This window comes from Bos grunniens, chromosome 18 (assembly GCF_055505025.1).
Source record: "Bos grunniens cultivar Pamir isolate PY7600 chromosome 18, Bosgru_T2T1.0, whole genome shotgun sequence".
In the NCBI taxonomy this organism is placed as follows: domain Eukaryota; kingdom Metazoa; phylum Chordata; class Mammalia; order Artiodactyla; family Bovidae; genus Bos; species Bos grunniens.
In genome coordinates this window covers 46,166,146-46,237,037 of record NC_141182.1, presented here as the reverse complement: position 1 = coordinate 46,237,037, position 70,892 = coordinate 46,166,146, and the positions used below count along the sequence as shown (strand labels likewise).

General features: G+C 45.5%; 3 protein-coding genes across 3 annotated transcripts; 1 reads left to right on the top strand and 2 right to left on the bottom strand.

Annotated features, from left to right (window-relative positions):
* Positions 1 to 15,646: 15,646 nt before the first annotated feature.
* LOC147353655 (free fatty acid receptor 2-like) lies at positions 15,647 to 18,697 on the bottom strand. The gene is made up of 2 exons (XM_086352157.1): positions 18,080 to 18,697; positions 15,647 to 17,532 (listed from the first exon to the last, which is right to left on the bottom strand). Exon 2 carries the CDS (start codon positions 17,523 to 17,525, stop codon positions 16,536 to 16,538), a length of 990 nt encoding a protein of 329 aa, XP_086208283.1. The 5' UTR covers positions 17,526 to 17,532; positions 18,080 to 18,697; the 3' UTR covers positions 15,647 to 16,535.
* A 33,095-nt stretch (positions 18,698 to 51,792) lies between these two features.
* Positions 51,793 to 53,851, bottom strand: LOC147353654 (free fatty acid receptor 2-like). The gene has a single exon (XM_086352158.1). The coding sequence runs from the start codon at positions 53,194 to 53,196 to the stop codon at positions 52,243 to 52,245; it is 954 nt and encodes a 317-aa protein (XP_086208284.1). The 5' UTR covers positions 53,197 to 53,851; the 3' UTR covers positions 51,793 to 52,242.
* An 11,619-nt stretch (positions 53,852 to 65,470) lies between these two features.
* Positions 65,471 to 67,658, top strand: LOC147353653 (nucleoplasmin-3-like). The gene is made up of 3 exons (XM_086349384.1): positions 65,471 to 65,516; positions 67,364 to 67,484; positions 67,553 to 67,658. The coding sequence occupies exons 1-3, from the start codon at positions 65,471 to 65,473 to the stop codon at positions 67,656 to 67,658; spliced, it is 273 nt and encodes a 90-aa protein (XP_086205510.1).
* Positions 67,659 to 70,892: the final 3,234 nt, after the last annotated feature.

Below are 70,892 nucleotides of genomic sequence, written 5' to 3'. Positions count from 1 at the left end.
GGCTTACATTGTATTTCTGTTGCACAGTGCTGGAGTTCATAGAAGGAAACATTGCAAAACTTCTAGCCCAGTGACTGACAAACCATAAATGTCTGATAAATTTTCCAAGGGCTTCCCTGGTGGCTCAGATAGTAAAGAATCTGCCTGAAATGCAGGAGACCTGGGTTCAATTCCTAGGTCAGGAAGATCCCCTGGAGAAGGAAATGGCAACCCACTCCAGTATTCTTGCCTGGAGAATTCCATGGTGGGATACAGTCCATGGGGTCTGTAGGAGTTGGACACAACTGAGTGACTAACAAGTTTTCTAAACACGCTTTTAAACATATTGCTTCCCCGTGAAAAGTTTTCTCTTGGTTATGCAACCATGAAGAAATAGAACTGCCCTGGAGTGCTCAGCTCTAACTGGGGAGACACTCAATAGGTAAGTGAACACAGAAAGAAGACAGTTTCAGATGATGATAAATACACACTGGAAAAGAAACAAAATGGGACAGTGGAACAGCAGAAATTAGCAGTGTCTCTTTAATGAAGGCGTCAGGGAGTCTCTGTGAGCTGGTAGAATCTGAGCTGAGATCTGAATGATTTACAAAGGAGCTGGCCCTGAAGGCCTGGGGGCAGGAGTTTGAGGCAGATGGAACAGATTCTGTAAAAACCTTGAAGTAAGAGTGAGGCTTCTATAGTTAAGGAACAAAACTAAGTTCTTGTGCTCAGGAAAAGATTAGTAGAAAATGAGCCTGCACAGGTGGAGGTGTGGTGGCTGGCAGGTCACAAGGGCCCCAAAGGCTGTGATCACTGAAGTGTGACAGGGAACTTTTGTGGCCACCTCCACCCAGTTCTTGCCGAGAATTAAGCCCTGACACTCTAAGGCATCCATTGCATGTTGTGAATTAGGTCAGTTCCTATTGTATTAGCAAAAGAATGGTATTAGCCAGTATCATCCTTTGGAAAACTGAGAAAACACTCACTCATACCATTCTCTGCAAGGCTTAATTTCTCCTCTAAGATCCTGAGAAAGGATGCATGAGAGGATATTTAGCAACAGACTTGAAAAGGAGCACTTTGACTGCAGTGTAGAGAGTGGATGGGAAGGGGCCTGAGACAGAAATGGAAACCTGGTGATCAGTGAGCAATCTTTTGCAGTGGCTCAGATGACAGATGGCAATACCTTCCACTGGTGCTGCAGTAGCTGGTTAGTGAGAAGTGAGTATGTATTTTGGAAGCTGGAACCAACTGGAACCAATGGACTAAACATGGAGAAAAAGGAGAGACTGGAAGGATTCAAGGATAACTACTCAGTTTTTGGTTTGAGCAGCTGGATGGATGCCAGTGCCATGTATGATGATTTGGATTCTAGTTCCAATTCTGTTGGGTGGTTCTGGGCAAGTAAGTGGCTTATTCTCTGCTGAGCCTCAGTTTTCTCATCTGTAAAATGGGGGATGCCATGGAGCTTCGATGAGATCTTGAACAGAAAGCATGGGTCTGGCATGTGGTAAGCACTTAAACTGCTGTTATTATCATCATAATCGTTACTGCTCAATCAGCACTCTGAAGCAGGTAAAAGCAGGCTTTGAAACCAGTCAGACATGAGCAGAGTCCCTGCATCGCTATGTGACATTTGCAAGGTCAGTCCGTATCTCTCAGTCTCAGGTTCTTCATCTGTAAAAGGGTTTAACGATAATATCCTCCCTCCAGACACAGCTGTGAGGAGTCAGTGAGTTTTGAATATGAAGTGCTTAGTGCGGGACATAGTACATAGAAACTGCTCAGTAAACAAGGCCTAAATGCTACAGTAATTTGACTTTTCTTCTGTGTGTGTGTTTGGGGAGCATACATGTGCTCATTGGGAAAATGCAAACAGTACAGAATTATGTAAAGTAGCAGATGAAAGCTGACACTTCCCCAACTCCCTAAGTAACCACTGTTGGCTGTTGCATAGCCTTTCCTGATTTCAGACACGTGCCTGTGTGCACAAATGTTCTGCTCTTCTTTGAGAGGCAGGATAAAACTTGATGGCTGAGAGTTCAGTCTCCAGAGGCACACAGACCTGGGTTCTAGTCCTACCTCCGCCACTTTCTTTGCTATGAGATATTGGGCAAGTGATTTATCAGTCAATCTAAAATTCTGTTTCCGTTTTTGTAAAAAGAAAAGTCATCGCAGAACTGACATGTGGTTTGGTAAGGAGTTGCTAAAGAGTGAGTGCAGAGGAATTAGCACTGAGACTGTGTGTATCAAGGTCTTGGGACACTTAGCTGCTACTGTTATATATACTTATTTTATTAATAACATAATGGATGATACTGTTTTCTTTATGCTTTTGGAGAGCTTTAATTCCTATCTTTTTTAATGCTCTTTTGCAATTGTCTCTTCCTTCCTTCTTCACTTTAGAAAGTTTTAATTTCCTGAGACTTCTCCGGTGGTCCAGTGGCTAGGACTCTGCGCTCCAAATGAAAGGGCCGCAGGTTTGATCCCTGGTCAGGGAACTAGATCTCACATGGTGAAACTAAGAGTTTGTATGCGACACCCAGTACAGCCAAATAAATAAATAATAAAACATTTTTTTTAAAAGAAAGTTTTAATTTTCCTTCTTTAAGTCAAGGTAAAATTGGTATATACCATTATATAAATGTCCAGCGTATACTATTATAATTTGACGTCTGTATACACAGCAAAGTGATCATCACCAAAGGCCTAGTTAACGTCTATCATTGTGCAATTGATCCTGCATCTGTTTTTGTAGCTTAGGAAGATATGTTAAGCCTCTGGACACTGGTTCGGTCTCTGGTCTGAGAAGATCCTACATGCCGGGGAAACAACTAAGCCATGCACCACAACAATTGAGATTATGCTCCAGACGCCGGGAATTGCAGCTATTGAGCCCATGTTCCACAACCACTGAAGCCCATGCCCTAAGAGCCCGTGCTCTGCGACAAGAGAAGCCACCATGATGAGAAGCCTGAGCGCTGCAACTAGAGAGTAGCCCCCACTCATCGAAGCTAGAGAAGAGCCGGTGCAGCCAAAATAAATAAATAAAATAATTTTTTAAAAAGGATGTCTTGAGCCTTTTGCCACACCACAACTCATCAAGATTTGATGTGGGGTTAAGGAGGTGGACCCCTTGTCAGCTCCTCATCCGTAAGTTTCTGCTTCTGAGAGATTCCTGGCTGCGTGTGAGTAACAGAGGCCAGGACTGCAGCACGCCAGGCTCTCCTGTCCTCCGCTATCTCCTGGAGTTTGCCCAGGTTTTGGAGGTAGGTAGTAACCTTGTCTACCCAGGAGGTGGCAGGCAGAGTCCAAGAGAAGACAGCAAGTGGCACAAGGAAAGTGTGAGACCTCATGGCCTTTTGTCTCTCTCACCCGGGCCTTTGGAACTTGTCTGAAGTTGCATCTTGTCTCCCTTAAGGGGGCCATGGCTTCTACTTTCACTTTTCCCTGGGGAGCCTCAGGCAGCATTCAGACTGTTTAGAAACTAAGCCAGTCTTAGATCCCAAGATAGTGATGTCATGTTTTATCAAACTGGCTGTCTAGGGTATTTTGTAACTGGCTTTATCATTGTAATATGGTTTTCTTTTCATCTCCTTTCACTCCCACCACCTTTCTTTCTTTCTTTTTTTTTTTTTAAGAGTCTACTGGTAGATGGTTATTCTCTTCCCACCACTCTCCCACCATACACATACTGCTTTTACATTCTGGGACCTTTTCTCTCTCCTTTGAGCATCTAACTCCCCATTCCCTCCCAGTACCAATCTTTTCTCTATGCTCTACTAATTCTGATAGCCCCACTTTTCTCCTTTCTCTGCTCCAGCCATGTCACAAAACTCAGACATTCTGTTTGCTCAAAGGCCCTTGGGTTACTTACCCACATCTGTACCTATTTTCCTCTTTGTGAAACATCTTGTTTTGGATTCTTGAGAACTATTTCCTTGGGGAGTGCCAAGCCTTAAGAGTCTTATTTGCAAACAAAATGGCAGGAAGGGCCAGACCAATGACAGCAGCATGGGGTAAAAAATCAGGAACAAGGTTGGTGATTTCTTTGACACAGTGTAGTTCTTGGCAAGAGTCACAACTGTATTAGGGCCAATAATAATTTGTTTCTTATCTGGTCCATGGACTGGTGTTGGGATCAAATGAGGTAAGATTCTGAAAACACTCTGTAACATGTAAAGCACCTTATAACCTGTTACATATTCTTAGTCAGCAAAACACCCACCCTGTGACAAGAAGAACACAAGATAAAAAGTCAAGAGACCTGGTGGGTCTGCTAACACCATGTTGAGAGTGAGTAGCAAGTTTCCTTCTCCAGCAAATTGATTCCATCATTTGTTGAACACCCACCTGTGTCAAGAATGGTTCTGGATGCTGGGGATGCGCAGGTGAACAAAACAAGTTATCCTGGAACCCACAATCAAGAGGGGAAGAAGACAGGCAATAAACAAACAAATAACAATAATGAAATACTTGCTGGTATAATACTTGATGGTAGATTGAATACCCATGTTTCCATTGGTTCCCTCCTGAGATCACACCAAAATGACAACAAAGAGATCTTTTTGAAAGGCACTAGACTTAGAAGAACAGGGAGGAGAAAGGAGGATGCAACGCTGCCAGAATTTTGGAAGCTGGAAAGCAGATGAATGACAATGTGCTCAGCCGTGTCCAGCTCTTTGCGACCCGAGGGACTGTAGCCCACCAGGCTCCTCTGTCCATTGAACTTTCCAGGCAAGAATACTGGAGTGAGTTGCCATTTCCTCCCCCAGGGAATCTTCCTAACTCAAGGACTGAAACTGAGTCTCTTGTGTCTCCTGCATTGGCAGGCTGATTCTGTACCACTAATGCCACCCATAACTGGTAACTGATTTGTCAGACCTATGAAAAGTTGAATCCCAAACCAGCAGTGGGAAAAGCCAAGACTCAACCAAGCTTCTACTACCGAGCCCACAGAAGGCTCACAAACTGGTGGGAAGAGGTGCCTCTCGGGGTGAAGGGCAAGCTAACATAAGGAAGCTTGGCTGAAAGTTTATTTGAAAAGAGCCCCCAGATCTCTTCCCCAGTTTTCTGATGCAAGGCAGCTGCCCCTCACATGGGGTAAGATGAGTTTTATTCTCTGGAGAGGAGAATACAGAGAGTCTTTGGAATGTAGGGCATCAGAGACAGTAGGAAGAGGGAGCAACATGAAGTAAATCAGAGATTAAAGGAATGGTATATATTGAGACCACTCACCTGTCTTTTCCATTTGAATCCTAAATTTCTGGCAATCCAACTTTCACCTTCCAGGCAGGTGATTAGAAGAATCTTTCCTGGCAAATTTGATCAGCCCAAGAAGAAATTGACATCAGAAGTTCCCTACTAAATGAACCAGCTGAATCACCCTCCAGAGAAGCCTAACTCATGTGTTCACAGCTTCCACTCATTACCTAGTACCTATGGAAGGCAGCCTCCAAGACAGCCCCAGTGATCCCACCTCCTTGTATACACACTCTTGTATGATTCACTTACCCTTTCAAAATGAGTTGAGAAAAAATGATGGAAGATCAATTTGAAGGTCAAGTTTATAAAAAAGACTGCCTTCCTTCTTGTCCTCTCATGCTTTCTTGCTTGCTCTGGTAGAGGCCAGCTGCCCTACAGAGAGATATGAAACTGAGGGAGACCTCCAGCCCATGGCCAGCAAGGAACTGAGGCCCTCAGTACAGAAGACATCAAGGAACTTAATTCTGCCAATAACCACATTTTTATTGTGAATATTTTCAAATATGATCAAAAGTAGAGGGAATAGTACAATAGAATCCTATCCATTACCCAGATTCAACACTTACGGAGATTTTGCCATGTTTTTATTCATTTTTTTTTTTCCTTTTCTGCCTTTAAAGCAAACTTTTTTTTTCTTTTCTGCCTAGACAACATGTCAAATTACTTTTATATCCTTTTTTTATATCTCAAAAAATATTAGTCTCCTTCCTTCTCTTCAAGATGATTAGACAATCAAGGATTTCCAGATGTATGATGACAACTTCTGACGTATAAGATTGAGGCCAGCACTTTAAAAGTAACTTGGAAGAGGAAGATGAAAATTTCTTAAAGAGATCAGAGTGGATATTACAACCAGGACTTTGTTGTAATTGGTCAAGAATAAAAGTCAGGAATAAAGTCAAGAATAAAAGAGAGTCCTTGAATTTGAAAAGTGATAACAAAAAGGAAAAATTAAACAGAAGGTCTGAGAGACAAACTTGAGGAAATCTCATGGAAAGTAGGGCAAAAAGATGGAGAGGTGAAAAAAAAAAAAAGATGGAATGAAGGAATATGGGGGAGAAGGAAAAATTAGCGGGCCAGGCTAAGAGGTCCAAAATCCCCCCAAATAATAGGAGTTCTAGAAAGAGAAAAGAGAGAAAATGAAGGCAAAGAAATAATCACAAAATGTTTTAAGAGAATTTCCCCAAACTGAAGGATATTATTTTGCAGATTGAAAGAAAACAAGTGTCTAGTGCAGTGGGTGAAAGTTTAGAATAATTGTGAGAAAGGTAAAGGACCTTACAAGCTTCCACTGAAAAAAAAAAGATAGATCACAAACAAGGAATCAGAAATAGGAATGCCTTGGGAATTTTCAACAAGACTGGAAACCAGATGGCAATATGGCAATGCCTTGGAAGTTCTGAAGGAAAATTATTTCCAATCTAGAATTCCACATACAGCTGATATTAGTGAAGAATGAAGGTAGACTGAAGACATTTTCAGACATGTGGAGTTTCAAAACATTTATTATTTTCTAGAGAAGCTGTTACTGGGCTTCCCTGGTGGCTCTGGTAAAGAATCTGCCTGCCAACGCAGGAGATGTGGGTTTGATCCCTGGATCGGGAAGATCCCCTAGAGAAGGAAATGGCAACCCACTTCAGTATTCTTGCCAGGGAAATCCCATGGACAGAGGAACCTTGTGGGCTATAGTCCACTGGAGTCACAAAAGAGTTGGACATGACTTAGTGACTAAACAACAACCACAATAACAGAGAAGCTGTGAGAGGACATAAAACAAGGAAGAGAAATGAGAACAGAGTGGCAGAAAAACCCTCTCAGTTTAAAAATGTCCAAGACTCAGCTGGCATAAACCACCACTAGTCCAGACTGGAACAGATCAGAAAGTCCTTAGAGAGGTCTCGAGAAGATGAATCTGTCTCCTGCTAATAACTCTGAAGGTCTCGAGAGGAGATAAGACAATTGGCAAACAGTTTGGGTGAAATCAATGATAAATATGTAAAAAGCTAAGGAAATGAAAGATAAGTTAACTATTAATTCTGGGGTGGGGCGAAAGTTGTGCAGGGTATAGGGGTAATCATAGTTTGCTATAGAGCTCCATTATTTACACAGTCACAATAACATAAGCATTGAGTGTTGTTCTAATATGATTATGATGTAAGTCTACTATGAATATGAAGAGTAGGAAGTGTGTTTATGTATTGGGGAGAGCCAAATCCACATCTGACATTGGGAGAGTTAGGAGATAAAACCTAATACTGAAAAATGAGAGAGAATAGTAAAATAAGCAAATCCCTTATAGACACAAGGGATAAATATTCAATGGAAAAAAAGTGAAAGCAGTTGCCTCCAGGAAGGGGTAAATGTCCATGGTGGGGTGAGAGGGTTAGCTATATGCTGTTTTTCACAGCAAACTATTTGACTCATTAAACTATGGGCACATGCACCTTTTGTAGAAATAACAACAAAAAATAGATACAAGAGAGTGATAAATGCAGTAAAGTCAGTAACTCAGAATAATGTGAGTGCATGTATCAGAGAGAGGCAATTTTAGTCTGGACTGAGGAGAAAGTCCTGTGAACAAACAAAGTTTAAGTCACCAGCAGTCTGAAAGATGAGGTCTCAGCCCTGTGAGATCTAGGGGAAGAGAGTTCAAGAAAAAGGGGACAGTAAGTGCAGAGAATCAGAAAGCAAGATCTTAGCAAGTTGTAATTTGCACAAAGGAAAAATGAAGTGAGAAGGATGGGGTGCCAGTCGGGGGTGAGGAAGAGACGAGCTTTGGCAGATGGACAAGTGTCAGATCATGCAGGGCTTTGCTGGCCCAGGGAGACCTTGAGTTTTATTCTGAGAGCCATGCATGAGAAGCATTTGGAGGGCTCCACGCAGAAAAACCCTGATGCTGGGAAAGATTGAAGGCAGGAAGAGAAAGGGATGACAGAAGTCGAGATGGTTGGATGGCATTGCCAACTCAATGGACATGAGTTTGAGTAAGCTCTGGGGGATGGTGAAGGACAGGGAAACCTGGCATGCTGCAGTCCATGGGGCTGCAAAGAGTTGGAAATGCCTGAGAGACTGAACAACAACAACAATGCAGAAAAACAGAATTACATTTTTAAAGCTCGCCTTGTATAAATATCTACAAGGTGCAAGATACTGTTCTAAGTGTTTTGTATGTATAATATTAAACTCACTTCATCATCATAATAGCATGAAGCTGTATTAGTTGCATTTTTTTTTTAAATCAGAAAACTAAAGTACAGAGAAGTTGAGTTGCACAGTGTAAGTTAGGATTCAGTCCCATTTACTGTGACTGCTGCTTCCCTGGAAATCCTGCTGGCTATTCCAATAGAAGCTTTCAAAAATTCCTCCAGATTCCATGACTTGTTCTCACATGGCCATTTCTGTTTCACTGGCCTGAGATGGTGCTGGTTACTGCCTCTACCTCCCACCCAGGCTGTCCCAGAGCCCAGGCATCCTTCCTTCCCCCAGCCACGACTCCTTCCCAGAACCTCACTTTCCTTGCTGATCTCTGCCCTGGGTGCTCAGGTGTCTTGTCCCACCTCTGCTTCCTTTTTCCCTGGTAGTCTCGGCAGTCAGTGTACATCTTCCTCCACCTCCAGCGTTCTGTCCAAACTAGTGCACACCTCATGAATCATGTTTCCTGCTACCCTTTCTCTCCCACAAAGAGGTAGCTGATTGAGAGAGCCAGTGAGCACATCCAGCTTTGAGAGGGAGTCTAGGGTCTGCACCAAGGCTCAGAAGACTGTCTTGATGGGGACTGGGGCATGTGACTTGACAGCTCTAGCCTCAGGTTTCTGTGTTGTTAAGCAGGGAGAAGAGAATGCACTGTGCTTCCTATCAGAAACTTCGAGGCCCCTTATGATCTATTCCTTGCCTGTCTTCCAACTATCACTCAAGTCCAGTCACCCTGGCCATTCTGTTCCCTGTGCAAATTCAGCCTGTTCCAGCCTTGTACCTGCCTTGAACCCTTTGCTTGGAACATTTTCTCCTCAGTTCTTGGCTTGCATAATTTCTTCTTGTCATTCTGGTCACAGCTCAAAGGGCACTTTCCAATGGCCTTCCCAAGCCACTCATTCATTCCTCAAAGTCATCTCCTACCCTGGCTCCGTCTGACTCTCTTCAGAGCCCTTGACACTGCTTCAGAGTGTCTGTTTATTGTCCCCTTGCCTGCCTCTCCCCAGATGTGAACTGTCTGAGAGTAGGGGTCTTGTCCTTGTGCACCGCTGTGTCTTTAGCACCTAGAACAGCGCCTAATGTGCCATAGGCCTCCACAGACTTTCATGGATGAATGAATGCTTATGTGTGATGACGTGAGGTCTGATGTGCCGCTTTATTTTTTTAAGTGAGTTATTCTTTTTTAAAATTAATTTTTGGTTGCACTGAGTGTTTGTTGCTGCGGGGGCCTTCTCTAGTTGTGGCGACTGGGGGCTACTCTTCCTTGTGGTGCACGGGCTTCTCTTTGCAGTGGCTTCTATTCAACTTCTATGCAGAGTACATCATGAGAAACGCTGGACTGGATGAAGCACAAGCTGGAATCAAGATTGCTGGGAGAAATATCAATAACTTCAGATATGCAGATGACACCACACTTATGGCAGAAAGCGAAGAAGAACTAAAGAGCCTCTTGATGAAAGTGAAAGAGGAGAGTGAAAAAGTTGGCTTAAAGCTCAACATTCAGAAAATGAAGATCCTGGCATCTGGTCCCATCCTTCATGGCAAATAGATGGGGAAACAGTGGAAACAGTGATCAACTTTATTTTGCGGGGGGAGCTGCAAAATCACTGCAGATGGTGGTTGCAGCCATGAAATTAAAAGACGCTTGCTCTTTGGAAGAAAAATTATGACCAACCTAGACAGCATATTAAAAAGCAAAGACATTACTTTGCCAACAAAGGTCCATCTAGTCAAGGCTGTGGTTTTTCCAGTGGTCATGTATGGATGTGAGAGTTGGACTATAAAGAAAGTGGGTGCTGAAGAATTGATGCTTTTTGAACTGTGGTGTTGGAGAAGAGTCTTGAGAGTCCCTTGGACAGTGAGGAGATCCAACCAGTCAATCCTAAAGGAAATCAGTCCTGAATATTCATTGGAAGGACTAATGCTGAAGCTGAAACTGCAGTACTTTGGCCACCTGATGTGAAGAACTGACTCATTGGAAAAGACCCGGATGCTGGGAAAGATTGAAGATGGGAGGAGAAGGGGACAATAGAGGATAAGATGGTTGGATGACATCACCGACTCAATAGACATGAGTTTGAGTAAACTCCAGGAGTTGGTGATGGACAGGGAGGCCTGGCGTGCTGCAGTCCATGGGGTTGCAAAGAGTTGGACATGACTGAGTACTGAACTGACCTGAACTCTTGTTGCAGAGCACAGGCTCTAGGCACACTGGCTTCAGTAGTAGCAGCACTCTGGCTCAGTAGTTGTGGCGCATAGGCTCCGAGGCATGTAGGATTGTCCCAGACCAGGGATCGAACTCATGTCCCCTGCATTGACAGGTGGGTTCTTATCCACTGAACCATTAGAGAAGTCCTGATAAGGCAGTTTGGAAACTTGAGACTGCTGTACATGATTTAAAACATCTAGATTTGGGAGCAGTATGTTTACTTTCCTAACACTGTTTCCTTGAGGCTAGAGCTGACAGATGGCAGGGGACAATGATTGGGGAGAGGGAGCCTGAGGTTAGAAAAGAGCCTCTCCTTGAGTAAGCTGTTGGTGGACAGCTGACCGCAGCCTTGGCTCCCCACCCCCACCACTTCACATCTTCTCCCTTATCACACCTTGAAAACTCTGCCAAGTAGGTTACTGGACTACTGAGTCTGAAGGCTTAGCGATCTTTGGCCCAATTTCCTGGTTGAATGTGCAACTTTTAGATGTGAAATACCCTCATTTCCTGTGACTAGAGAAAAATAATGAAAAGGAAAAAAAATAGGGCAAAAGTATTAATATTTAACCATAGGAGGCAGAGAAAGTTGAAAAAAGAGAGAGTGAGAGAACCAATAGAAATAGAACCTCCTTCCTGGAGGGAAGGAGCAGGGAAGTTAAAGGGAATGGAGTTGGAATCTTGGCTGTGTGTTTTCCCTCAGACCCTCTCCGGGCCTACCCACATCTGCCTTCTCCCACCACAGTGTCCCCCACAAAACCACACTACAGGTGTGGTCAGTGAGAATTTCTGAGAAAGGGGCACAGGAGCATCTTTTCCAGAAAGTGGAAGTGAAATAGTCAATGCCAGGTTCCCCTATCCTGTTGGTTGGGCCCCCAGATCAGGCTCAGACATCTCCCTCCACCCCTGTTTCCTGCTAGCGGCTCTAGGCTGCTGTCTGTGTTATTCATTAACCAGGCACTAATATTTCTGTTTACCCATCTGTCATCCTGCAGGGAATTCAGAGGAGTCCCACAACTAACCCGCCACCCAGATTCTCTTGGATCTGGCCCAGTCAGCCACATTTAGCGAGTGTTTATCATGTTGAAAGTCCTGTGCTCGAGCCTGGTACTCCCTGTAACCAGGGAGAGAGAAAGTTTCCTCAGGTAGGATGTGACCAATCTGCCAGTTGAGCTTCTGTGCTAGGCAGTACATCTAGTGATGTGCTTGAGCTGGTTTGCAAGAGCTGGTTTTTAGCATCGATTGCCAAACACATGTTCAGGGTAGAAACTGACCCTGGAGGGAGTGTGTGGCCACAGAAACTGGCAAGTGCTACAAATCAGGGCCCTTGCTACCCTCCATCCCTTGGGTAATGCTACCCACCATTACCCCTCTACCCCGCTCCCCCATTACCACTCCCCGCCCCTTGCACTCTCATCCGAAGAACCGGCTTACATATGCTGTTCAGTTGCTCAGTCGTGTCTGACTCTTTGCGACGCCATGGACTGCAGCATGCCAGACATCCCTGTCCTTCACCGTCTCCCAGAGCTTGCTCAAACTCCATTGCATCGGTCACCTATTTGTCACGTAGATGTGTGATAACTTATAAGGCCTCCTCCTGGCTGTTTGGTTCTTGAGTGGCCAGTTCTAATGAAAGAGGAAACCGCCTCACTTTCACGGAGTTCCCAGCCTGGTGTTTGCTACTTTATGGTTTTTAACTCTGTTGGGCATATTATCTCCTTGATCCTAACCGTCTCCCTTCAGTGGTAGGCGCAGATGCCACATCGATCATCTGAAAATGGAAATCAGATGATTTCACCCTCTTGCTTCAAACTCTAGAATAGCTTCAAAAATTCTTGCAATAAATTCATGCTTTTATCTGGAGCCTCAAACACATATCGGCTGGCCCCTGCTGGCTTCCTTGACTTCCTCTTTCACTCTCTCCCCATTTCACAGGATTCCAGCCCAGTGGTTCTCAAAGAGTTGTCCTGGAACACCAGCGTCAGCATCATTTGGGATTGTTCAAAATCCAGATTATCATCCCAGACCTACTGATTTGGAAACTGAGGGGAGGGAAGACTAAGCTAGGCTTCAGCAAACTCTCCTGGGGTTTCTAAAACATGCCTGAGTCTGCAGACCTCTGCTCTGTCCCCACACTGAGATGGGGGCCGCATCTCTATGCCCCTGAGAAGCTTAGGTTTTCTCCCTCCTTACGGCTTTTGAAGCAGGGGTTCCTCTTTCTAGAATGCTCTTCCCATGGGCCTTTGTATGGCAACTCCTTCTTGTTCAGGTCTCACGTGACCATCATTGGCTCTGAAGAATCTTCTAAACCTTCTCAATCCCTCAGTATACATTCTCCCATATCTCTGTTTTGGCCCATTTGTAAAAACCATTTGCCACACTCTGAAATTACCTTATTGTTTGTTTACTTGCTTATTAACTATTTTTTCCAACTAGAATGGAAGTCCCAAGAAGGTAAGTACCTTGTCTCTTATACACTCTGCACCCCAGTCCCTAGAAAAGTATCTGGCTTACAATAGCTATATAAATAGGTTAAAAATCAGTACATATTTGGTAAGCAAACGATAGTAATTTCTCAGTAAAGATATGGGCTATATATGAAGTGACTTGATAGAGATCAAATGCCTGTCAGTGAGTAGCTAAAATTTCACCCTGAAAGGCTCAGAAATCCATAAATTTTCTTGCACTTGTTAGCAAGAGCAGCCATGGCCCTAAAACCCTGGAAATCTCTGAGTTGGAAGGAGTCTGGCAATTAACTGGTTCAGTCCTTATTGGATATGGAAGTTTGCTCCATATCTAAGATGAGTGCCTTCTACTTCAAAATTCCTGGAGACTTGGGGGTGATTACCTTGTTGAGCCCTGACTGTTTAAGATGTAGCTGTCTGCCTCTTTTGCCCATGATCCTTGTTCTTCTCTGTGGGGGTACAGAAAATTCATCCTCCATAAAATGAACTTATCTTGTCTCAGCCACATATTCAGCATTCTCTTACTTGCTTTTCACATGTCAGTGAAAAAAAAGCAGGTACTTTGGAGTTGGGAAGACCTGAATTCAAATTCCCTTTCACTATTGACCTTGGAAAGTTCCCTTAATTGTCTCAGGCTCCTTCTCTAGAACAGTGCCTGGCATTTAATGTGTGTTATTATTATGCTTTAAATCTCCAAAGCACTACAGTTAATTTTTCTGGGCTTGATTCCTTGGATTAATGTCCTTTAAAAAAATGAACTTCTTAGTCCTGAGCATGCTACCGATTAGACCTCAGTAAAGTGGGATTATCATCAACTTATTTAGACTCAATTTCTTTTAATGCCACCCAAAACAAAATCAGCTTTCTTTTTTTTTGGAAGGTATAATGTATCACACGCGCATAGTAAGTCTATAGTCAGCTGAAAATCCAAGAATTTTTTGTGACACGTTGCTGTCAAACCACCCTACATAGCTGACTATATAATATATTATTTCCATAACTTTAAATGTTCTACTTACTATGCTTCTTTTGAGTGGGAGTACATCTGTGTTTCACACACATTGATATCTTATTTTTTAAGTTTTATATTTATTTATTTAATTTTGGCTACACTGGGTCTTCCTTGCGGTGCTCGGGCTTAGTTGCCCCAGGGCATGTGGGATATTAGTCCCTGACCAGGGATCAAACCCGTGTCCCCTGCATTGGAAGGTGGATTCTGAACCACTGGACCACCAACCTGTGAAAGTCCCCCGCGTTGATATCTTAGAGTTAATTAACACTCCATAGTTTCTCAGCAGTTTTATCTGTGCAATCTCACTTGAATCCTCAGACTCACCCTGAGAGGCATATGGCATCCTCGTTAGTATGATTTGGAAACAGTGGCTTGGAGGTTGTGACTTGCTCAGGGTCATCTAGCTACTAGTAGAATCAACAGTGAAACCATAGTTCTTATGACACCAGTACGGTATTGCCTTGAAGAAAAGTGGAAAATGAGCTCTCAGTTGAGTGGGAGTAATAAGGGAAGTCTCTCTGGAGAAAGTACGTGTTGAGTGGTGTCTCACAAGAGAGGGAAAAACAAGCAATAAGAAGATGGCATGGTACGGGTTTGAGGAAAAGGGGACTTACAGGCAAGAAAAGGTCTCTGAAGAATAATTTCTTGGGACCCTGAGCCATGTGGTTTCTGACCTGAGCTGCCTTTCATGATCACCTGGGAAGCATCTTAAAGCTCACCTGCTGGGGCTCCACCCCCAGCAACTCCAGGTCAGTAGTGTGAGGTGGCTACTTGTAGAATTTTTATACCTCTACATGTTATTCTGATGTGGAATGCGTGCATGCTAAGTTGCTTTGATCATGTCCAACTTTTTGCAACTCCATGGGCTGTATGTAGCCCACCAGGCTCTTCTGACCATGGCATTCTCCAGGTAAGAATACTCGAATGGGTTCCCATTCCCTTCTCCAGGGGATCTTCCTGACCCAGGGATCGAACCCATGTCTCCTGCAACTCCTGCACTGGCAGGTGGGTTCTTTACCCACTGAGCCACCAGGGAAGCCCTCTGTTGTGGAGCCTCTGTTGCAGACCACTAGGTGCTGGAGGGACCATTAACCCGGGAGCACAGTCTAGGGATCCTTATGGCAGAGAAATAAATGAGGCAGGGGGAGTTGGGAAGGAAGAGAGGATACAGGGCAAGTGTAGGGTGACGAGATGTGAATTCTTGGGAGGAAAAGTTTGGATGAAAGGAAAACGCTGCAGGTTTCTAAGCAGAAGGATAACATGTTTAAAGCCTCTGAGATACACTGATAGCTTTGAGCAGGGACTCACCCCAGTCCTCTTTCTGAATCCAATTTCTATTCATCAGTCTAGGCAGGAATCCATCCATACTTATTCTGCTTACTCATTCCACTCTGATGACATCTTTATCTTAACAGATTTCTGTGGTTTCAGAGGCAGCACCCTCACCCTACCACAAAGTCTAATTCTCCATCCCATTTTTGCCCTCTTTGTGCTTGCAGAAATGTCACAAAAATTGTGGACACTCTCTTCAGAGTTTTATAATCTTTATTTTCAGTCATTTTTTTTTTTCTGGCCACACCCTGTGGCATGGAGAATCTTAGTTCTCCATGCAGGATCTTAGATCCCTGACCAGGGATTGAACCTGTGACCCCTGCAGTGGAAGCACAGAATCTTCACCCTTGGACAACCAGGAAAGTCTCTAATCTTTGTTTTTAATCTGGCAGACCAGATTGTCTTTTCCTGTGCTAGCGAGAGTTGAGCTCTAATTGATGGGTACCGAGCTAGGTTCTGACCTGCAGAGAGCACCATGGAAGAATACCTCCCCAGACCTCAGGTGGCTCCCAGTTTATTGGGGGAGACAGGTACACACAGGAAGACAGGATCATACTTACAAAGCAGCAGGTCAGATGGATATTGTCCACACCTCAGTCATTAGAGGTCTAAATCCCCGTCCTCCCTCCTAGTCCCCTTGCTTCAGAGCCTTCCTACATCTTTGACCTCGTTTAGTATTTCTCTTCCATCTTTTCCACGGGCTTCTTTCCAGCACCACCAACTAGCCCAGCGTGTAGGTGTTGTTGCAAAGCTGGTAGCAAGATTGCCTTAGCTTCAGCTACTAACCACCTCACAAGGACTTCTGTAATCTGTATTAGCTACATTGCTTCAGAAACTCTGGTCTGATAGTGCTTCTGTGCCCAACTGTTTCTTCTTTAGTCCTGGAGCTACGCTCCTTTGGGAAGGAAATTCAGTCAGGAAGGGATATGGAGCTGGTGAGAGAGATTTTTACAGTCCCCAGGAGTGGACTGGGTCTGGGCCAGGGGGGAATCCCTGAATCAGGGCCAGGAACTCGTGTTCTCCCTCTCCAAGCCTGCTCAACTCCTACGAAACTCAGAGTTCCTCCGAAGGTCCAGGAACATCCCTAGTCCAGGGTGAAGTCCGAACTCGGGGCTCCCTCTGCTTGACTCACGCCCGGGTCCTCATTCGCGGCCTCCGCTGTTTCTTTGCATCTGCGTCCCAGCAGGGAGGAGCCCCAATGGTACAGTGCCTGCAGCCCTTTCCCAAAGGACCTGCGTACGACTGAGGAAGAGAAATAGAAAAGTAAGGGGTCCAGACTGGCATTGAGGCTACCAAATACGACAGCTTCCCTCCGCCACTTGGGGCTTGCTTTCATGTAGAACCCCACCAGGTGGGATATGTTATAGGGCCCAAAGCACAGCAGGAAATTAAGGAGCGACACGATGGCCAGCCCCATGGCTCGGCGCCGCTTCTGAGCCCCCATATGGGGCTGGGTGAGCATGATCCACACAAAGCGCGAGTAGCAGAAGGTGGTGACCACCATGGGGAAGAAGAAGAGGAGGAGGCACAGCTCCAGCCGAATGGGCAGCAATAGCCTCAGCTGCTCTTGGGTGAAGTTCTCGTAGCAGGTGGTCTCATTCTCCTTTGGGGCCCTCTGGGTTGAATTCAGGTACTGAACAATGATCACCACAGTGCCGTGACCAAAAGACATGACCCAGGCGATCAGAGCAGCGATCACTCCATACACGGGCCGGCGGGACAGCTTGTACTGCACGGGGAAAGCCACTCCCAGGTAGCGCTCGATGCTGATGCCCGCCAGTAGCAACGTGCTGCAGTAGATGCTGCCGTAGAAGCCGAAACCCATGAGGGCACAGGCTAGATTAGACAGCTCCCAGCGGAAGTCAGACGCGGCTTCGATGATCTTGAAGGGCAGCAGCAGCAGCAGCAGGACGTCGGCCAGCGTCAGGCTGAGCAGGAGGATGTGGACAGGTGCGGGGTGGGGCTGACGCACGCGTCCCAGGAAGGCCCGCAGCGCCAGGAGGTTGGCAGGGAGACCGGTGAGCAAGATAATAATGTAGGCCGTGAGGATCAAGGAGCTATCCCAGTCTGGCATGGCTGTCCTGGAAGAGGATGAAAAGGGGCAGGGGGCAAGGTCAGGTGAACCAGATCACAGACTGCAGACCTTGGTCTGGTTCAGTCTGTGGACATCTTCCCCGGCATGCTCCCTTTCCCAGGCCAGGGCTTTCTGCCCCCACCACTGCTTGTTCACACCACCTGCCAGAACTGCCCAGAGCAATTATTGACTTTGCTTGGGGCGGGATATTAAGCAGTAGTTAGTACGTTTGCCATCATGTGTCTCTGGGGGAGACCAACCCTTGGCTGCCCAAGGGAATTGCCCCTGTGGTTCTCCCAGCCTCTCTCCTTCTCTCCTCCCGGACACAGGAAGTTACTGTTAGCAGTCTGCAACCTTCCTCAAGTCCTTTCCCCAGTCAGAGACCTGCAGGGAGAAAAGGCAAGCCTCACCCCAGCAAGGAGGGTATTCGAAGACTTCTCTCAGAAGAACTCGGGCTCTGAAAACCCAGGCCCTGTGACCTAGGGCTGGTTCCTCCTCAGGACCCTGCCACTGGCCCAGGCAGCAGGTGCCCAGCCCCCCATCCATCCCCTTACCTGTTTTCCTCTCCTTTTGCAGAACACAAATTCTTCTCCGCCTCTCCCTCCCCAGTCCAATACGGACTTGGACTCGGGGACTAGATTGCAAAGAGGAAGCTGGAGAAGTGCGGGGAGGGGGCGCGGGGAGGAGGGGTGAGCCCACAATATCCTATGGTTTCTTGTCCCCCGAGAGACTTCAGAGAATATTCAGAAAAGCACACGGGCTGTCACTGCTCCTGAGCCGGGTGTTTTGATAACAAACAGAGCAACTCTTCTTAATGGGGTAACAGTTTCCGTTTGGCTTGTCAGCCTCACTGCCCACACGCTGTCTGGCCCCTCCATCCTCTCTCCAGGGTTAGCGTCTGCTCCACAATTTTTTGCCCCCGTTGGCTGCTGTTTCTGGGTTTGATCCTCTCACAGTCAGTTTCCTCCAGCCACCCCCAATGCTTTCCCCTCCATTTCTGATCCTGGCATCACTTCCCAGAGTGCAAGCATTAAGCAAGCTGCCTTGCCTTGTCTTCCTTTGGGATAAATGGCTTCTTGGGATTAGTCTTGAAGGAGAGGCTGAAAGCTTCTGGGAAAGAGGAACAGAGCATTAGCCATGGCTACCGCCCATTTCACACAGCAAAAAGTGGTAAGAAACTTGGCTGGTAGAAAGCTTTTATATCAGCAATGGTCATGTGACCGAAGAGGGGAAGCTCAGTAATTGAGCGCTGTCTCCTCTCGAACCCAAAGGAAAGGATGTGAGCATCTTTACTCCCCACCACCTGCCCAGAGATCCTCACTCTGATTTCCAAACCCAGATTTTCTGTCCTTAGTTCCTGAATTTTTTTTCAATCCCAGGCATTTTCCCCCCATTTCCCAAGTCAGATTATTTCATCGTCTTCTCTTTTCTAGGCGATTTCTTCTGTAATTCTACTCAGTCTCCAAAAAGAGTTTTATACTTCCTTTTCTTCTTCAATTTTCCACTTTACGTAGAGTTTCCTGCCCTCTGCCCCCAACAAGTTTCTTTAGCCTTCCCAGTTGAAACTGATCGCTTTCTCCTAGCCTATGTCTTGTTGGGGTGGAAACAGTGTGGGATTTAAAATCACGCAGTGAAGTGAAGTGAAATGCACTCAGTCATGTCTAGACTCTTTGCGACCCCATGGACTGTAGTCTGCCAGGCTCCTCTGTCCATGGAATTCTTCAGGCCAGAATATGGGAGTGGGTTGCCATTTCCTTCTCCAGGGGATCTTTCCAACCCAGGGATCGAACCCAGGTCTCCCGCATTGCAGGCAGATTCTTTACAAGCTGAGCCACCAGGCAAGCCCCAAATGAAGATGTGGGTGCAAATCCAAGTCCCTTCGTTGTGACCTTGAGGCAGATCAATTTTCTGAACTTTGGTTTCCTTGATATTTGAGCGAGGACGGGAATACTTACATCCCAGGACTTCTGTGAGGGGTCCCCAAGGCAGCATAGATAAAGGATACAAGCCAGTGCTTTACACGTAATGGATGCCCATAAGCGGACGTGGTCCCTCCTCCCAAGCCAGTTGGACAGCTTCCTAGAGAGTGAGCCACCTGGTAGACTATCTGGAGGCTGAGGGCACAGACATGCCATCTGACTTGGGAAAGCGGCAGGAACTCAGGGAACTCTGTGTGCCTGCATGGCCCTTCCTTGGGGAGTGGTGTTCAGGCTGCATTCCCTTCCCCTGTATAGTTCCTATTCCTGCAGGCTGACCCAACCTCTTAGCCACCCGTGTTCCTTTCTCACAATTTCTCCCTCTCTGACTTATATAGCTCTGGCTTGGAATCTCCTCAAAGGCCTTCTGAAACACACACCTGAGGAAACAAAGATAATCAGAATGTGTTTTCTCTTGACACAGGTAACAGGTCTCTGGTTTCCCATCTGTGGTCTTATCCCTGCTCAGAGAATCTCTGTTCTTTCCTTAGGGCTTGCATTTACTCCTTATTTAGTCATTAGTTTTGTGGCCTAGAACCCCAGGTCCAGGTATTTAAAAAAAATTTTTTATTAATGTTTTTAAATTGGAGTATAATCATCATCAACAAAGCAAGAGAGTTCCAGGAAAACATCTACCTCTGCTTTATTGATTATACCAAAGCCTTTGACTGTGTGGATCACAGAAAACTGTGGAAAATTCTTCAAGAGATGGGAATACCAGACCACCTTACCTGCCTCCTGAGAAATTTGTATGCAGATCAAGAAGCAACAGTTAGAACTGGACATGGAACAACAGACTAGTTCCAAATCAGGAAAGGAGTATGTCAAGGCTCTATATTGTCACCCTGCTTATTTAACTTATATGCAGAATACATCATGTGAAATGCCAGACTGGATGAAGCACAAGCTGGAATCAAGATTGCCGGGAGAAATATCAATAACCTCAGATACACAGATGACACCACCCTTATGGCAGAAAATGAAGAGGAATGAAAGAGCCTCTTGATGAACGTGAAAGTGGAGAGTGAAAAAGTTGACTTAAAATTCAACATTCAGAAAACTAAGATCCTGGCATCCGGTCCCATCACTTCATGGCAAATAGATGGAGAAACAATCAAAACAGTGAGAGACTTTATTTTTCTGGGCTCCAAAGTCACTGCAGATGGTGACTGCAGCCATGAGATTAAAAGACACTTGCTCCTTGGAAGAAAAGCTATGACCAACCTAGACAGCATATTAAAAAGCAGAGATATTACTTTGCCAACAAGGTCTGTCTAGTCAAAGCTATGGTTTTTCTAGTAGTCATGTATGGATGTGAGAGTTGGACCATAAAGAAAGCTGAGTGCCAAAGAATTGATGCTTTTGAACTGTGGTGTTGGAGAAGACTCTTGAGAGTCCCTTGGACTGCAAGGAGAGCCAACCAGTAAACCCTAAAGGAAATCAGTCCTGAATATTCATTGGAAGGACTGATGCTGAAGCTGAAACTCTAATACTTTGGCCACCTGATGTGAAGAACTGACTCATTTGAAAAGACCCTGGTGCTGGGAAAGATTGAAGGTGAGAGGAGAAGGGGATGACAGAGGATGAGATGGTTGGATGGCATCACTGACTCTATGGACATGAGTTTGAGCAAGCTCCGGGAGTTGGTGATGGACAGGGAAGCCTTGTGTGCTGCAATCCATGGGGTTGCAAAGAGCCAGACATGACTGAGTGACTAAACTCAGTGACTGACTGATAATTGCTTTACAATATTGTGTTAGTTTCTGCTGTACAGCAATGTGAATCAGCTGTATATATGCATATATCCCCTCCCTCTTGAAGCTCCCTCCCACCATCACACCCATCCCACCCCTCTAGGTCATCATAGAGCACCGAGCTGAGCTCCCTGTGCTATGCAGCAGCTTCCTACTAGCTATCTGCTTTACACATGGTAGCGTATATATGTCAGTGCTATGCTCTCAAATCGTCCTAAGTATCTTAACATTTCGCTTCTCTTTCTCTTCAGTTCTCCTCTCCTCTAGAACCAAGGAGTTCTATCTTTTCATTTAATTCCTTCCCCAGACACACACATGCATTTCCCAGATTAACTAGGGAACTAAGGAACAGACTATTCTCTGTTGCTTGCTACCAAATTTATTCATGCCGTTTTGCTTTTATGATTTCCTATAAATAGTCACAAGGATCTGGAGTTAATTGCACAGTGGAAACAGTGGAAAACAGGTGCTGAGTGGTTAGGACCACTTCTTTGTCTCTGCCTCTCTTTTCCCCACCTCACACTTCTCCCATACCACTATTGTGTGTCACCTGTGTTGAAAGCTCCCCATAAACTCCCTTCTCTATGTTCACAGTAGTTATGAAGATGGCATAATGAAGGAAATTTTTGAATTCTTGATTCACAATGCTCACCTATGTCACAAGAGAAGGAAATGCAACCTCCAGGGTGAATTCAAGGGGTGAGCTTTCACAGAAGTCATATCTTTCACAATCTCTCCCAAGTTCAGTTTTCTGTCATCTTCACGTTTATTATAATAGGAAGTTAAACCCATTATCTAAAGTTACCTAGAATTACTTTCTCCACTTCCTTATTCCTTAGTCATCCCTCAGTTCAGTTCAGATCAGTCACTCAGTCGTGTCTGACTCTTTGTGACCCCATGAATCGCAGCACGCCAGGCCTCCCTGTCCATCACCAACTCCTGGAGTTCACTGAGACTCACATCCATTGAGTCAGTGATGCCATCAAGCCATCTCATCCTCTGTCGTCCCCTTCTCCTCCAGCCCCCAATCCCTCCCAGCATCAGAGTCTTTTCCAATGAGTCAACTCTTCGCATGAGGTGGCCAAAGTACTGGAGTTTCAGCTTTAGCATCATTCCTTCCAAAGAAATCCCTCAGTCCACTCTAATCTGAGTAACATCCCTGTTTTCCCATAGGATCTGCTCTTCTTGAGTAGTGATTCTCTGTTACTAAATTCAGTGGACATTTTCTTCCTATTTGATTAGTTTTCCACACAATTTCCACACCCTCCTTGAGACATTCTCTTCCCATGAGTTACAATATGTTGTGCTCTTCTGGTGTCCCTGCTTTTTCTTCGGTCACTTCTTAATTTCCTTGGCTAGCTCACCTTTTCCTACTCACCCTCTAAAGTTTGGAGTTCCTTAAGACTTGGTTCTAGGTTCTTTCCTATCCTCGTCCATGCTCTCTTTCTAGTCTGTTGCATCCATTTCTACAGCATCAATGACCACCTTCATAACATCCAATTTTGAATCTCTATCCTGGGCTTCTTTGAGCTTTCACATCCACACTGTAACTACCTAGGACGCCCTGTCATTTGGATGTCTCCCAGGCACCTCAAATTCATTGTGTCTGGACCTCACTTTAGACATTATCCACCAAATTAAAGCTTCTTCCAGCATTCTCCATTCTCCATGCTAGGTAAGGGGATCTCTTCCCATTTCATCCCTGAGCCATAATCTTAGGGGCAATCTTAAAGTCAGTCTTAACACCATTTTCTTCCTTGTGCCCTGAATGTAGCTCAGCATACTTCTCAAATACCTAACGAAATCTGTCCGTCTCTCTGCATCTCCATCATTCCATCTCGGTGTAAGCCACAGCCATTGGTTACCTTCAGCAGAGGCCATGACCCGCTCGCTCAGAGCCACTCACTGTCCAGAAAGTCAGTTTCAGTCATACTGCATTTAGTAGGTTCTTTCTTTTTTTTAAAGATGGAAAGTACTTTAAAAATATAATTTTTTTATTTATTTGGCTGTGCTGGGTCTTCGCTGTGGCACAAGGTACTCTCTAGTTGAGGTGCAAGGGCTTCTCATTGTAGTGTTGAGAACCTCTCCTCTCTTGTTGAGGAGTGTGGGCCCTGAAGCACGCTGGCTTCAGTAGTTGCGGCTCCTGGGCTTACAGAATTACAGGCTCGGTAGTTGTGGTACACAGGCTCAGTTGCTCTGAGATATGTAGGATCTTCCTGGATCAGGGATTGAACCCGTGTCTCCTGCATTGGCAGACAGATTTTTACCACTCGGCCATCAGGGAAGCCCATAGTGGGTTCTTTCTTAAAATGTCAAGCCAATTATACCACACTCTTTTAAAAAATCCTTTCAGAGGCTTCTTACTGCTTCAAGGATAAATATCAGAACCCTTCACAAAGGCTATAAGGCCCATCTGACATGGCCCTTGCCAACTTCCAGCCTTAACTCAGATCACTCATCTCTCTCCTTGCTCTGTAAGCAGGACTATCTTTCACTTCTGTGAATGTGACATCTTTCCTTCGGCCAGGGCCCCTGGCAGCCTCTGCCTGAAATGCTCTTTATTCCTCATTACCCACTCCAGCCTCCCTACTTAATCCTTAGTCTTTCTGGTATCTTCTTCTTCCTTCAGAAAACCCTCCCTGACCTCCTAGATTGAGTTAGATTCCCTATTTATATGTTCTCATCACATATAAAGCCTTTAAGAGGCTTTATATTTTATGTATGCATCTACCTGTTGATAGACATTTGTTCTTTCCTTCAGTTTTTGACTTGTGTAAATGAAGCTGCTCTGTATTTCATTGTTCATGTCTTTGTGTGAGTATGTTTTCAGTTCTCTTGGGCAATACCTGGGAGTGTATTGGCAAGATCGTATGGAAAAGTGTTTGTTTGACCTTTAAAGAACCTGCCAATTTTCCCAGCTGGCTGTACCATTTTTATTCCCACCGGCAATGCGTGATCATCTGGTTGTTCCACATCTCACCAGCACTTTATATTGGTTAGTCTTAAGTTTTAGGCATTCTTTTTAGTGCGTTGCGGAATCTCATTGTGGTTTTTATTTGCATTTCTCTGCCAACTGTTGATGCGGAGCATCTTTTAAGTACTTCTTGGCCATTCATTTATCTTCTTTTGTGAAGTGTCTGTTCAAGCCTTTTGCTCATTAAAAAAAATTGGATTATTTTGATGAGTTCTGAGAATTCTTTAGTATCTGCGTACTAGTCATACATTAGCTATATGTATTGTAAAGATTTTCTCTTACTCTATGGACTTATCTTTTTGTTTTCTTACTCGTCTCTTGAAGAACAAAAGTTCTGCATTTTGATAAAGTCTAATTTATCTTTTACAGTTTGTGCTTTTATGTCCTAAGAAACTTTTACCAACCTATACAATTCCAGACTTCCTTTCCCTGTTGAATTGCCTGGGCACCTTTACTGAAAATGAATTGGTTGTATGTATATGAGTGGGCCTATTTTCTTAAATATCTTTCCTGCTGTTAGTGATCTTTATGTCTTTCCTTCCACCATTTCCACACAGTCTTGATTACCATAGTTTTATAATAAGTCTTAAAGTTGGTTGGTGTAAGTCTTCCAACTTTGTTCTTCTTTTCTGAAGTTGTTTTGTCTTTCCCAGGTCATTTGCATTTCCATATAAGTCAGTTTCTACAAAAAAGTATGCTGGGATTTTGACTGGGCTTGTATTAAAGCCATAGGTCAATTTGGGACTATCGACACCAGAACAATATTAAGGCTTTCAATCTATGAACGTGACATATCTCTCCATTTGTTTAGGTTCATTACTCTTGGCAGTGCTTTCCAGTGTTCAACATAGAGGTTTTCCACATCTTTTCTTAAATTAATTCCTAAGTATTTTTCATGCTGTTGCAGATTTCCTTTCTTAAAAAATTTTGTTTTTCTCATTGTTCGTTGCTCTCATAGCACCATTTACTATTTCTTCATAGCACATATCTCATTTCTTCATAGCACATATCTACACTTCTTTGTGAGAGGATTTGCTTAATGTCTGTCTCCCTTTTTATCCATAATGTCAGGGAATATGGCTGTTTTGCTCACCATTGTATCCCCAGGGCCTGGCATAGAGCATGGCACATATTAGACACTTAATAATTATTTCCTGGGTGACGTGTGGATGGGTAAGTGGAAGAATTGGAATAGAGAGGAGTTGTTTTCAAAAGCTCAAAGATATTTGTCCTCAGATGCCTCCATTTATCTTCTCCTGGGACCAGCACAAGAAATTCCACCCAGTAATCATTTGGGAGCTCTCTTGTAGATTAAGGGACTCACAATACTTTTGCTCCCTGGAAAATGGCAACCCACTCCAGTGTTCTTGCCTGGGAAATCCCATGAACAGAGGAGCCTGATAAGGTACAGTCCACAGGGTCACAAAGAGTCAGACATGACTCAGCACTGCAGCAGCATTATTTTGCTGGAAGCTACAGGGATCCTTCCTCACCATCAACATTGATAATTCAGGCTAGTGTACCTTTATTATGTAGATCTTGCTTAGCAAATAAGAGGAGGGTGTAGATATAAAATATCTAAAAGTTAAACGGAATGCAGGATTTTGCCAATAGCAGCACCGACAATAAGTAAGGAGCTGTAGTTTCATTCATTCATTCGACAAACATGTATCTACTCCCTAGAATGTGGTGGGATCTGTGCCAAGCACCAGGGTTATCGGGGGTCAAAAAAATAGGTGTGGTCTCACACTCATGGAGAGCAGTCACATTCTAGTGGAGGGAGATAAGCAAACAAGCAAATAGGAATAAAGGAGGAATTACACAGTTACGATGAATGAAACGAACCGGGATAATGACAGGGAGAGTGATCATGGGTGGCAGGAGTCAGAGAAGCTGTTTCTGAGGTTACCGTTGAGCTGAGCCGACATCTGCTAGGTTGAGCTGAATTTAGTGAAGGGGCTGTGTCAAGTTCGGCAGCGGAGTGGTCTAGGTGGAGAACCCGCAAATGCCAGGCAGAAAGCACCTTAACGTGTTGGGGAGCAGAAGAGCCAGTGTGATTGGAGCATGGTGAGCCAGGCAAGACTATGCAGGGCCTTACTGATCACAGTAAGAAGTTGGAATTCCATTCATAAGCTGTGGGAAGTCACTCCCAGGGATCATAAGAGGAGAGTGAGGGGATGAGATCTGAGAAGCTCAGGGAGACTTTATGTGAAGAAGGGTCTTCAGGGGGATGAAGCTGGAAGCAGAGAAATCAAATAGAAGTACATAGGAGTCATCTGGGGAGGACTGATGATGATGTGGATTCAGGAGAAGGTACCAGTGGAGGTAGAGAGGACCCATTGAAATTTGGGATTTTTGTTGTTGTTGTTGTTTAGTCTCTAAGTTATATCTGACTCTTTGCAACCCAGTGGACTGTAGCCCACCAGGCTCCTCTGTCCACGACTTTAAATAAACAACAATCAATGGAGAGCTTCAGAATGCCAGGGAGAATGGAACTTCCCTGGGGAGTGAGAGGGAAGATGATTCTAGACCAGCACATCCAAAACAGACTTTGAGATTTTGTTGCTCTGCTGTGCCGGTGCAGTTCAACCTACTGTCATGTGTGAATTACCCTTCAGAGCCCTGAAGGCCTTATGATAGTATGGAGGACAGGCTACACCCTTCCCCACTTGCATCTCCTCTTCAGCTGCCTCTTATCCAGTGCTTTGCTGTTATCTCTCTAGTGATGGCCTCCAATCCTGCACCCTTTACATAGCCATCCTGAATACTGGCACACTACTGAAGAAGAGAAATAAGAAGGAGCAGGTCAGGACCAGCATGTTGGGAGTTGTCTGCAGACCCTGTTTCTGTTGGCCTCTGCTGGGGGCATTGTGGGTTTTTACCACATACCACTGGTAACCACACACCAACCTCCCTCTGCAGAGACCTCTCCCTCCTTCACACTCTTCACATTAACACCTGCTTGGTCTTAATAAGACTGCACTCTTGGGCAATAATACCAACTGTGATGGCTGAATAATGGTCCCTCCAAGAGATACCCACAACCTAATCCCGTGAACCTGTGAATATTACATTACATGGCAAAGAAATGGATTTTACAGGTGTAATTGAGAGTGCTATGATGGAACTCCAATGTTCACAGCAGCACTATTTGCAGTAGCCAGGACATGAAAGCAACCTAGATGTCCATCAACAGAGGAATGGATGAAGAAGATATGGTGTATATATATATATATATATATATTAGAATATTACACAGTCATTAAAAAGAATGCATTAATGCCATATGCAGCAATATCAATGAACCTGGAATTGTCATGCTGAGTGAAGAAAGTCAGACAAATATCATATGATATCACTTATATGTGTAATCTTTAAAAAGGGTACAAATGAAATTATTTACAAAACAGAAGTAGAGTCACTAATGTAGAAGGCAAATTTATGGTTACCAGGAGGGAAAGTGGGGGAGGGATACATTGGAAAATTGGGATTTACATCTACATACTACTATATATAAAGTAGATAACTAATAAGGACCTACTGTATAGCACAGGGAACTCTACTCAATGCTCTGTAAGCCTATATGGGAAAAGAAACTTAAAAAAGAGTGGATATATGTATATATATAACTGATTCACTTTGCTATACACCTGAAACTAATACAATGTTGTAAATCAACTATACTCCAATGGAAAAAAAATTTTTTTAAGAGTTCTGTGATGGAGAGATTATTCTAGATTATGTGGGTGAGCCTTATACATCACAAATGTTCTTATAGGAAAGAGGCAGAGGTGGATTTCTGACGTAAGAGGAGAAGGCAGTGTGATCATGGAGGTAGAGACTGGAGTAATGTGGCCAATAAGCCAAGGAATATCAGCAGCCACTAGGAGCTCAAAGAGCCAGATGATGGGTTTTCCTCAGCCCATTGATACTGGTTTGGGACTTTTAGCCTCCAGAACTGTGAGAGAATAAATTTCTGTTGAGTTAAGCCACCCCGTTTGTGACAGTTGGTTAGGGCAGACATAGGAAACCAGTGCACCAGCCAGCATTTACTGCCCATTCAAATGATACTGTGCACCAGGCACTGTGCTACGAGTTTGGCATTTAATCCATAAAAACCCTTCTGTAAGGTTGGCACGCTCATCCCCATTTTACAGATGAGAAAACTGAGGGGATAAAGAAGTTAAGTAATTTGCCTGAAGCCACACAGCTGGTAAATAGAAGAACAGAACTCTACACTGGGGATTTAGGTAGTCTGGCTGGGGAGTCCACAGGGACCATCACTGTGTTATGCTCCGCACTGTACTGGGAGGGTCCAGGTTAGAACCAGTTTCCCTGGCAGCCCCCAGGAGTCCTGTAAGTCCCACACAGGAGGACACAAGGATGCAGGCCAGGGTGTAAGATCATGTTATCTGCATCCCACAGGGAGTGTCTGCATGGTTGCCAGCCTTCCTGTGCAGCCGTGGCTCCTTCCCTGAAACCATAAAGGAATGACCTTCACCCTAGTTTCCTAGGGCTCACCTGCAGCTCTCAGCCTTTCATATGTTCTCATTTCTGCTGTAACCCCGGATCCCACAGAGTACAGAGGGGAGACGCCATTTACTGTTGCTGTCTACTAAATGTGCTGTGTCATTTAGCATTTATGAGCAAGAATGTTTACAAGGGCTGGGATTTAACTGTGGAATAGAAATAACGACTTGGGAGAGGACTCTTCCTTCATTCCTGGAATCTTGAAGAGGTTGTCTGACCTTTCCCTTCCTCCCCGACCCCTCTTCTCCATGGCTGTCCCTGCAGAGCTGACCTTCAGAGGAAGAACAGGACTAAAGAGCTGCCTGCTCCCACTCCCCTTGGCCACACACAGCTTCCCACCCAGACCACCGGGGAGCTTTCATGGGCTCATGCCACCCTTGGAAAAGGCCAGGAGGCTGCTGGCTGCATCCTTGGACTGCCTTTCAGTATTGACCCTGAGTTAAGAAGGAGAGATAGGAGAAGTAGAAGGGGGACAAATTCTCTTAGTAAAGCTAGGAGTGCTTGCAGTCAGGTGCTGGCTGAACTTGCAAAAGTTGAGCAAATTCGGGGCAAAACCAAATGCTTTGCTTTCTTTTTTACAGCCCAGGCTTCCTTCCACTTTTCTCCCTTAACCTGCTTCTGTCACGTATATAAATCATCTTCCCCTACTAGCTGTGGCATTGCTGGAGTTTACCGGGGTAACCCCGGTTTGCAGAATCTTAGGAAATTTAAATTACACAGCTGATTCTTAACTGATTCTCAAGAGGCGTGGGGAGAGTAGCAGGAACCCTCGGAGGCGGGCAGGGGAAGTAACAGAACATGTGGCATTTTCCAGAAGAGGAGAAAGCTCTGAGTTTCTTTATGCAGTCTATAGAAAGTACAGTTTGTGTTTATGGGAAGTGGAAATGGTTAAAAATAGATTGAGAAACAGTGATGCAGTTGATGTAATACTTTACTACTGGTTCTCAGAAAAGTTTATATGAACCAAGATCCTCCTCACATTCAGCCATCCAAAGCCAGTTCCTTCCATTGCCAGAAGAATTCAGGTCCCACAGTGAGCAGTGAACACTTATCAACAGAAGGTGGGGCAGCGAGGGGAAGAATGAGGGGAGGGAATAGTTAGGGAGTTTGGGATGGAAGGTCTACACTGCTATATTTAAAATGGATAACCATCAAGGACCTATTGTATAGCATGTGGAACTCTGCTCAGTGTTATGTGGCAGCCTGGGTGGGAAGGGAGTTTGGGGGAGAATCAGTCAGTCAGTTCAGTCGGTCGGTTGTGTCCAACTCTTTGCTACCCCATGGACTGCAGCAAGCCAGGCCTCCCTGTCCAGCACCAATTCCTGGAGTTTACTCAAACTCATGTCCATTGAGTCAATGATGCCATCCAACCATCTCATCCTCTGTTGTCCCCTTCTCCTCCCACCTTCAATCTTTTGCAGCATCAGGGTCTTTTCAAATGAGTCAGTTCTTCACATCAGGTGGCCAAAGTATTAGAGTTTCAGTTTCAACATCAGTCCTTCCAATGAATATTCAGGACTGATTTCCTTTAGGATTGACTGGTTGGATCTCATTGCAGTCCAAGGGAATCTCAAGAGTCTTCTCCAACACCACAGTTCAAAAGCATCAATTCTTTGGCACTCAGCTTTCTTTACAGCCCAACTCTCACATCCATACATGACTATTGGAAAAACCATGGCCTTGACTAGATGGACCTTTGTTGGCAAAGTAACGTCTCTGCTTTTTAATATGCTGTCTAGGTTGGTCATAACTTTTCTCCCAAGGAGCAAGCATCTTTTAATTTCATGGCTGCAGTCACCATCTCCAGTGATTTTGGAGCCCCCCCAAATAAATAAATAACAGCCCCCACTGTTTCCCCTGTTTCTCCATCTATTTGCCATGAAGTGATGGGACCAGATGCCATGATCAGTGAGGATCAGTGCAAAGAAATTGGGGGAGAATGGACACACGTATATGTATGGCTGAGTCCCTTCACTGTTCACCTGAAACTATGACAACACTTTTGATTGGCTATACTCCAAAGCAAAATAAAAAGTTTAAAAAAATTGAAGGGGAAAAAAAAGAGAGAAGGTGGGGGTAGGGGATGTTCCTAGTGGTTCAATGACTAAAAACTCCATGCTCCCAATGCAGGGCATCTGGGTTCAATTCCTAGTCAGGAAACTAAAGAACCCATATTGTGCAACTAAGACACACCACAGCCAAATAAATAAATAATTTTTTTTTAAAGAAAAGGTGGGTTGGGACCTTGCAGATGAAGTCTTCTTCTTTTGGCAGATGTCTTCAAGGTCCTCCTTTTTTATTTTGCTTTGGGCCCTTGCCTGAAGAATCCCAGGGACGGCTATGGGGTTGCACAGAGTCAGACACGACTGAAGCGACTTAGCAGCAGCAGCAGCAGCTTGCTATGCCATAGCATGAAGCTTGCAGTGAATTAGCACCCCAGAGTCCCCTTCTGTATCAAGAAGTCTTTGCTACTGTGTATAAAGGTGAAAAGCTTGAATCTTAGTTGGGGATTGTCAGATGTGCCCGGAATGCCATGTAACAGAGACTGACACACACACAGATTTCTTTTTCTCTGGTCACATGAAGAAAATAGGGAACCGAAGGCTGGTGCTGCTGCTCCAGAGCAGCCCTCAAAACCCCACACCCCTTCTAGCTTTTCTGCCCCAGCATCCCTAGATTTTGGCTTTCTGCTTCATAATCTCAAGAAACATCTATATTCTGAACAGAAAAACAGGGGGTGGACAGGACAGAAAGCAAAAGACACAGAGAGATCTATCCCTTTAAAAACTTAAAAAAAAAAATAGACTTAATTTTGTACAGCAGTTTGAGGTTCACAGTGAAACTGAGCAGAAGGTACAGAGATTTCCCACCTACCCCCACACACATAGCCTCCCCCACCAAAGGAGTACGTTTGTTACAACTTATGAACCTACACATCATCAGCCAAATCTACCCCCTTTTTAATCAAGAAAAATATAGCTTTTCTAGAATCGCAACCTAGCTAATTTCTGCCTAGTTCTCACTGGCTAGCACTGTATCTCATGACAACTCCTGGATACAAGAGCATCTGGGGAAATGATAAATTTTTTAAGTATTTATTTTTCATTGAAAGATAATTGCTCTACAATATTGTGTTGGTTTCTGCCATGCATCAACATGAATCAGCCATAGGAAATGATGATTAACTGAGCACTCTCCAAATCTGACAAAATCGGTTTAGGAAGAAAGGGAGAGTATCAAAATTATATAAATCTAGAGTAGCAAATACGGTAAGGAAGAATACTTTGAAGACTATAATATTTCTGGTAGCCCTAAAAAGGTATGGGATTTTAGAGAGGGTTTTGGAAATTGTTTTGATTGAAGGGTAACATATATACAATAAAGTGTACTAATCTTAGGGGTAAGCTGATGACTGTTAACATATGTATATATATTTGTGTGACTAGATGAAGATAGAAACCATTTTCAGCATCTTTTGAAGGCCATTCATGCTTCCCTAAGTCAACACCTCCTCCCCCACCTCCACTGAGATAATCCCTATTCCAGCTTCTACCACTTAGAGAAGGATACTAACCATCACAAAATGTTGGAAGGAAAACAGATGATGGATAGAGAGGAACGAAAGGGAAGAAAAATAAGGCCAAATAAATGGCTCCTTTTGTGATATTGCTATTCTCCTTTGCCTCCTAAATTATTCTGATTCCATTTTGAAAGTGGAATTTTAAATGTCATCAAAAAAGTCATAAAAAACTGAAGATCAAAATTTTACTTTGCTGTAAAGTTGATATATGCTGAAACTTCAATCAAGACTGGATTCTATTTAGCACATAATATAACAACTCTAGGTAATTAATAGTGGTGTAAATAAGATATAGTTATATTTCTCTGTCACATAAAAGCAGCCTGAAGATATGTAGTCAAGGACTGTTTTTGGCAGCCACAGGAAGACTCTGTAGTTCTCTAGCTCTTCCAATCTTAGGTGGCCCTCATCCTCATGGTCAAATATTGAAGTTGTAACTCCAGTCATCACATCCGTGTTCCTGGAAACAGAATAGAGGAAGGGGAAAAGAATCATTCACCCCTTCTCAATTTAGCAGACTTCTCGGAAGTTCTACACAACACTTTTGCTAATAACTTACTGATAAGAACTTAGTCACATAGCCACACCTACCTGCAAAGAAGGCTGGGTACAATGTGCTGCTAAAAAATATCACACTCTTTATGAAGTGGAAAAGCTGGTAGTCTCTTCCAAGCTGCATTTCTGCAACTTTTGATCCTCCCCTTCTCTTAATTCTTCCGCCTTTGCATTGCATCCCCAAAGGCATGTGAACCCATCTTAGCCCAAACTGCCAGATCTGCCCTTCTCAAGAAGGAAAAAAACAGCTCAGCAGACGGGAAAGATATCCTACACAGGCCATTGCAACCAGCCACACTACCTTCTGGTTCTGTGGTCCCTGGAGTCCCTCTTGGGGTTGGATGAGTGTAATTCAAACCACGTTCTGATGGCAGCAGTCAGTGTTGTCTTAGGGACACAAGATTAGATGTAAACAGTCTGTTAGTATCCCAGCCAGCTGTCGGTGGGCAAAATTGAGATGATTTTTATTTGTATTTTCTTTGACATAAGTGCCATTTGTTTCTCAGTGTAATAACCCAAACACAGTTCCATGGGATAGGAGCCAGGAGCCTGGTCGCTGAAGCAGCAGCTGCCCCACGTGGCCGGTAGAGGGAGGGGCCCTGTTGTCTGGGAAAGCCCCACTGCTGTATCCTCAGTGCCAGTCCAGCTGAGAGCCATGGGCTCCAGAGGATGCTGCTGGGGAAGCAGAGGCGGGACTAGGTGAAGGCGAAGGCAGAGGCATCTGAAATGGGCTATGAAGGGGTAGGAGTGGCACGTCTGGCAGTATTTGGCCAATGATGTGGTTGAGGTCACCAGGTTGGCCATAGATGCAGAGAACTGAGGAATCAAATGAAGCTCTCTGAGAATGTTCTGCTTGAGTGGAGAAAACTTAGAATAAGGTACCTCCCTGATTTTATGTACCTTTCCCCCCATGCTTGACTGACTGAGCTTCTGTCATTTGCTTCTTTGAAACATCTCTCAGGCCTCCTTTCCCACTCCCTAATAGAAGGGTTAGTGACATCCTCAATGCAGTAGCATCAGCTTGTCAAAAGTCCTATCCTGTGTCCCAGGAAAAGACTGAGTCCTTACTTGCCCTGATTTCTCTCCTTGTTCTCGGAGAGCTAGCAGTGAGCAGTGGCTTGAAGTGAAACCTTAGTTCCTTGCCCAAGAATTAGACTTAGGCAGCCTGGTTGAAAACCAGGAATCCTTGCTGCTAGACCACCAGCGGTGAGAGGTTAGAAGCAAAGCTCCCCTGGCTCTGGCCCCGTTTGAAAAATAAATTTCTCGAAGAGGCAAAAACAGTAAAATCAGGCACAAAGTTTATTATTAGAGATGTAACACAATGGGTGGGAGAGCACATGAGAAACAGTTTGTTTACATAAGACAGAAGCAAGGCAGAAGTACACACCTGGAGAGAAAAGGGTGTGGGCATCCTCCCTGTTGAGAAAGAGCACAGAAAAGAGGCAGTTAAATCATTTATATAGGGCAGTTCTTCCGGGTCTTTATTTACTTTTGGCCAATTATCTCGTTTCTTCTCAGCAAGGGACCTGCCCTAGGACCCTCCCCATATGCGTGCACATCTTTTTGGCAAGATGGATTCCAGTGCAGAGGCCTGTGGAAAGTTTGACATCACTTATTGTGGGGAGGTTCTCCCTCCATTTTTGACCTCTGAGGAGCCTACCTGTACAGCTGGGGAGGTTTTCCTGACCTAGGAGTGACAGATGTGATCATTTTATCTCTTTACTCTGGCAGAGCTCAGCTCCTGCCACTAACTGTGTCCTTGGAGTGTCTAGGGAAAACAAAGCTCCAATTTACTCCACTTGACCAACTCCAGCTGAACTGCACAGGGGTTTATCTGTCTCCTAACTCATCCTTAAGGAGAAGGCAATGGCACCCCACTCTAGGACTCTTGCCTGGAAAATTCCATGGACGGAGGAGCCTGGTAGGCTGCAGTTCATGGGGTCACTAAGAGTCAGACACGACTGAGCGACTTCACTTTCACTTTTCACTTTCATGCATTGGAGAAGGAAATGGCAACCCACTCCAGTGTTCTTGCCTGGAGAATCCCATGGACGGAGAAGCCTGGTGGGCTGCAGTCCATGGGGTCGCACAGAGTCGGACACGACTGAAGCAACTTAGCAGCAGCAGCAGCAACTCATCCTTACACCTCAAACAAGAAATACTCCTACAAGGATTTTAAAGTTTCAAAAGTGCCCTCCTGCCACAAAAGTGCCAACTTGTTGCAGTGGCAAGCTGTGCCACTGCCAAATTCTGTCTGGCCCTCCCAGACGCCTCTTGGGCTCTCCAGAGAAGGGTGAACTGGGTTTGAGAGAGAAGAAGAGTTCGATGGCCCTTTTCTCAAAGGTTGTTCCAAGTGGTGTTCTTTAGTTGTATGGGGTTACAGCCTGTGCAGAGTGTCTCTTATGCTGAGGTCCCAGCTGGGATCTCAAGGCTGGCCCTGCTGGCCCAGACTGGTTTGACCACCACACATGCCTGCAGCTTGTCATCAAAGCCAGGGGTCAGCCCTGCTTGAACCACAGAAAGTAAGAGTGGGAAAAGTCAAGTTTCCAAAGTACCAAAGGAAGGAGTTCTATGTCAGGACCTGCTACTCTCAGATCCTGTGCAATCCCCAGCCTGCACCGTGATGTTCCCCCTTCTTTCTCTGCAAAGTGCAATGAAATATTCACAACTGACAGTGACACTGTAACAGCTCACTTTGGATCTGCTCATTTCTTTGTTTACTTGACCTCACAGACTCTGGTCCTTTCCATTTTACCAGGAACCACTAACTTGGGCGTCTTGCCTCTGGTTGCACATGCCAGTGTGTCTTTAGAGAAACGCTGAGTTAGAGGACCAGATGAGCGGAAAGACTTTCCAGCCTGGCTGGGGATGGACCACTCTGCCTGGGGCTTCTGTCTGCCCTGGCACCCATGTAAGCATCTGCCTGCATTCGTATTCAGACCCCACCTATTCTCTTCACTGCTGCCACCTCTCAGGTTCCCCCAGATCACTTTCCACTGAGTCCTCCAGAAGTCCCAGTGCTTATTGGTGTGTGCTCTGCACCCCACTTCCTTCCAGGGAAAAGTTACCAGGCTTCTGGGAGGGAACGCAGGCTTGCAAGCACCTTGCTCACCATTCTCTTCGGGACCACAGAGCTTTCCCATCTGCAGGAGTCACTGGTCAAGAAGAAGAGCACTAATGAGCTCTTCTGAGGCTGGCAGTCTGCTTCCCCTCAGACCTTTGCCCTGGGGAGTCTAATTGCTCTCTCAGAATGCAAAGACTGACTGTTCTCCCAGGCCTCTCTTTACGTCATTACCCACATAACCCAGATTTTCTTCCGAGGATTCTTTCAGGTCATTTATTTATCTTTTTAAAAAATAAAATTTATTTATTTATTTGGCCATCCCAGGTCTTACTTGCAACATGTGGGCTCTAGCTCCCTGGCTAGGGATTGAACCCAGGGCACTGAGGGCACAGTCTCAGCCACTGAACCACCCGGAAAGTCCCATCTTTCAGGTCATTTCGATTTACTGTTTCTTACCCCTTCCTTCTGTTCTTTCTTCACCTCCTTTCCTCTCCACCCTTCCCCAAGGCTATACCAGGTTTATCAAGTTCCTGTTCCTTTCCCAGCATGGTCCAGTCAAAGCAGGTTGATCTTTTCAGTTTCGTGTCCTTTGAATAGCAGAGTATATTTCCTAGAAATTGGGGGTATTGGCTTTCAAGTTCAGGGACTCCAACCAGCCCAGAAAAAACATCCTGAAGTCCAGGTGGCCCCACTAAGCCCCATGCAGTCTGGGGAATGAGACTTGACACTTGCTCTCATGCCTCTTCTCTTTACCAAGTTCTATGCCTGGTTTCTGTGCCACCTCCTTCCTTCTCCTCAGTGTCCTCTTCCTGAGCTTCACAGGCTCACGATGCACCTGCCAGTCTTTTGGATCAGGCAGCTGAGGGCAAGGTGACAACCAGATCATGCATTTCACCTCTCCGTGAATGAATGGGGCTGGAGCATCAAACAGGACAGACATCATTCTTCATGGAATTTACATGCAAGTCGGTGGAGTGGAACAGGAGGTGGGGAGAATAGAATGGTATCTCCATGAACATAGAGGATAATTTTTTTTTTTTTTTTTGGTGGCACAGACTATGAAGGAAATAAAATAGGATGATATAATAGAGCTCCAGGGGAGGGGTGGGAAGAGTGCTCTAACTTAGTGGGAAGGAAGTGCTTCCAGATGGGGTGACACTTGAGCACAGACCCAGAGGAATCCTGCTGGGGCTGTGGAAGAGCAGCAGGAGGACAAGACGGTTTGTGCGAAGACCCTGAGGCCACACAAAGCCCAGCATGATGAGGAACTGAAAGGAGGCCAGTGTGGCTGCAGTGGACTGTGCCTGAAGGGGACTCATGGGAAATGAGGTCTGAGACATGAGAGCAGGGAGTGAAAGCTCATCGCTCAGTACAAGATGAGGATTTGAGTTTCATCCTCAAAGCAATAGGAAACCACTGAAGGGCTTTCCGCAGAGAAGTGAAGTGATCTGATGTGTGTGTGTAGCCTTTGTAATTTACTCATTTATTTGGCCATGTTGGGTCTTAGTTGCGGCATGGGAGGTCCTCCTTGCATCATGCAGGGTCTTTGTCGTGGCGCACAGACTCTCTAGTTACTGCGTGTGGACTCTGTTGCTCCATGGCATACAGGATCTTAGCTCCCCAACCAAGGATCAAAACTTGCAATGCAAGGTGAATTCTTAACCACCGGGCAACCAGGGATGTCCCTGATGTGTGGTTTTTGAAGGCCCCTCTGGTTACCTGTTGGAGTACAAGAGTCTCTTGCTTTGCTGTCTGCCAGGGGTTTGTTCCACCACCACCACACCCAAGCACTGGGGAGGCCTAATGATGCCAGTACCCCGGCAGGGGCCTGGGGTCTGTCATTCACCCCTCCATCTCAGTCTTCAGGCTTCACTGGCCTCCAGCACAGGTCCACTTTCTAGACTAGTAGAAACATAAGGGAAAACACTGTTCTTTGTGTCTCTGGACTAACTTTACTTGCCATCATTTTGCTTTTTTTATTGTCTGCAGATGTTTGTGACATTCAGATTTTAAGTGAATGACAGAACACGGACGAGGAAATGTCAGGAAGAAGAGTGGCTCCCCTCCTTGAGTCTTTTCTTGCCACCCTCGCTGGTGTGAATATGACTGAGGAGTCAGTCTGGAGCCGAAGTCAAGTCACAAGTGGTTCCCAGGATCCTTTGACCCTGGCTGTTACCTCGCACCCGCCCATGGTTGCCTGGGGACGGTCTATGCTGCTCCTGTCCAGGTGTTAAGGCTGGATAAGCAGGAAGAGGAAGACCAAGCCGGGACAAAGCTGCCTTCTTCCTGCTTTCCACCCGCCCCTCGCCTCCTCCTCTTTTACAGCCCGGCAGGCTGATGTGGAATGAGAAATGCTGCCCTGATGTGAACCGCCCCATCCCCGCCCAGTGCCTTCCTGAGATCCACGGAGATTCCTACTGAAAGCAGACTCTACTCTGGCCTGCAGGGCATTGAGACACTTCTATATAGGCTAGTGTTTGTTCCCCAGGCCTGGCGGATCCATCCCCCCACCTTTAGTCTCTCTGAGGAACAGAGGGTTGTGGGGGCACTTGAGGAGAGAGGGTGTGGGGTGGGAGGGAGTAACTGCTTTGAAAAGGCATACTTGACTTAATTTTATATTTCAAAAACAAAAACAAGGGACTTCCCAAGCAGTCCAGTGGTTAAGATTTCGCCTGCCTATGTGGGGCAGGGCGGGGAGGGTGGGGGCAGGTGGTGGCAGGTGAAACTTATACCAGTTGTTACTATTTTATCTTTGTTTAGGATAAGGCTAGATTATATCTGAGAAAAGTCGATTTTTTAAAAAATCCATAAGTAAATTGGGTGGTGTGTGGACACAGTAAAAGTTGTGATCCTGCTTTTCATAACTGAAGTGAAACTTAAGCCTGGGCCACAGCATTCTGTCCTCTCCTTCACCTCTCACTGCTTCCCACTGACTTTCCATCTTTTCCTGCTACTTCTTTACTGGATTTTCTGTTGTGTAGAAAACCAGCTCCTTAGGTCTCTGTTGAAGTCTTTCAGCCCTCTTATTTTTTCTGCTTCTCTGGCTGAAGAATTATTTTCACAAGGATTCCAAAGTCTCATAAGTACTCTCCCCTCCAGGAGGGGAAGATTCCTGGTATATCACAGATCAGCGGTTCTCAAAGTGTGACCTCTGGGCTAGCGGCATCGGCATCACCTTGTTGGAAATGCACGATCTTTATTAAAAAAATTATTTATTTATTTTTGGCCATACTGGGTCTTCACTGCTGTGCGTGGTCCTTCTCTCATTGTGACGAGTGGGGACTACTCTTCGTTGTGGGGCACAGGTTTCTTATTGTGGAGGCTTCTCTTGTTGTGGAGCACTAGCTCTCGGGTGTGCAGGCTCAGTACTTGCGGCTTGAGGATGCTAAAGCTCGAGCTCAGTAGTTGTGGTACAGGGGCTTTGTTGCTCTGTGGCATGTGGGATCTTCCCTGACTAGGGATCAAACCCGTGTCTCCTGCATTAGCAGGTGAATTCTTAACCACTAGACCACAAAGAAAGCCCAGAGATGCACATTCTTAACCCCTCACCCTAGACCCGCTGAATCAGAAACTCTGGGGGACCTGCGGTCTGGGCTTTAACCAGCCCTTCAGGAGATTTCAGTGCACACTAAGGTTTGAGAGCCACTGTCACAGAGGAAAAGTAGGTCCAGGGGCTGCTGTGGGGTTGTGCAAGGTCACAGTCCTGTTCTGGGCACCTGGCGCTCATGGGAAACTGTCAGGCTCACTCGATCGCGAAGACAGGGACCGGAGACAGAAGAGTAAGCAGACAGAGAGCCAGCCAAGCACTGTGAGTGCCTTTTAGCCTGGTTCCCTCCTGAACCTTCCAAAGGCAGAGGTCAGTGATGTCAGCCAGGCGATTGGGAAGACAGCCTGGATTCCCACGTGGGCTCTGTCTTGATTAGCTGTGAAGTCTTGTGGAGTCACATAACTTCTCTGGGCTTCCTGGTGGGTTGTAACCCTCTGTGAATAGAGCAGGATTGTTTGGGGGAAATAAATGAGGTAACATTTGTGAAAACACGTGTGTGTGTGCGTGCACTCAATTGTGTCTGACTATTTGTGACCCCATGGACTATAGCCCACCAGGCTCCTCTACCCATGGAATTTCCCAGGTAAGAAACACTGGAGCGGGTTGCCATTTCCTCCTCCAAGGGATCTTCCCTACCCAGGGGTCAAACCCGCGACTCTTGTGTCTCTTGTATTGACAGGCAGGTTCTTCAGCACTGTGCCACCTGGCAAGACTGAAAATACTTCTCTACAGTAAATTGTAACCAGACAAATAAACTCTTTACTGGAGCGAGTCTCAACTTTTCCCCAGTGGCCACACATGGGACAGATTATGCTCACATGCTGGACAAACTCCCGGAGCATTCCAACTGCAACTTTTCCCGTTCATCTCCTGATCAACAGAGAGAATGTTGACAGCTGAGTAAGAAGTTCCAAGGGAACAGAAGAGATGTCTCTCTGCCCTGTGGCCTTGGCCTTGTCTGTCCCCTCCCCCCTTGCCTCCAGAGCCCCATTCAGCACTGTGCTGTCTCCCCACTAGCATCTCTCTAGCCCTTTTCTAGAACACAAGCAGTCAGCTAAGAACTTTGCTTTATACTGATTTTTTACTGAGCAAGAGGGTGGCCGTCTCCTAAAGGAAATCTCCAGGCTCCTAATGAGGCAGCAGAATTGGGGCTTCTTCTCCTCACTCAACTCTGCTCCAGGGTCAGGCTTTTACCACGATGGCCATGTCATCAGCAGAAAGCCCACAGGTGATGACTTCTCTGTCTTTCCTCGGAAAGCCCTGGCAACCCCATCTAAAGGAGTCCTCTCCTCCTTGTTAAGATACTGTTTGATTTTCTTCATTGTGTCTTACCAAAATCTGAAATCATTTTGTTTATGTTTATGGTCACCAGTTCTTGGTGACTGGGAGGTGCTACTCAGGTCACAGTCTTGGTTTTATATTGCTTCCAGTAAAAGCTTTTCATCAACTCGAAGGATATGAGTTTGAGTAAACTCCGGGAGATAGTGGAGGAGAGAGGAGCCTGGCGTGCTGCTGTCCACAGGGTCGCAGAGTCAGATACGACTTAGCGAATGAACAACAAATAGAAATGCATACCCAGGCATACTTTTAGATTAGGCAAACAAGAATTTTTTGTCTTGTTTTGTTTTTGTTTTATTTGCTGCCTTCTAACCCCCGCACTTGGCTCAGAAACAAGGAGGAGGAAGCCACACTTATGTTATCAAAACAACTTCATTAACTATCTGGAGTCTTCTATTAGTTTGGTCACAGAGTAATCATTTACAGTTCGTCTCATCCCGGGAGAGTCCGCATGCTAGACCTGAAGGGATCCACCAACTCCAGCTCACTTCCAGAATGTAAACCTCATGCAAGCTAGTAGTTTCTCTGTCTCGTTGACAATTGCATTCCCCAACCTTGAGCAAGTCCTGAATTGGAGCAAGTACTCTGTAAATACAGTTGAACAACAGAATGAAGGGCAGACAAATAAGAATGTGGGCAGTTGTCTCCATCTCTGAAGAAGGAAGTGGTCCTTTGTCTTCCCAAAGCCCTGCAGCGAGAGACTTTGGGGAGCACATGAGTCTCTTAGAACAGTGCCAAGTCCACAGAAAGTTCTTCATGATGCTTCCTGTTGACAGAGGCCCCAGAAGACTCAGTTCCCCTCCCAGGATCCTAACATTCAGCCCCCCATCCTCTTTTTATGGCCATGCCCCAAGGCACGTGGGATCTTATTTCCCTGACCAGGGATCGAATCTGTGCTCCCTGCAGTAGAAGCAGAGTCTCAACCACTGGACTACCAGGGAGGTCCCCAAACATTTAGCCCTATAGTCTTCCTTGCACCATACCAGGTTGCTTTTGAACAAAATTCTGTACTCCTGTCTCTGAGTTCTTCCCAATAGCTCCTGAATTTTCAGAAAGCTGGTGGAATAAAAGGAGCCCTGGACATGGAGGATCAACATAGATTCTGGTCCAGGCATGACCACTGTCTGGCTGTGTATCTTTGAGGAAGGCATTTAGCTTCTTTGGAACTTGGAGTCCTTGCTTGTGTAGGAAGCATAAGAAACAAACTTCAATGATTATCGTATGAGTTGAACCATAGAAATACTTTTAAAACTGCAGAGCACATTTCTTCTAATTTTAGTTCTTGTTGTTAACCAGGCATGTGACCCATGAAATCAGCAAAGGCAGCTCCCAACATACCTAGAATTACATGCTGTTCCTTGTCCATATGCTGTCCCTCTAACCTTTGCATGTCAAAATGCAAACGAGTTGGTGAAATTATGAGACATATAGCCTCAAATATGCTCTAATTTATTTAAAAATATCATAGAAGATATATTTCAGAAATATTCTTTATTACTAGTTACAAACTGTTTACCAACTGTTTGTGTTAATATCTTGATTCCAGGTGACAGAAACTTGCCCAGGCTGATTAAGCAAAAATGGGAATTTGGGGCTGTGGAATTGAAGAGTCTGTGGCAAAGGAGCTTCAGAAATGGCTAGATCCAGGTGCTTAAATGAAGCTTCTGGTCAATTGTCTCCAGGTTTCAGCTCAGTTTTCTTTGCCAACTTCATTCTCAGGCAGAACCTTGAGACAGCTCTCTGAAGCTCCAGGATTACATTTTTCCAGCCTAACCACCCTGTGAAAAGAGTGTGCTTCTTTCCAAATCATTCTAGAAGAATCTAGAAATGATTGACTCTGGATGGACTGGCTTGGGCATGAACCCGAGTCTGGGTGACATGCCCTTCCCTGCAGCCCGTTGGGGCCAGTCTTTTTCCCCCAACCCCCTATCCTCTGCCACATGGACTGAGAGTAGAGATGGAGTGGTTGACTAAGAAAGAGTGGGATGTTGTCACCAGAAGAATGAAGGAAGGAAGCTTGGCAGGCCAAACTCCAGGGATCCACTCACAGATGACCACAGGAAACAGGCTCAGCACAGAGGCGAAGACTGTTAGATCAGTTAAAAACCAGGGCGTTTCTCTCAGACAAGGAAGACCAGCTCTGCTGGGGACCTCCCCACCTTAACTTGTGTAATCCGTCCACCAGTTTATCTCTTCACTCAGTCACTCAGTTTTCTTGACCTTTACACTTCTGGCTTCACCCGGTCACCGGCCATGAACTCCTCACCTTGGTTTCCTATTGGGTGACCCTGCAGTCACGTAGGCCTCTCATCTTCTTCCTTTTCTGGATCAGATTTTAGGGTGTCATCTCCTAGGGCTTACTTGGTGTTTGGGGTGATGAGCCTCATCCCATTCCCAAGCAGATGTCTGAGTTCAGCCCTGAATGGACATCTCCCAACTAGTGGACAAAGGTGCAGAGACACAGGTGCTTTTGTCCTCTCAGGGTCTCCCAAGACATTTACACTTGAACTTGTGATGTGTCAGGAAGAGGAAGGTCAAAGGTTGAGCTCTTTCTCAAGCCACTCAGCCCTCTCTATTTCCCCCAAAACTCTGTTCCCCAAAATCTAATTCATCTTCTCAAGCCATGATTATTCTTCCAGATGTGGCTTTCATAGTTCAGGTATCCTGTTTTACATATTTTCCTGAGCTAATAATTTGAAATGAACTTGCATATGAGTTTGTTCATGTGTTGGAGAAGACCCCTGAGAGTCCCTTGGACTGAAAGGAGATCAAACCAGCCAATCCTAAAGGAAATCAGTCCTGAATATTCATTGGAAGGACGATGCTGAAACTGAAGCTCCAACACTTTGGCCACCTGATGAGAAGAACTGACTCATTGGAAAAGACCCTGATGCTGGGAAAGATTGAAGGTGGGAGGAGAAGGGGACGACAGAGCATGAGAGGGTTGGATGGCATCACCAACTCAATGGACATGAGTTTGAGCAAGCTCCAGGAGTTTGTAACTGACAGTTAAGCCATGTGCTGCAGTCCATGGGGTGGCAAAGAGTTGGACACAACTGAGTGACAACTGACTGATGTACTCCTTTCTCTGCTCCTGGCCACACTCCCTGTTTGATTATTTTCCCTAGTCAGAATCCAGTTAAACTGGCTGCTCTTCATCCCTGTCTCACAAAACCACTCTAGAATCCCTAGACACATGTGCACCTAAAGAAGAAAGCGGGGACATGTGTCAAACTATCCCCCAGAGGGCTGGGGTTGTGACACAACCTGTCTGTGTGTGCAGGTAGGGCTTCTGATTCTGACTCCCAGTGTCCCATCTCCTGACTCCGTACTACCTCTGCCTTTTCCCCACCTCTTCTCTGCTTCAAGCATGTAAATCCAAGGTGACTTCAGTTTCCTTGGATTTGACAAAGACACATAAATACACGAGAGATTACATGGTCCTATAGAAAATATGCCTGGTCATAGTCCACGTCATATTGTGTAGAACCAACAGGCTACATTCTCATTCCCATGAACCAAGACGCTTGACCCCCATCCCCACGCTCTAGATTCACCCTCAGAGTCCCAGCATCTTATTTTCCTTTTACGCCATTGTCAACCTGGACCAAGATTTTCTCCTCTAGGACCAAGATTTTCTTCCAGGCACCATTTCTTCTCAGATCAGATGTACCTCCAATATAAACAATGGAATGAGGGAGAAACACCTCTCTGCTACTATTTTAAAAATTCTTTTATTTATTTAGTTTTGGCTGTGCTGGGTCTTCTTGACTGCTCTCAAGCTTCTCTCTAGGTGCAGTGAGTGGGGGCTACTCCAGTTGCAGTGTGCAGGCCTCTCACTGCAGTGGCCTCTCTTGTTGCAGAGCACTAGGGTGCTTGGGCTTCAGTAGTCGTGCTCTAGAGCGCAGGCTCAGTACTTATGACCCACGGGCTTAATTGCCCTGAGGCCTGAGGGATCTTCCTGGATTAGGGATTGAACCTGTGTCTCCTGCATTGGCAGGCAGATTCTTTACCACTGAGCCACCAGGGAAGCCCTCAGCTACATTAAAAAAATTTTTTTTATTGTGGTAAAAGTTGCATAATATAAAGCATACTATTTTAACCATACTTAACTGTACAGTTCAGTGGCACTAAGTACATTCACATTGTTGTACAACTCTCACCATCATTCATCTTCCAAATTTTTCACCTTCCTAAACTGAAATTCTGTCCCGGTTAAACACTAACTCCTCCTTCCCCCTTCCCACCCCATCTCCATGCCACGGATCCTGGCATCTACCAGTGCACTTTCTGACCCTATGAATTTGACTGTTCTAGGTACCTCGTATAAGTGGAATCAAACAGTATTTGTCTGTGCCTAATGAAAAATGGAATACATTTTTAAGGTTAAATTAACATATGTCCTACAAACAGAATGTACATTCTTTTTTTCTCTTTCCTGCTGTGCAATACAGTAGGCCCTCACCAGCCATCTACATTTAACTGTGTTGTTGTTGCTGTTGATCAGTCGTGTCCGACTCTTTGCAACCCTCCAGGTTTCCCTGTCCTTCACCATCTCCTGGAGCTTGCTCAAACTCATGCCCATTGAGTCAGTAACATCATCAAACTATCTCATCCTCTGTTGTCCCCTTCTCCTCCTGCCCTCAATCTTTCCCAGCATCAGGGTCTTTTCAAATGAATCGGCTCCTCGCATCAGGTGGCCAAAGTATTGGAGCTTCAGCTTCAGCATCAGTCTTTCCAATGAATATTCAGGACTGGTTTCCTTTAGGATGGACTGGTTGGATCTCCTTGCAGTCTATGGGACTCTGTAGAGTCTTCTCCAACACCACAGTTCAAAAGCATAAATTCTTCAGTGTTCAGCTTTCTTTATGGTCCAACTCTCACATCCATACATGACTACTGGAAAAACCGTAGCTTTGACTGGACAAATCTTTGTTGGCAAAGTAATGTCTCTGCTTTTTAAAATGCTGTCAAGGTTAGCCACAGCTTTTTTTCCAAGGAGCAAGCACCTTTTAATCTCACGGCTGCACTCACAATCTGCAGTGATTTTGGAGCCCAAGAAAATAAAGTCTCTCACTGTTCCAACAGTTTCCCGGTCTATTTGCCATGAAGTGATGGGACCAGATGCCATGATCTTTGTTTTTTTGAATGTTGGGTTTTAAGCCAGCTTTTTCACTCTCCTTTTTCACTTTCATCAAGAGGATCTTTAGTTCCTTTTCACTTTCTGCCACCAAGGGGGTGTCATCTGCATATCTGTGTTATTAACTGGGTTATTCTACCTTTTTTGTTTGTTTTTTATTGAAGGATAATTGCTTTACAGAATTTTGTTGTTTTCTGTTAAACCTCAACATGAATCAGCCATAGGTATACATATATCCCCTCCTGTCACACAAGTGTATGTTCCTCGGTTCTTTGTCTCATCACAACAAAGATTTGGAGCGACGGACATTAAAGCCCTCGGTGTGTCACAGCTCTCAGGTCTTGGACAAACCGTGTTATAGCTCTTAGGCAAATCAGTGTTACAGCTCTATTTTATTTAGAAGATAAACAGGAGAACCATCCTCAAAGAGTGAGGGCATGCTAACCCAAAGACTCAAAGAGAAGAGAGTGGAGGAGCGCGCAGGGGAGGGAGAGAGAGAGTGAGAGAGGGAGAGAGAAAGAGCGCAAGCATGCGGGAGAGAAAGTCAGTGAGAAAGTGCTTTGGCTCCTCCTTTTATACGTTTTTCCTCTGCCTGGGCCTGCCCTATGCAAATTGGGCTTAGCCAGGAGTGCTGTTTGTTCTGTTTGTTCTGCCTGAAGTCTTCACTCTGGTCCTCGGACCTTCCTTTGCCCTTCCTTGTCTTTTAGCAACCGCCATTTTGGACTCCTTTTCCCTATTCTATCTACCTAACACCTCCCTTTTGAAACTCCCTCCCATCTCCCTCCCCATCCCACCGCTCTAGGTTGATACAGAGCCCCTGTTTGAGTTTCCTGAGCCATACAGCAAATTCCTGTTGGCTATCTGTTTTACATATGGTGATGTAAGTTTCCATGTTAGTCTTTCCATACATCTCACCCTCTCCTCCCCTCTCCCCATGTCCATATGTCTATCCTCTATGTTTGTTTCTCCATTGCTGCCCTGTAAATAAATTCTTCAGTACCGTTTTTCTAGATTTTGTATATGCTCTCCTTTAATGTTCCTGACAGTCTGGATTTGGTTAAGAAAGATGAGGCATGGGGGGACAGACCACTTCTTTACCCTAAGGGCCTGGAGAAGTTCTCTGCCCCACCTTGCCCATGCTGTTGCTGTTTAATCATTGAGTTATGTCCAATTCTTTTGCAAATGCATGGACTGTAGCCCTCCAGCCTCCTCTGTCCATGGGATTTCTTAGGCAAAAATACTGGAGTGGGTTACCATTTCCTTCTCCAAGGGATCTTCTTGACCCAGGGATTGAACCCGAGTCTCCTGGTTGGCTGGAGGATTTTTTCTTTTTAAACCACTGAGCCACCTGGGAAGTCCTGCCCTTGTGTATACATGTACAATATATGGACATACCGACATAGTCCGTTTACGTGTACCTGCCATGTGTATATCTGGAGCATATGCCAATCCACTGGGTCACTTTGAGGGTCTCAGGCCTCATTTGAGCTCATTTTCCTGTTGGCAAGTAGCACATACCTGGTCTGTTCCCTCCCACTCCCTACTGTGTGTCGACTACAGGGCCAGTGTTGGAAGAAGAGCTGGTGGGAAGGTGGTCGTGGTAGCAGGGGCTTCTGCCAGCCTTTTCTTTGAAAGAGCTGGATTTACGCTATCACTTTGGAGAGAGTTTGGCAGTTTCTGCTGAAGCTGAAAATGCAGATGCCCATGCTCACAGTATTTCCCTCCCTGGAGGAACGTTCCCACAATTGCACAAAAAGACATGCACAGGGATGTTCAAAGTAGCATTGCTATGCTGGTGGAAAATCTTCAAGTCCACAAATCATTTTGCTCTTCCCTGGCTCCCTCTTATCACTCTGCGCCCTGCCCCTGTAGTGGAGTTTCCTCCTGGGAGTGATGTTGTAAATGCTAGACCTGGGCTCTTCGGTGGACTTCCGTAATCCAGCAGGTCTCCACCCCAGTGGGGTGGGAACAGAGCCTCTGCCAGTTGAGGTGAGAATCACAGGATAGTATGAAAGTAGGATGGCGTGGATGGCTTGAAAATACATGTTTAATATAATTTTACCTTTGCAAAACAGTATTTGTTTAATGTGACACAAATGACAGTAGTTAGCAACATATCATCATCAAAACGGCATGTGTTTCAAGGTTGTGGAGTGCTAATTGTGGGCGTGGTATCTTGAGCCCAGTTCAGAGACAGAGCTCTCACAGGAGTTTACATAAACCAAGTGACTGATTTCCTTTCCCGTGGAAGCGCACCTTCCCCACCACTAACCTGAAAACTGGAAAGGCTGAGATATGGTATTGTTGCAGGAAGGCGGACCCCTTCCAGGGCCCGAAACTGGGCTCTTGTCTAACACTCGGAAATGAATTGTCTGAGGAGACCCATGTGCTGACAAAGCAAGAGATTTTACTGGGAAAGGGCACCTGGGTGGAGAGCAGTAGGGTAAGGGAACCCAGGAGAACTGCCCTGCCACGTGGCTCGCAGTCTCAGGTTTCATGGTGACGGGATTAGTTTCCAGGTGGTCTTTGGCCAATCATTCTAATTCAGAGTCTTTCCTGGTGGTGCACGCATCGCTCAGCCAAGATGGATGCTAGCGAGAGGGATTCTGGGAAGTGGACGGACACATGGTGTCTCCTTTGGACCTTTCCCGAACTCTTCTGGTTGATGGTGGCTTATTAGTTCCGTATTCCTTATCAGGATCTCCTATCATAAAACAACTCATGCAAATGGTTACTATGGTGCCTGGCCAGGGTGGGCAGTTTCAATCAGTGTGCTTCCCCTAACAGTATTGCTAATGGTATCTTCAAACCTTCCTCTCCCCCTCCCCCTTAACACAATGCTCCAGGAATTACTTATCAGCAGGTGCAACAGTCGTTGCATTGAATTAGATTATATGAACTAGATGTTGTTGAGTACTCTGACTGCAAAATTGGGGCTCTAACTGGGGCTCTGTGAAACCCACCCAAATAAAGGACACTAAGTGTGTTCATGACTTTTACCCTGATGAGCTTTCTTTAATCTTTGCTGACAAAAAAAAAAAAAAATCAAATGTACAGTTTTTTTTTCGGGATGACACTGGCAAATAGAATTAGTATTGAGCCTTCCTTTCCTCCAGTTAATACAACTTCTCAAATCAGAAACCCTGTCTATAGTTTAGATCAACATAGTGAAAGTGAAAGTGTTACTCACTCAGTTGTCCGCCTCTTTGTGACCCCATGGACTCTAGCCTGCCACGCTCCTTTGTGGAATTCTCCAGGCAAGAATACTAGAGGGGTTAGTCTCTCCTTACCCTAAGGTACTCCTAACATATTAAAATATCTGAAATAATCAGTACAATAAAGACAGAGCGTATAATTTCAAATCAGTAATGTGAGAAATCAATAAGAGAATGATATGAGAAATGAAAGGAAATAAAACAAAAGGAAAAAAGCCAACTTAATCCCGGAGGAAGGCAAGGGAAGATAAAAAGAAATATTAAAATATGAGGAAAACAGAAAGCACAAAATAAGATGGTAGGTGTTTTTTTTGTTTGAATATGTTCCTGGTGACAATTCATCTGACCAGTACACTTATTATCAGGCCATGCATGATATGCATGTATGTTTCAGTATGTATGTATACTTCAATGAAAGTGTTTAAAAGTAAGACGGCAGAAGTAAATCCAAATATGTTGGAAATTAATTATGATACAAATATAAATGAATGAAAGGGTATAGTTAAAAGACAAATACTTTTGAATCATAGGACTGGATTACAGAATATCCAACTACTGTATGTGTTGCTTATAAAAGACACATTTAAAACATCAGGATATTGAGAGTTTGAAAAGAAAAGGATGGGTAAAAATGTACTAGGCAAATACTACTAAGAAAAAGTAGTACTACACCACGCATATTGGTGTGGCTGTATTCATATCAGACAACATAGATTTTAAGGCAAATTAATGTTGAAAGACATTCAACATTCTCAGAAGACTGAACTACAGGGAGAAATAGACAAATTCACTGTCATAGAAGGAGCCTGTAACCCACCTTTCCATACAACTGATATATCAGACAAAAGCAAATAAAGGTTATAAAGATTTGAACATTCCAAATTAACAAGTTTGATCTAAACTGTATAGCGAGAACTCATCAACAATTTCAGAACCTATATTCTTTTCACAAATGGAACATGAGATAGACTATATTCTAGACCAAAAAACAATTTTCAACAAATTTCAAGGAACTGGTACTATTAAAATAGTATTCTCTGATGGCAATGTGATTTACTTAGCAATGAGTAACAATAATAATAATAGGGTCAATTAAAATTTATATGCTTAAAAATTAAGAATCATTTCTAAACCCAGGAGTCAAAGAAAAGAAAATTAGGTGGAAATTAGAGCCTATTTAGAACTCAAAATAATGAAAATTCTGCAAATCAAAATTGTGGCATCTCCCTAAAAGTGCTCTTATGTGCATGCTAAGTTGCTTCATTCGTGTCCGACTCCTTGTGACCCCATGGACTGTAGCCAACCAGGCTCCTCTGTCCATGGATTCTCCAGGCAAGAATACTAGAGTGGGTTGCCATTCCCCTCTCCAGGGAATCTTTCTGACTCAGGGATTGAACCCGCATCTCCTGAGGCTCCTTCACTGCGGGAAATTAATAACCTTATATGGGGCTTCTCAGGTGGCACTAGTGGTAAAGAACCTGCCTGCCAAAGCAGGAGACATGAGAGACATGGGTTTGATCACTGGGTCGGGAAGATCCCCTGGAGGAGGGCATGGCAATCCACTCCAGTATTCTTGGCAGGCTACAATCCAAGTCCACAGGGTCACAAAGAGTCAGACACAACTGAAGCGATTTAGCACACATGCAAGCAATAGCCTTATATACTTACATTAGTGAAGGACAAAGGCTGAAATAAATGAGTATCCAACCTTAAAAAGTAAGAAAAGGAACAACTGAAAAGACTCAATAAAGTAGAAGGAAGGAAACAGTAAAGATAAAATTAAGACATTAATGAAATAGAATACAGAGATAAATGCCAGAGAAAAGCTGGGTTTTTGGAAAATGTAACAGACATCTGGCAAGATTGATCAAGGAAAAAAAGCATATAAATACACAGTGTTGGGGACTGAAAATAAGACATAACTACTAAGAAGTATCCTGACCCAAGTTTCTTCACACCACCACTGACTTTTCTCTCAAGGACTTTTTTTCTTGCCCATTATAGACCTGAGCCCTCAACTGCTTTAGTCAGGGCTCACAGGCAGCATCTTATCTTGCTCTGTAGACCTCTGCCTGTGCTGGATGTTCAGACCCAACATGTGGAAATCACCCACTTCTGATTCAGGGCAAAAGGTAGAGCTAAAGAATTCTGTAGTAGATACAGCATACCTTGGCAATATGGCAGTTTTGTTTCTAGACCACTGCAATAAAGCGAGTGTTGCAATCAAGTGAGTCATGAATTTTGGTTTCCAGTGCTATGGGGTCACACAGAGTTGGACGCGACTGAAGCAACTTAGCAGCAGCAGCATGGTGGCTCAGTGGTAAAGAATCCATCTGCCAATGCAGGAGACGCAAGAGATGTGGGCTCAATTCCTAGGTCTGGAAGATCTCCTGGAGTAGGAAAATGGCAACCCACTCCAGTATTTCTTGCCTGAAAAATTCCAAGGACAGAGGAGCCTGGCAGACTATAGTTCACAGGGTTGCAAGGAGTTGGACACAACTGAGCATACACACACATGCACACAAAAGCTTATACCGTACTTTAGACTGTAAACTGTACAATAACATTACATCCAAAAAAACCCAACAACCCACTTTTTAAATTTAGAAATACTTTGTTGCTCTTTGCAAAGTATTGCTCTTAGAAATACTTTATTGGCCATATACGGTTGCCACAAACCTTCAAATGGTGGAAACCACAGTATTTTGGAAGTATAATGTAAGGAGGTATGCCTATTACTGAACTCTGCCATCTTACAGACACCGGGTAGGGAAGGCAAGGAATTTCACGGCTCTGATATCCCAGGATAAAAGGGCTTACAGTTTACCACAAGCAGTACTAGCCACGAATGAGGAAATGTCATAAACCACAGGGAACAAAATGAAAACCTTCACCCAGTGGATGAGTTGGATTTAAGAGACCCACTGCTCTTCTTTGCCCCTTAAGCTCGGCACTGGAGAACTTGCCCTGGTTCTGTTTCATTGTTCCCCTTTTTGAGCCCCCTACTCCCCAAAACACAGTAACCCAGGCTGGCAAATCCAGTCTCATATGGCCGCACCTAAGCTCCCATTTCCTCTCTCTGCAGCTGGCTGTCCGGTTCGCCTCCTCCAGTACCCTGCCAGGGAGGCGCCCCCGCTCTGCAGCCTTTTATCAAAGGCTCTGCGCACAGCTGAGGAGGAGAAATACAAAATCAAAGGGTCGATGCACGCATTGAGAGCGGTGAGCACCATGGCGCAGACTCGCCACCTTTCGCTGGTCTTATTGAAGAACCCCACCACGTGAGATACATTGTAGGGCCGGAAACAGACCAGGAAATTGAACAGCGTCGCAACAACCAGCGCCACAGCTCTCCAGTGCTTCCGGGTCACCACTTGCGACTGGGAGAGAAGGATTCGCACCAAACGCCAGTAACAGAAGATGGTGACCCCCATGGGGATGAAACAGAAGAGGAGGCACAGTTCCAGCCGCACAGGAAGCACCACGCACAGCTGCTCTTGGGTGAAGTTGTCATAGGAGACAGGGCGGCTGTTGGCCTCCCGCGACGAGTTGGTTGGTAAGTACTGGACAATGATCACAACACTACAGTGTCCAAAGGACAAGAGCCAGATGGCCACGGCAGCGATCACTCCGTACACGGGCCGGCGGTTCAGCTTGTACTGTAGGGCGAAAGCCACGCTGTGGTAGCGCTCCACGCTGATGCCCACCAGCAGCCACGTGCTGCAGTAGATGCCACAGTAGAAGCCGAAACCTGTGAGGGCACAGAGCGTGGTCTCCAGGGGCCAGGCGAAATTATGCGCAGCCCCAACCATCTTGAAGAGCAGAAGCAGCAGGAGGTCGGCCAGCGTCAGGCTGAGCAGGAGGATGTGGATGGGTGCGGGGTGGGGCTGGCACACGTGCCCCAGGAAGGCCCACAGCGCCAGGAGGTTGGCAGGGAGACCGAAGAGGAAAGATAGAAAGTAGACAAGGAGAAGTCCCAGGTTTTGGGGACTTGGGGCCATCCTTCCTGAAGAGACAAAAGATGCTGTCTGAATTCTGAGTTTCCTAGCCCCAGACCAAGGTGAATCAGACTCTGTGTCTCCCCTCTGTGTTTCACTAAGGGATTATTGCCTACCCTGCAGACCGAACACTATTCTTCTTTCTGTGTGTCAGGGAGAAAGAACTTGTCCTTCTTCACAACAAAATTGTGCTTTTTTGCTTCACAACAAAATTACTTCTTTAGAATCTACACAACAGAATTACCCAAGAAAATTACTTCTTTAGAATCTTCCTCTTCTCCATTTCCACCCTGCAAATTGAGAGAGAGAGAAAGAGTCTTAAGAATTTTCATGTCTCAGAAGCTCCCACAGGAAAAGTTCTGAGGTCTCCAAGTCCCCAGTAGAAAGGGGGACTTCCCTGGTGGTCCATTGGTTAAGAATCTGCCTGCCAATGCAAGGGACATGAGTTCGATCCCTGGTCTGGGAAGATTCGCCTGCCTCTGGGTAACTAAGCCCATGTGCCCCAACTACTGAGCCTGCACACTCTAGAGCCCATGCTCCACAACAAGAGAAGTCACCACAGTGAAGAGTCGGTCGCCCCCACTCGTTGCAACTAGAGAAAGCCCCCGCACGGCGACAAAAACCCAGAGCAGCCAAAAACAAATAAACAAACAAACAAAAAAAACCAATTTTTTTTTTTTTTAAAGAAAGGACACATGTTAGGGCTGTGTGGTTCTCTGTCTTAAGTACCTAGAGCTGTGCCCGACACATAGCAGGTGCTGAATCAACTTCTGTCAGTCAATGAAGGGCTGTGTGAACTGTAGTTCCTCACGAAGACTGGGTAATCCCAAGACTATCTCTGAACATTTCCAAATTCTACTTGACCTGCCTGTGGCTTTTTCCTCTCCTAATCTTTGACCTCTTTTCTTTTTCTTTTCTCTCCCCAAGTCACAGGGCTTGAACACAAAATTCTCAGCTTCAGCTCTGAAAATGGGAGTTTGGTTGAGCTTGAGGGGAAAACAGCTCAAGCCCAAGGTGAGCCTCAGATGCCCCGCTTCTCAGTTCTATGTGGAGCCATTCAAAGACAACCTGTAGGTTCCGGGTAGGGTAACAGAGAGGCCTGACTGGGACCAGGATTCCAGTCCAGGCCATGCCGTGGATCAGTCCTGTGACTCTGGGAATCATTCTAAGTCCTCCCAGCATCAGCTTGTTTTCTTCTGCTTCACATATAACCAGTGATTTCACCAGAACCACCACAGTTCCCATAGGCTGCCAGCCAGTTCACCCTTTCTCCCCCTTGAAGAAAGCATATACGTGAGATGTATGTCAATCAAGAATAACCTTTAAACTCCTTGTACACACTATTATGTGCTTCATAGGTGGCTCAGTGGTAAAGAATCTGCCTGCCAATGCAGGTTGGATCTCTGAGCCTGGAAGATCCCCTGGAGAAGGAAATGGCAACCCACTCCAGTATTCTTGCCTGGAGAATTCCATGGACAAAGGAGCCTGGTGGGCTACAGTCCCATGGGGTAGGAAAAGAGTCAGACATGACTTAGCAACTAAACGACAACAACAGCACACTGCTGTATCTGAGATGGATAGCCAACAAAGTCCTACTGCGTAGCACAGGGAACTCTGCTCAATGTTAGGCAGAAACCTGGATTGGAGGGGAGTTTAGGGGAGAATGGATACACGTATATGTATGGCTGAGTCCCTTTGCCATTCACGTGAAACTATCACAACATTGTTAATTGGCTATACTCCAATATAAAATAATAAGTTCAAAAAAAGAGTAACGTTTAATCTCCTTTCATTCATCATTAACAAGTGTACATTTAAAGTTAAACTTGAGTCCCTAACCTGTTACTGGTAACATATTACTGGTGGCCCACCCGTGTATCTCACTTCTAAATTGGAAAAATCTCAGAAGTAGAGGGCCCTGTGAAAAGGGAGACGATCCAACTCATTGAGCTCACCTTTTCTATTCCTCCTGTGCTTACCTGTGCCCTGGCCCTCACCAGCACCCTCTCTCCCTAGACTTATCCTTGCCCCCTTTCATTTCCATGACCTTCTCCCTCCCCTCCTTCTAGAGTCAACCCCATACTCTGCTCCCTCTTCCTAAGCTTATCTACCTAAATTCCTTCCATCCCCTTTCCACCTATGGTTGTGATCCCAACAGTTCTTCCCTGAGCACAAGCAAAGTCAGGAGCCTTGCCTTTTCCTGGAAGCGGATGGACAGCTTTGCAAATATGTCAGGTCTCAGAAGCAAGTGGAACCTTGTCTAACTGGGCCACCTTTCCACCTCCCCCAAAAAACAATAGTTTTTTTATACCTAGAGGAGTTACGTGGTCAAAAACAGGAAGGTCAATAGTTGAGCTCTTGCCAAGGCAACTCGATCCCCCACCAAATTCTGCCCCACCAAACATATTTCTTCCAGAATCCAGATCGTAATCATTCTTTTGAGCTTTCTCCTCCTTCTGCATTCCAAGTAATCTCTTCTCTCTCCTTTCTGTGGGCCATTATTCCAAACAATTTTGCACACGCATCCACTTCCTGCTCCCTCTGCTCTCTCCTCACCTGTCTCCCCCGACCCCATCTTTTCTCTCAAGGCCCCTGACCTGATCAATTTCTTTCTAGGCAGCTCTGGCAGAATCTGGTTATCATCTTGAGCATTGCCTGACTTCCTCTGGCCCATTAGGTCCCTTCTTAACAGATATTTTCTTCTTTGGACTCAAACTATTCATGTAATATGGATTCAGTCCATGTTGCTGCCAGGCAGCCTATTTCTGGCTCTTCTCTCCCTTCTCCCCTCCGGAGTCATTCCCCTCCCACCATGATCTCTGTCCTGCTTGGACCACCCTTTCTTCTCATTGTTCTCTCATCAACCTGGGTAGGGCCCACATTGCTCCCTGCTAGCATCTCAAGGCAGACATACAAGATGCTTGTCTCTCCTCAGGAAACGTGCTTGTCTGTCCACTGGCTGCCTGACACTCCCAACAGAGGCTCTGGTTCTCTCCCCATGACCCAGGAAACATGACCCTCAGCTGTTTCTCCTCCAGAAAGGATCTCTTCTCACTTAGCTCATCACTCCCCACCTTGGTACCCACGTGGTTTCTCTACATTTCTGCCATTTGTAACCCACATGGTGTGTATCCTAGAATGGGCACCTAGGAAGTGCTTTTGATGCTTGATACACAGGAGACGAAGGCAACATAATTATCTTTCATTCTCTACCAAGGTATTTTGTGCTGTTTTACTGTCTGCATGTGATTGAGCAACAGAAACTTACTGGAAAGGTGAAGATTGCTGGATAAGGATAAGGCTGCTTTCATTAGCTTAAAATGCTAAGAGAGGGACCCCTTTTCTCCATCCTCATCCCCCAGCCATGCAGACCTGCAGAACCCTCTCTTCTAGCAGGTGCCAGGACCCTGGGCCATTTCTGAAGCCTCAGGAATCTCTTAGGAAACCCCTCTTTTGGCTTGGAAAATGGCAGTACCTCCTGAAGTGAGTCTAGGTAAGGTTGGTTCTTCTGGAAATGACTGTTTTGAAGTCTGTCCTTAGGGGGGAAAAAAAAAAAAAAACTAGCACTGTCCCTTGATTATGATAGGCACTTGATCGTTGTTGTTTAGTGGCTAAGTCATGTTCAAGGATTTTGTGGCCCCATGGACTCCTCTGCTCCGCTGTCCATGGGATTTCCTAGGCAGGGATACTGGAATGAGTGGCCATTTCCCCCTCCACGGGATCTTCCTGACCCAGGCATTGAACCCGAATTTCCTGCATTGGCAGGCAGATTCTTTACCGCTGAGCCACCAGGGAAGCCCAGGAACTTGATTACTTGTGGCTGGGAGTATAAAAGGATTGGAGTTGGATGTGCCTGTGAGAGCTTATTAGCTGATGATACTAGCGGAGTCAGAACTTGTGCTTTTACCTTCTTTTTAAAATCTCCATTCTGTTCTCCAAGTCACCAGTATTGGGACATCCTTGGTGTCCCTAAGACCCCAGCCTTGTGGGCATTCAGACTAAGTTGTTAACTAAATCACAGAGCTTCAGTGACCCCAGCCAGTGGCATCATGGGAGTGGGCAGTGCAGCATCTCCAGTCCAACTCAACTAAGTTTACCTCGGAGTGAGTCACACTGCTCCCCACCATGCCACACCTGTCACCCCGCTTCCCAGCCATCAAAGGCCCTGTGCAAGGCGTGGTTCTGGATGCTGGGAACACGAGTGAGCAAGACACAGGGTAAACAGGTAAACACACAAAGCAGGTGATTCCAAGTGAAGGAAGGAAGCAAATCTAAGGAGAGTCTGGCATAGGGCTTTCTTTAGGTAAGGCTGTCAGAACAGGCCTGCGCTGAAGAGAGGTATTTGAACTGCTGAGCCAGCCACATGAAGGGCATTCCAGGTAGTTGTTCAGTCACTCATTCAGTTGTATCTGACTCTGTGACCCCATGGACAGCACCATGCCAGGCTTCCCTGTTCTTCACTATCTCCCGGAGTTTGCTCAAACTCGTGACCATTGAGTCGATGATGCCATCCAGCCATGTCATCCTCTGTTGCCCCTCCTCCTCCTGCCTTCAATCTTTCCCAGCATGGTTTCAGGTAGAGGGCATGGCAAAATCCAAAGCTCTGCACCAGGAACAAGCCCGCAGTATCAGGGGAATTGAAAGAAGGCCAGTGTGGCTGGGCCTGCAAGATATGCTGGGCCACACAGCCTCTGGGCCCCACAAGGGCACACCGGGTGAGCCTGGGTGTGTTGGCTTATCTGGAGTTGTTTGACCTTGGATGACAGTGTCTCATTTGTTGATCTGATCTTCCTCTCTGACGATTAGCTATGTCCCCGGTAAACCTCTGTGGCCAGTCAGAATCTGATAGCTTCCTTCTGGTTCAGAGTCTTCCTGACCTCTTGACAACACAGAGCCACCACTGTCCTCTTCAGCTTCCAGCGACAACAGGTGGGGTGATGATCAGAGGTAGGGTTGCAAAAAAATGGAGTGACTCGGAAATGGATTTTTTTTTTTTGATGATACAATTCTTTTATTTTTTGTTTCAAATTAATTTTTATTGGAGTCTAGTTGCTTTACAATGTTGTGTTCATTTCTGCTGTACTTTTTATTTTAGTTTTTGGATCTAGTTCCCTGACTAGGGATCAGCTCGTGCCCCTTGCACTGGGAACGCAGAGCCTTAACCTCTGGCCTGCAAAGGAAGTCCCGTCTGCTGTGCTTTTTAAAATGATAGAGATGGAGGTGTGCGGCCCAGCACGTACCAACAATGGAAGTAAACAGGAGGAACGTGGGCCTGACCCGGGAGCTGGGCTAGAGTTAGCCACTACCGTCATTCAAGCTGGGCCCCTGACAGCTTACCTCACCGCAGTTCCGTGAAACCTCTTTGAAACCACACAGTCTAAGATCAGGAAACCTTATCTGTTAGGAAGTTGAAGTTCACCAGATGCCTCCCCCACCCTCACGTCCAGCACCTCAGGAATGGACTCCAGGGACATAGACCTTGCCACCCCATCCTTCTGGTTGGACAGACCAAAATCCTGAGAGATCCCTTTGACTCTTTGAAAGTATCTCTCAGGATCTGACTACTCCATCAGCAAATCCTCTCCACTCTATCTTCAGAATATATCCCCAATCCAGTCCCTTCTCACCACATCTCCTGTGCCACCTGGTCAGGCTGGCATCGCCATCTCTCACCTATGTTCCTTTGTTTTATCCTGTCTGGCCCCTTTGCATCTGCTGTCCCCTTCAGTCTGTCCTGCACACAACAGCCAGAATGATCATTTAAAACATGAGTAAGTCTGTCTGTCCTCTGCTCAAAATTCCATGGTCTCCCTATCTTACTCATCAAAGCCCTAATCCTTACAATGGCCTCCAAGTTCAACTGTTTTGGCTTCCTGCCCCTGTCACACTCTGACCTCATCTGCTATGCTTCTCTCTCCCCTTGTTACTTGGGACACATCTCCACGGGTGCAACTTGATGACATCTCTCAAACTTAAAAACTTGATATCATCTAACCCAGCAAGTTGATATTCATGAGTTTGTTGTGTGGATATACTTTCTCATGTGCACAAAGAAGTATATTCATCACAGTGTTTTTTGTTTATTGGTTCTCTGATAATAAAAGACTAGGGACAACCTCTGTCCATCAGCAAAGGGTCTGGTTAAATAAAAACCATGGGCATCCAATCAGTTGAAATACTGAGCATCTGTTACAAATAATGAGGCAGGTCTACATACGCCATGGTAGACCAGACTCTGAGGCTTATTGTTAGATGAGAAAAAGCAAGTTGTGAGACTAGTGAGTTGTAAGAGAGAACAGACCTACACCCACATATTCACCCAATGAGTTCTTTCTGAGAGCCCTTAGGTAGCAGCACTGGCTGTTGCTGGGGAATCAGCGGTAAACCGACCTTGCCTCCCGGAGCAGATGTTCCATTGTGATAAGACAAGAAATAGATTGATAAACAGATACATAACCTCAAGTTGGGGGCCAGGCTGGTGCTAAGAAGGAAGATGGAGGTTGGAAAAGCAGAGTAAAGGGGCAGAGAGCTAGGGCAGTCCAAAAAGGACTCTCAGAGGATGTGATATTTGAGCAGAGCCCTGCAAAAAAAAAGAGCTTCCCTGGTGGCTTAGATGGGAAAGACTGCCTGCAATGCAGCAGACCTAGGTTCAATCCCTGGGTCAGGAAGATTCCCTGGAGAAGGGCATGGAAACCCACTCCAGTATTCTTGCCTGGGAAATTCCATGTACAGAGGAGCCTGGTGGGCTACTAGTCCACAGGGTTGCAAAGAGTCAGACACAACTGAACGACTAACACCATACACTGCAAGGAAGAAGAGCATGAGGGTGAGACTGTTGGGGGTTGGTCCAGGCAGAGCATGGCCAGCCCTGAGATGAGCCACAGTGTGCCAGAGGAGGTCAGGGAGGCCAGAGCTGCTGCAAGAGGGCTGAGGGAGAGTTGTGGGAATAAGGTCAAGGCAGTAGGCAGGGCCCAGAGTGTGTGGGGCCCTGTGTCTGAGGTCCAAATGAAGAGTGACATCTGAGGTCTGATGGGCAGAGGTGTGAGGTAACTTGGTCCACATTTCCAAAGGATCCCTCTGGAAGCTGCTGGGTGAGGAGTAGATTGCAGGAAGTGATGCCCATGGAACTGTTCACAGTGGTGTGTCTCTGGGAAGGGGAACTGGGTATTGGAGGGGTATTGGGGTAGAAGGGAAAGTTACCAATCTCCATGTATCTTTTGTACTGTTAAAAAAAATTTCTTTTTTCTGAGTGTGTGTGTGTGTAAGTTTACTCAAAAACTAAAAGCAAGAGAAAGCATTCATAGCTAACATTGGTTGGGCATGTATTATGAGCTACACTGCTTGTCACAGTGAACCCTTAGGCTTAATGGAGCTGAGACAGTCCATGTAAGTGGTCAGTTGTGTGGTCCACACCACCCAGCCACAGCCTTTTCTTCAGTTGTGCTGTTCCAGGTGGGAGAGGGGATAAACCCAAAGTAGACATAAAAAAACAAAAAGGGCAGAGCTAACAGCCTCGCCAACATTGGATCTCTGAGCCACATCCCCAGCCAGACTCAGCTTTATCCAGTTTCTGTGTTGCCTTTTTTTTTTTTTTTTGCCAGTTGAATGGATTTCCAGCAGTGTCTCCTTGCTGTTTTAATGCAGCTCCATTTTTCTGATTAAGAATAAGTTGAGCACCTCTCAAGAGAACACAGGCTTTTTCAGTCCATAATCATTGTGCCACTCAGTGTCTAAGTGATGGCTCTTAATTGAAGCAACAGAGGTCAACTCTGGCTAATTTAGGGATTATCTGATAAGATGTTGGATAGCTTAGAGACTTGGCAGCAAGGCTGGAGAATCAGGCTTACAGAATAAAGGAAGCTATGTAGCCAGGACCACTGTAAAATCATGCCTCAGATCCAACCCAGTGAGGATCCAGTAGCCCTTCCCTCAACACACACACACACACACACACACACACACACACTACATTGAACCTTGGGCCCCAGAGCCACATTCCTTCTCACCATGACTTCCCTCCTCTGTACCACACTGCAGCCTCACATTCAGAATTGGGGCAGGTGCACTTGATGGGCCAAACCTAAGAGGGCTGCTCAGAAAATAGGCTGATGTAGGCCCTGATGTAGGCTCACACCAGGACCTACAACTATCAGCTTCTCCAGCGGGAGCAGGGCTCTGCTTCTCACCAAAATTCAAAGTTCACATGTGGGCAGTTTCTTCAACACAGGAAGGATTTCAAATGCTAGGCAACCAAAGGGTGACCAGAGGCCCACAGTGGGGCCTCTGAAAGGTCAGGACAGTCCAGATAATTTCCATATTTTGATGTTCCCAGTATATGAAAAAACAAGTGATGAAATGCCCAAATGAGATTTAATAGTGGGATGGCATTCCTAACAAGAAAGAAATAGACCATAAAGAACGTTGAGTGCCGAAGAATTGATGCTTTCGAACTGTGGTGTTGGAGAAGACTCTTGAGAGTCCCTTGGACAGCAAGATCAAACCAGTCAATCCTAAAGGAAATCAACCCTGAATATTCATTGGAAGGACTGAAGCTGAAGCTCCAGTACTTTGGCCACCTGCTGCAAAGAACCAACTCATTGGAAAAGACCTGATGCTGGGAAAGATGGAGGGCAGGAGAAGGGGACAACAGAGGACGAGATGGTTGGATGGCATCCCCAACTCAATGGACATGAGTTTGAGCAAACCCAGGAGATAGTGAAGGACAGGGAAGGCTGGTATACTGCAGTCCATGGGGTCAAAAATAGTCAGACATAACTGAGTGACTGAACAGCAACAATGACTCATAAAATAGTTTTAGAGTTTGTTTTTTTTTTGATGGACTTCTTTACAGATATAGAGCTGGAAATGGGCCACAGGTTCAAAGTCAAGTTGTGTCAAGATAGTCCTGCAACTTTATATTTATCTTTATTAAGTGTTCACATCAGAAGAGTGATGCTGAGCCCTGGGCCAGATGCCTTCCAGGCTGGTGCTTCCACGGGCCCTGGTGTGGGCAGATGGTCCAGGGTCCGCTCCTGGGCAGCAGCCCCTCCCTGCACACGCAGTCTGGTCCAGCTGGCCTCAGCCAAGAGCTGCCCTGGATGTGTAGATGCTGCATACCACAGAGGATATTACTGCACCCCGAGGCCATCTGAAATGAACGCACACATGCTCTGTTGCTTCAGTTGTGTCCAACTCTTTGCAACCCCATGGACTGTAGTTCGCCAGGCTCCTCTGTCCATGGGTTTCTCCAGGTAAGAATACTTGAGGGGTCACCATTCCCTTCTCCAGGGGATCTTCCCCACCCAGGAATTGAACTCGTGTCTCTCGGGACTCCTGCATTGCAAGCTAATTCTTTACCACCAAGCCACCTGGGAAGCCCCTAAAACAAATATAACCGTGTTATTCAGTGGACTGGGCTGGGCAGGTTCAAGTAAACCTTAACTTTATTTTCCCCTATATCTCTTCTTCCTACAGCTTGCATGGCTCCTTGGGTGCCAGGGCTTCTTCAGACACTCAAACAATAAAAAGTCCAGTCCAGTTAAATAATCACATAGCTCCAGGCCAGTATAACATCAAAATTCTTAATTCTATTCTAAGTAGAGCTTCTCCCCGAAGCTCTGCAGTGCCTCTGGCTCACAGCCTGGAGAAGAGGGTGGGACACTGTCCGGTTTCTCTTTCTTTGCTCCACTTTGTCTCCTATCCTCTCCTGCATGTTAATTTCATTTTGGATCCATTGAGGGTCCCACCCTGTGGACAGAGAGGAGGTGGAATGGGCAGTGGATGTCAGGCTGGCCTGGTGCATTTACGGCCTGGAACCAGTGCCCTCTGAATGGGACAGACATCTAGTGCCAACTCATTCTCCCATGGGGACCTTTCGCTGATCCTTGGACCTCCCTGGTCGGCACCTTTCCCTTGCATGTGGAATACCTCCTCCCCTTGGCCACGTTTGATCCATACTCAGCCCCTGGGCATCCCCTCTGTAGGTCTGCATGGCTCCTCTAGGCTGCCCCATTGGATGGCATCATTTACAAAATGCCTTTAGGCTGGCTTCTCAGCAAAGTGCCCTTTTTAGGTCCAAGGGAGCCTCATACCTTTGTCCCATTGTTGATGGAACAGCAGCTCACTCCAGTGTAGCTTCTCTCCCATTTTTGCCTCCCAGTCCCAGCAAGCTCTTCAGTTTTTATTTCTCCCAGCCAGCATCTGGCACTAGCCCTTGCTTCCCTAAACTTCAGGGGTAGGTTCAGTTCCGCCAGCAGCTGTCTTGACATCCCTCTAGTGTTATCGGTGAGCAGGAAGCTCCCCTGCTTCTTCCCACTGGGATCAGAACACAGAACACTCAGCTCCTCCCTGCCTGCCTCTTCCACTTGCCAGCTTCTTGTATTTGGCCAGAGTTGAGCTTACGTTCACAAAACCATTTTCCAGAGTCTGCAGAGTCTGCATCGAAGATCTAACACCATCACGTTGTGGTTGTACTTCGTATCTGTTGATTGATTTTGACTGAAACGGAAACAGCAGAGGTCCTCCTTTTTAATGCCCTGTGTCCATTCCACAGACCTGATCCTCTGTGCTGTCGTCTGTCAAGAAAGCGGAATGATGCCAACCCCTCAGAATTATTTTACAAGTTAGATCATCCCTGGGGAAAAGCTTTACCAAACTGTCAAGCCCTCCACCAGCTCTGCTGCTGTGCTTCTTTGGCAGACAACCTCATAGGCTAAGGCAATGGTCTCCGTCCTTTTTAGCCACACTATGCAGGAGGAATGACATCTCCCCCCCACCCCCACCCCCACACCTCGTGTGTATGTAACACCTGCCTTCTGGGAGTACAGTTTTGAGCAATCTCAAGTGCCTCAGTTATACCTTGACCTCTTCCCCCTCACTGAAAAATGTTTGTGAGCCAGAGTCTTGCCACCAAAGTCCAGCTTTGGCTCTGCATTTTTTTTTCCCCTAAGTAACTATTTTAAAATTCCACTTTCTAGCTGTTGCGATAGGACCCTCCTCCCCACAAAGTATGACACCGTACCTCACAGGCTGTTGCCATGCATCTCAAGTCATTCATCAGTTCAGTTCAGTTCCGTCACTAGGTTGTGTCCGACTCTTTGCGACCCCATGAATTGCAGCACGCCAGGCCTCCCTGTCCATCACCATCTCCCGGAGTTCACTCAAACTCACATCCATTGAGTCAGTGATGCCACCCAGCCATCTCATCCTCTGTTGTCCCCTCTTCCTCCTGCCCCCAATCCCTCCTAGCATCAGAGTCTTTTCCAATGAGTCAACTCTTCACATGAGGTGGCCAAAGTACTGGAATTTCAGCTTTAGCATCATTCCTTCCAAAGAAATCCCAGGGCTGATCTCCTTCAGAATGGACTGGTTGGATCTCCTTGCAGTCCAAGGGACTCTCAAGAGTCTTCTCCAACACCACAGTTCAAAAGCATCAATTCTTTGGCGCTCAGCCTTCTTCACAGTCCAACTCTCACATCCATACATGACCACTGGAAAAACCATAGCCTTGACTAGACGGACCTTTGTTGGCAAAGTAACGTCTCTGCTTTTGAATATGCTATCTAGGTTGGTCATAACTTTCCTTCCAAGGAGTAAGCGTCTTTTAATTTCATGGCCACGGTCACCATCTGAAGTGATTTTGGAGCCCCCAAAAATAAAGTCTGACAGTGTTTCCACTGTTTCCCCATCTATTTCCCATGAAGTGATGGGACCAGATGCCATGATCTCAGTTTTCTGAATGTTGAGTTTTAAGCCAGTTTTTTCACTCTCCTCTTTCACTTTCATCAAGAGGCTTTTTAGTTCCTCTTCACTTTCTGCCCTAAGGGTGGTGTTATCTGCATATCTGAGGTTATTGATGGGAGCCCTTTAATTTGGGGGAAATCTCATGCCTGCTCTTTGAGGGCACCTGGAGACCAGTCTGGGAAGAGATCGGGAGCGCATGCCAGAAATCTGACTGCCTTTTGAACTCATTTCTGATGATTTCCTGTGACTGGTTCCCTGGAGACAAGCAGACAGGGTTCTGTCTGGGTGTGATTCTCCTGATACCCTGTGGGTGCATTTTTTTTCTTTTAAAGTTGGTTTTATTGAGTTGTATTTTCCCTAGAACTTTGCCCTTGTAATCTTTTAAAAAAATTTTTTTATTGGAGTGTAGTTGTTTTACAATGTTGTGTTACTTTCTACTGTATAGCAGAGTGAATCAGCTATACATATCCATATATTCCTTCTGTTTGGGATTTTCCTTCCCATGTAGGTTGCATTTTCTGTATCACTGGGAGAAATGGCGGTGTCCAAGGGCATTCATGGGCTGGCCCCCCGAATGAGAGGTAATGATGCTCCCAACACACATTTCCTGTGCATTCACCCTGGTGGTCATTATTTGATGACCCTCCCTGCTTGCCACTCCCATTTTCTTAAAGAAGCTCCTGCCTTCCCTGTTTTAGGTTTGATGGCAGTGTAGCCACCTCACCCTTCCCCAGCGCTAGGGGTGGAGCCTTGGAGTCCTGAGTGGGTGGCGTGATTCATCCCCAGTCCCAGCTGACCTCACAGTGGCCTGTGCGGGTGTTCAGGCAGCTTGAGTCTCTGTGCCTTGTTCTCTGATCAGATCAGAGTGATGAGGGTTCTTCCATTATTATTTCTGTATTTTTTAAAAATTGCATAATCATGTTGTCTTGGCCAAAAAGTTCATTTGGGTTTTTCCATTTTTCCATTTGAACTTTTTGGCCCACCCAATACATGAGTATATTCTTATTGTAAAAGCATCCAACAATACAGAAGTCACTTCTCCCTGACATTTCTCCCTTCCTAGTAAACATCTCTTTTGTTTATACCCATATATGTACATATATAAATATAGAATTTAAGAATGGGTACATGGAATCATACTATATATAATGTTCTGAAATGTTTCATTTTTTACTATAAAATATGCCCTGGTGATCTTTCCATGTTAGTACACATAGAGCTACTGTATTCTTTTTAAAAAATATTTGTTTACTTATTTGTTTTTATTTTTGACTGTGCTGGGTCTTCCTTGCCTTGGGCTCACAGCCTGCAGAGGAGGGTGGGACACTGGTTTCTCTTTCTTCGCTCCACCTTGTCTCATCTCCTTTCCTGCATGTTAGCTCTGCTTTGGATAATCCATTGAGGGCTTTTCTCTAGTTGTGGCGAGCGAGGCCTTCTCTTGTTGTGGAGCATGCGTTCTAGGGCATTCAGGCTTCAGGAGTTATGGCACATGTGCTCAATAATTGTGACACATGGGCTTAGTTGCTCTGAAGCATGTGGAATCTTCCCGGACTGGGGATCAAACCCATGTCTCCTGCATTGGCAGACAAAGTCTTTACCACTGAGTCACCAGGGAAGCCCTACTGTATTCTTTCCATTAGCTACGTGGTGTATTTTTTAGGACTGTCCTCTAATGAATGCAGTCATTCAGGGCCCATTTTCACTTTTCCATTCCTTTGTCATAACAAACAGTGCTTTGCCAAATAGTAATCTATCTGTCTGCCTAGACCTGTGTGAGTATTGTGGTTAGATCGATGTTTTAGAAATGTAATTGATATAATTCCTGGGTCAAAGAGATGTACTTTCAAATTTTTGGTAGATATTTTCATATTACCTTCCTGAAAATGTTTAGTAATGTACATTTCCCCCAACAGTGTATGAGAGTACCTGTTTCCATACACGTTCTCTAAAGCTGGATTTTTTGAATCTTTAACATTTTTGCTTATAGCATGGGTAAAAAATTTTATCTTGTTTTATATTTTGAGGAGACATTCAACTAAAGTGATCCAAGTCCATTTCCGATAACTATGGGAAAGGATGGGGTATTTAGTAAGTAATGTTGGGGTAGTTGACTGCCTATTTGGAAGAGTTGCAGTAAGAGAGCAAAAGTAACTTCCAGTGTTTTAAAGATCAAATATATTTTTAAAAAATACAGAAACGTGGCTGATGGCCTTTGCCGTGTGGCTGACGGCGCTGCCATCTTGGCATTTCTTGAGTTAGAAGAGTGGAGCCTGGCCAGGAGGCGGGGTAGGGGGTGCTGGCTCCATTACTATGGACAACTTTTCTTCATCTGTGAGCTCCCAGGCCACACCTGCTCTTTCATCTTCAAGGTAGAGGAAGAGGATGGTGCAGAGCACATTCTGGTTTTGACCATGCTCTGCCTCACCAGGTTGGGGGTGGGCAGGGCACAAAGAAGAGTGTAACGTTGTAGAAGTCATGGCCCGGAACCATGATCACCAGGACATCACGGTACCTGTGGCCAGCCTCAAGTTGTCCTGCCAACCTATGCTGTTCGGATGACTTCCAGCTTCAGCTACCTGTAACCTTCCACCTCTTGTCAAGTTCTGGCCCTATGCAGAAGCAATGATGTTTCTGAGGAGGAGAGCATAGGAGAGGGGAGTGAGGAGGAGGAAGCTGAGCCGTTCACCATCCTGCCTGCCAAGAAGCAGGGGGACAAGCTCTAGTCCTCCTGGTCAGCTAGCTGCTTGCCGCCTGCACCATGTTCGGCGTTCCTGTACAAGTTTCGATAATTTTGTGTGTTCTCTGTTGAAGAGGATGGATAGCCGTGGGGTGGAGTGGGCGAGGTCTTAGTCTGGTGCCAGGAGAAAGAGGGTCCCATTCTCCATCGGGCCCTGGTGTTCTCTTCCTATGCCACACCCGTAGCTTCCCTTTCCTCCAGGAAGGGGAGGAGCTCTGACCTTCTATCCTGACCTTCTCTCTCCACTTGCTTATGAGGTTGGAGGTCAACATCAGATACTCAGAACTACACATTTTTTACATTTTTGGATAAAGGTTGAAATAAAGTGGTGTGGAGAGTTTTGTGGGTTTTTGGTGGGGTTTTTTTGCAAATATTATAGAGAAGTTGTATAGATATTATATAGTTTTTAAATTTATTTATTTACTGGCTGCACTGGGTCTTCCTGTTGCCTGCGAGCTTTCCCTAGTTGTGGTGAGCGGAGGTTACTCCTTCTTGCAGTGCTTTGGGCTTCTCATTGAAGTGGCTTCTCTTGTTTACAGCATAGGCTGTAGGCACACAGGCTCAGCAGTTGTGGCACTTGGGACTTTGTTGCCCAGAGGCATGTGGAATATTCTGGGAGCAGTGATCAAACCCATGTTCCCTGCACTGGCAGACGGATTCTTAACCACTGGACCACCAGGGAAACCCTACAATCTTTAAGCTTTGTAAATGAGATGACTTGTTCCTAGTGTGATATAAACACAGAAGTCATCAAAGAAATGACAAATATGAGCACATAAAACTATAAAGCTGTGGAAAAAATCATTAACAAGACTATCTTTCTACACACGTAAAAAGGGTTTATGTACTAGTATTCAAAGAGCTTCTACAAATCAAATAAGAAAAAAGCAAGTATAGGTAGATAAAAAACAAATTATTGTATACAATATAATATTCTCTACCTCAATTTTCATCCAAAAAATTAAAATAGTACTGATTATGATGTTTAATTTTATGTTCCACTTTTCTGGACCACAGTGCTCCTACATATATTTGATCAAACATTGTTCTAGATGTTTCTGGGAGGATGTTTTGGGGTGATATTTAGGTTTAAATTGATAGACTTTGAGTAAAGCAACTATCCTTTTGTTAATGTGGGTGGGCCTCTTCCAATCAGTTGAAGACCTGAATAGAACAGAAGGTTAACCTCCCCTCAGCAAGAGGGAATTCCCCACCAGACCTCATCTGCCCCATAGCTCTTCCTAGATTTCTAGCAGATGGCCTTTGGACTTGAACACTAAGTCCATCCTGAGTCGCCAGCCTCCTGTCCTCCTCTGTCAGGTTCTGGACTCACCAAACCACTGCAGCCTTAATTGCCCTAAACTGAAACAACTCAATGTCCTTCACGGGGTGTATGAATAAGCAGGTTGTGGTCTAGTCATACAGTGGAACAGAATACTCAGCAATAAAAGAAAACAAACCACGATAGTATCAAATGAGATGAGTATCAAAGGCCTTATGCTGAGTGAAAAAGCCAGTCTCAGAAGGTTAAGAACTATAACCTATATGGTGTCATTTATGTGACAGTCTAGAAAAAGTGACACTGATGACAGGGAGCACTTCTGTGGTTGTCCTCAGTTAGGGCTGAGGGGAAGATGTGACTCTGACTGCTCTTTATCTTGATCGTGGTGGTAGTTAGAAGAATCTGTGTGTGTTAAAATTCACAGAACTGTATGTACATCTCCCTGAAAAAAATTCCTTTTTATAGTATGATTATTTTTTAAAAGAAAAAAAATTAAGTTGTTTCTTTAAAAAATAATGCCTGGGTGTCTGGCATGGGCAGAAAAGTAGAGTTCACCATTTACAGAGGTGGGATAGGCTGGGTGGTGGGGCCAGATCTGGGGGAGGAAGTGAAGGGTTCAGTTTTGTGCTGAGGTCCAGCCCCAGCTGATCCAGGGAGTTCGAAGCGGGGATGGCGTCGGCGAGGATCAGGATACAATAGCTTCAATTAGATATTAATTAGAGATGTAAAGAGTAATAGAATGAGGATAGCTCATTAGGAAAATTCAGTGGAGAAAAGAGGCTGAGTAGCTTGGTTTACGCGGGAGACCAATAAAACTTCAAGACAAGAAGTTTGCACCACTTACGTAGGCCGCAGGCGTCCTTCCGTTCTCCCGAAGGAGAGGAGACACTGAGGCCTCCCCGGTCGGATCGTAGAAGCCCAGGCATAATTAGTAAGCTTGGTGGGTTCCACGCTCCAGATGGAGACTCAGCCAGAGTTTGAGAGAGAGAGAGAGACATGGGGAGACCAGTATTTCGAGAAACTGATCCCAATTCTTTATTTTCCATGGTCTACTTTTATACACTGAGATGTTATGCAAAAGTCACGCGGGGTCAGCAGTCCTGAATTTTTATCAAAGTCAGGTGCTTCATACAAATGTATACAGAAGTCTTAGGGGTGTTACATCATCTTCTGGCCAGGGGGCCTGCTGACGATTTATGACTCTCTCCTTGTGACAACGGTCAGTCAACCAGGACACTTATTTCTCCAGGGGTGATTATTCTTAAAAAACACTCCACCTTCTGAAGGTACCAGATAAAGTTACATTCCTATAGGGTGAGGGTGTAGTGGGTTTTAATTAAGGAAAGAATTTACTTAGCCTAAGGTCTAACGTGATTAATATCAAAGGTTAATACTTATTTCTTCTATATGTTCATTAATGTGTGTAAGGGCAGGGGATGTGGAGACTTAGCAACAAACATTGGCTCAACAAATGAAAAACCCTTCACCAATACAATTTCTAATCAGCCCACTATACTTACACTAATGGTTTTCTAACTTTTCTAAGGAACCTGTTTTCAGAAGGTTTAAAGCATCTCATGTTTCTCACGGTTGGGAGGCTGTGAGCAATCACATGTGGCTGGACAAGCCTGTCAGGGAGGCTAGAGAACCTTCAGAGGAGTTTGTAGGTTAAAACACTCTTGTCACGCCCAGGAGTTTTTATTAACTGGAGCTCTAAGTTAACTCCTTCTCCGAAAGAGGTGGTGGGGGACAGCCCCCCGTAAAGTCAGAAGTGTAGGTGAGAGCACAAAGTAGTAAAGTAGGCAGGCTCTGATTATGGGTGTAGACGCTTGAGGATTTCCAGGGGGACTCCTGAGGCTCGATCCCGGAGCCTTTGTGTATGTCAAGCCTCCTTCCTCATGACCTTTGCCGCGGGCGGAGTGCCTCATGCTGGCCCCC

Bases quoted from the DNA above. Each gene is read 5' to 3' on its own strand.
- LOC147353653 (XM_086349384.1), top strand. From the start codon at position 65,471: ATGGCGGTGTCCAAGGGCATTCATGGGCTGGCCCCCCGAATGAGAG. The intron at 65,517-67,363 runs GTAATGATGCTC...CTGCCTCACCAG, and splicing joins GCTGGCCCCCCGAATGAGAG to GTTGGGGGTGGGCAGGGCAC. The intron at 67,485-67,552 runs GTTCGGATGACT...GGCCCTATGCAG, and splicing joins TTGTCCTGCCAACCTATGCT to AAGCAATGATGTTTCTGAGG.
- LOC147353655 (XM_086352157.1), bottom strand. From the start codon at position 17,525: ATGCCAGACTGGGATAGCTCCTTGATCCTCACGGCCTACATTATTATC.
- LOC147353654 (XM_086352158.1), bottom strand. From the start codon at position 53,196: ATGGCCCCAAGTCCCCAAAACCTGGGACTTCTCCTTGTCTACTTTCTA.